The 72089-nt window shown below is 39.9% G+C and overlaps 2 protein-coding genes across 6 annotated transcripts in view; both read right to left on the bottom strand.

The window, feature by feature from the left end:
- The window catches only part of LOC135091509 (uncharacterized), a 24136-nt gene extending 3295 nt beyond the window's left edge, over positions 1-20841 (bottom strand). The window contains exons 1-3 of one of the 5 annotated variants that reach the window (XR_010262535.1): positions 20011-20820; positions 19524-19596; positions 10517-14706 (exon numbers count right to left, since the gene is read on the bottom strand). Coding sequence is in view for 2 of the 5 variants with exons in the window: in XM_063989214.1 (XP_063845284.1) it covers positions 20704-20826 (123 nt within the window). In the remaining 3 variants the exon portion in view is untranslated. Of the gene's footprint in view, positions 1-9842; positions 10037-10516; positions 14707-19523; positions 19597-20010 lie in introns of those variants that run through there. The other 4 variants (XR_010262534.1, XR_010262536.1, XM_063989214.1 and 1 more) reach the window with 4 other exon arrangements.
- Positions 20842-34963: 14122 nt separating this feature from the next.
- Positions 34964-41354, bottom strand: LOC135091195 (uncharacterized). Its single transcript, XM_063988640.1, has 3 exons — positions 40942-41354; positions 35594-35781; positions 34964-35228 (listed from the first exon to the last, which is right to left on the bottom strand). The coding sequence occupies exons 1-2, from the start codon at positions 41096-41098 to the stop codon at positions 35612-35614; spliced, it is 327 nt and encodes a 108-aa protein (XP_063844710.1). The 5' UTR covers positions 41099-41354; the 3' UTR covers positions 34964-35228; positions 35594-35611.
- Between the last annotated feature and the right edge of the window lie 30735 nt (positions 41355-72089).

Below are 72089 nucleotides of genomic sequence, written 5' to 3'. Positions count from 1 at the left end.
AATTGTTATACATATAGAAGAATATAAAATCATAAATGATTCGCAAGACGGTATCAGAACAAAACGTTCCTGCTTAACAAACTTATTAGACTTCTTTTATGAAATATTTAACTCGTATGACGAGAAAAAAACAGTTTACATTATCTACCTTGATTTCCAGAAAGCTTTCGACACTGTTCCCCATAAAAGACTCATCAGTAAAGTAAAAGCTCACGGCATTGCTGGAAACACCCTGATATGGCTGAGAGACTGGCTCTGACAGAAAACAGCGTGGATACGTGGAAAAAAGTTTGATTGGCAGCGTTCCTCAAGGCTCTGTATTAGGACCAGTACTTTTTTATAATATTAATGATATTGATGAAGGGATCAATTGCAAAATAAGTAAATTTGCAGACGACACCAAAATAACAAGTAGAGTAACGTCAGTGTCACAATGCCAGGAACTGCAATGAAACCTCTATAAACTAACAAGCTGGACAGAAAAATGGCAGATGAGATTCAGTGTAGAAAAGTGTAAAATTCTACATATCGGAAGCAACAATGTTCAGGCGAGATATGCAATGAATAACATCCCACTTTCAAGAGCTGATAAAGAAAAGGATCCTGGTGTCGTTGTGTCAAAAAATCTAAAGCAGAGTCAACACTGCAAAGAAACAGTAAAGACGGCAAACAAATTAGTAGGGTTCATTGGAAGAATCTTTAAATTCAAATCAGAAAAGGTTACACTTGCCGTATATAACTCACTGAAGCGCTCTCATCTACAATTTTGTGTACAGTTTTGGTCACCATATTACAAAAAAAAGACAATGAAAAACTAGAAAAGATACAGCGTAGAGTCACAAAGATGATTCCAAGATTGCGTAATAAACCGTATGAGGAACGACTGGAAGAACTAAACCTATTTAGTTTAACAAAGCGCAGGATAAGAGGAGACCTGATTGAAGTGTTCAAATTTTTTAAAGGATATAGTAACCTTGATGCAAATAAATATTTTGTCATTAATCATTCTAACCTAACAAGAAATAATGCATTCAAGATTATACCCAAACGTTTTAAGTCCCTCGAGGCCAAACATTTTTTTCTTTAATCGCACAGTAAATATATGGAATAAACTTCCTGCAAAAATCGTAAACAGCAATTCTATTGAATCATTAAAAAATAAAATAGACAGATATTTAAAAGCAAATCCCCAACAAGCTATCTTATTGTCCGAATAATTACAAAATTCACTAATGAACTCTTATTTTATAGACACCAGTTTTATTATAAATTGTATTAACTTTTAGATAGGCGTATAGAGTTCACCGTAGGATGAGTAGTAGAGCTTCCTTTCATCCTTTCCTATGAAAATTCTATGTCAGTTTTTCCATACTGCATGGGTGATGGAGGAGGAGCCTTCTGCTATGTTGTCCTGTCTCTCTTCTCTGTAGCTAGTTAGAAGTAGTTACCAAACAGCCTTTTAAGGAACAAAAGGTCTATTGCTGTTTGGCTTTCCTCCTCCTCCTCCTCCTCCTCCTCCTCCTCCTCCTCCTCCTCCTCCTCCTCCTCCTCCTCCTCCTCCTCCTTCCTCATCCTCCACACTGATGATATGGATGTGACCCTCTCCAGACTACCCTGCCGCTCATTGTTAAAATCTAAATATTTTTAAGGCACTGACTGCTTTCTTTTCGAATTTTGTAAAGTTTTACTATTTAACAGTGATAGTAATGTTTGCAAATATTGTTATGAATATGACAGGTGGCGGTGATGGTAGTGGAAGTAATTCTAGAAGTAGGGAGGGGATTGACTAAATATTTGAACGCCTTTCCGCCATACGCCTACCTCATCCCCCCTCCCGCATCTCTCTCTCTCTCTCTCTCTCTCTCTCTCTCTCTCTCTCTCTCTCTCTCTCTCTCTCTCTCTCTCTCTCTCTCTCTCTCTCTCTCTCTCTCTCAGGAGATAGATAGGCTAAAAAAGTTCAAGACACCAGGACCAGATGAAATATATCCCAGAGTACTTAAAAAATGCAAAGAGGTTATTAGTGAGCCGTTAGTTTCTGTCTTTAGGAAATCACTTGAGTCAGCTGAGGTACCAGTAATGTGGAGGCAAGCTAATGTAGTACCCATCTTTAAGAAAGGAGATAAAACTTTAGCGTCTATAGACCTATAGACCTGTCAGTTTAACTTCAGTTGTAGGTAAAATATTGGAGTCAACAATAGCAACGAACATTAGTGAACATTTAAACAAACATAACTTGATAAATCGGTCACAGCATGGCTTCACGAAGGGGGAGTCTTGCTTGACAAACTTGTTAAGTTTTTACAGTAAAGTGTACGAGGCAGTAGATAATGATGACAGTTACGATATCTTGTATCTGGACTTTAGTAAAGCATTTTACAAGGTGCCGCATCAAAGGCTCCTGAAAAAGGTTAGGGCACACAGGATAGATGGGAAGGTGTTAGTTAGGCTGGATAGAGTCATGGCTTAGTGACAGGCGACAAAGAGTTGTAATAAACGGCTCAAAATCTGAGTGGGGTCATGTAATTAGTGGGGTGCCACAGGGATCAGTATTAGGGCCATTGTTATTTATAATATATATATATATATATATATATATATATATATATATATATATATATATATATATATATATATATATATATATATATATATATATATATATATATATATATATATATATATATATATATATATATATATATATATATATATATATATATATATATATATATATATATATATATATATATATATATATATATATATATATATATATATATATATATATATATATATATATATATATATATATATATATATATATATATATATATATATATACATAGATAGATAGATAGATAGATAGATAGACAGACAGATATATACATATATATATATATATATATATATATATATATATATATATATATATATATATATATATATATATATATATATATATATATATATATCAATGGCTTCGATAGTGGAATTAGTAGTGATGTTAGTAAATTTGCGGATAATACAAAGATAGGTAGATTAGATTAATTAGGTCAGAATCGGATGCCATCGCCTTGGAGGCAGATTTAGATAGGATGAATGAATGGACGGGCAGATGGCAAATGGAATTTAATATCAATAAATGCAAAGTACTTAGCGTAGGTAGAAGAAACCCACATAGTAGGTACACATTAAACAACGAAACTCTGGTAGGTACTGGGTACGAGAAAGATTTAAGAGTTATAGTTAGCTCTAAACTCCGTCTAGGAAAACAATGCATAGAGACCAGAAACAGGGCAAATAGGGTACTAGGATTCATTTTTAGGAGTGTTAAAAGTAGTAGGAGGAGACAGTAGACACCTGCCGAAACGATAATTACTCCCAGTAAGGTCTAAAGCACTGTTCAGGGGGTGCTGTGAACTTATCATTAAACCCAGCTGTGACCTCACTGAACGTTTCCCTCTGTGTCTCACAACACAAGGGGGCAGTCACAGCCTGCCCTCTAAAGACAACTCTTTTCCTCCACACAAAACTACAAGCACCTAATAACACACACACCCTTCACTCAAAAAATTTAAAATCATGGCGACTCCTACACCAGCCTCGGAGTCCCCATCTGGAGAGGGGACCATAAATGTCCCCAGGTCGGACTGCCTTTCCGTCGACGACCCTAAGTGTCTTGACACCCCCCTCAACTTTTTCTTCATTAACTTCTGCAACATTCGCGGTCTAAGATCTAATTTTCAATCTGTAGAACACCACCTCTCCTCTTCTAAACCTCATCTTCTTTTCCTCACTGAAACTCAGGTGTCTGAGACATCTGACAGTAGCCCCTTTTCTGTTCCCTCCTACTTTCTCTATCCTGATTTTCGATCCAAAGCTGGAGGCTGCGTTTATGTGCGCAATGACTTAACCTGCTCTCGTGCCCACGCTTTTGAATCTTCCGATTTTCCACCATCTGGCTACGACTACAGAGTCATTCTCATACTAAATTTATCTGTGCTGTATACCTCTCTCCTAACTCCTCTGACTATAAGAAATTCTTTGACTACTTAACTTCCAAAGTGGAGCACATTCTGACCCTCTTCCCTTTTGCAGAGATCTCCATTCTTGGAGACTTCAATGTTCACCACCAGCTTTGGCTTTCCTCTCCCTTCACTGACCATCCTGGTGAACTAGCCTACAACTTTGCTATCCTCCATGACCTAGAGCAATTGGTGCAACACCCTACTCGTATTCCTGACCGTCTTGGAGATACGCCCAACATTCTTGACCTTTTCCTGACCTCTAATTCTTTTTGCTTATGCTGTCACCCTTTCTTCTCCGTTGGGCTCCTCCGATCACAATCTCATATCTTTATCTTGCTCTATCACTCCAATCCCTCCTCAGGATCCCCCTAAGCGAAGGTGCCTCTGGCGTTTTGCCTCTGCTAGTTGGGGGGACCTGAGGAGGTATTTTGCTGATTTTCCTTGGAATGACTACTGCTTCCGTGTCAGAGACCCGTCTTTGTGTGCTGAGCGCATAACAGAGGTGATAGTGTCTGGCATGGAGGCGTACATTCCTCACTCTTTTTCTCGTCCTAAATCTTCTAAACCTTGGTTTAACACAGCTTGTTCTCGTGCTATACATGATAGAGAGGTGGCCCACAAAAGGTACTTAAGCCTTCCATCACCAGAATCTCATGCACTTTATATTTATGCCCGGAACCATGCCAAGTCTGTTCTCCAACTAGCCAAAAACTCCTTCATTAACAGAAAATGTCAAAACCTTTCAAGATCTAACTCCCCTCGTGATTTCTGGCATCTAGCCAAAAATATCTCCAATAACTTTGCTTCTTCTTCTTTCCCTCCTCTACTTCAACCAGATGGCACCACTGCTATCACATCTATTTCTAAAGCTGAACTCTTTGCTCAAACCTTTGCTAAAAACTCTACCTTGGATGATTCTGGGCTTGTTCCTCCCTCTCCTCCACCCTCTGACTACTTCATGCCACGTATTAAAATTCTTCGCAATGATGTTTTCCATGCCCTCGCTGGCCTAAACCCTCGGAAGGCTTATGGACCTGATGGGGTCCCTCCTATTGTTCTCCGAAACTGTGCCTCCGTGCTTGCACCTTGCCTAGTCAAACTCTTTCAGCTCTGTCTGTCAACATCTACCTTTCCTTCTTGCTGGAAGTTTGCCTACATTCAACCTGTTCCTAAAAAGGGTGACCGCTCTAATTCCTCAGACTACCGTCCTATTGCTTTAATTTCCTGCTTATCTAAAATTTTTGAATCTATCCTCAACAGGAAGATTCTTAAACATCTATCACTTCACAACCTTCTATCTGATCGCCAGTATGGGTTCCGTCAAGGCCGCTCTACTGGTGATCTTCTGGCTTTCCTTACTGAGTCTTGGTCATCCTCTTTTAGAGACTTTGGTGAAACTTTTGCTGTTGCCTTGGACATCTCAAAAGCCTTTGATAGAGTCTGGCACAAAGCTTTAATTTCCAAACTACCCTCGTACGGTTTCTATCCTTCTCTCTGTAACTTCATCTCAAGTTTCCTTTCTGACCGTTCTATTGCTGCTGTGGTAGACGGTCACTGTTCTTCTCCTAAATCTATTAACAGTGGTGTTCCTCAGGGTTCTGTTCTGTCACCCACTCTCTTCTTATTATTCATTAATGATCTTCTAAACCAAACTTCTTGTCCTATCCACTCCTACGCTGATGATACCACCGTGCACTTTTCCACGTCTTTTCATAGACGTCCAACCCTTCAGGAGGTAAACATATCACGCAGGGAAGCCACAGAACGCCTGACTTCTGATCTTTCTAAAATTTCTGATTGGGGCAGAGCAAACTTGGTATTGTTCAATGCCTCAAAAACTCAATTCCTCCATCTATCAACTCGACACAACCTTCCAGACAACTATCCCCTCTTCTTCAATGACACTCAACTGTCCCCCTCTTCTACACTGAACATCCTCGGTCTGTCCTTTACTTATAATCTGAACTGGAAACTTCACATCTCATCTCTAGCTAAAACAGCTTCTATGAAGTTAGGTGTTCTGAGACGTCTCCGCCAGTTTTTCTCACCCCCCCCAACTGCTAACTCTGTACAAGGGCCTTATCCGTCCATGTATGGAGTATGCTTCACATGTCTGGGGGGGTTCCACTCATACTGCTCTTCTAGACAGGGTGGAATCAAAAGCTTTTTGTCTCATCAACTCCTCTCCTCTAACTGACTGTCTTCAGCCCCTCTCTCACCGCCGCAATGTTGCATATCTAGCTGTCTTCTACCGCTATTTTCATGCCAACTGCTCTTCTGATCTTGCTAACTGCATGCCTCCCCTCCTTCCGCGGCCTCGCTGCACAAGACTTTCTTCTTTCTCTCACCCCTATTCTGTCCACCTCTCTAACGCAAGAGTTAACCAGTATTCTCAATCATTCATCCCTTTCTCTGGTAAACTCTGGAACTCCCTGCCTGCTTCTGTATTTCCACCTTCCTATGACTTGAATTCCTTCAAGAGGGAAGTTTCAAGACACTTATCCACCAATTTTTGACCACTGCTTTGACCCTTTTATGGGACTGGCATTTCAGTGGGCATTTTTTTATTAGATTTTTGTTGCCCTTGGCCAGTATCCTTCCTACATAAAAAAAAAAAAAAGGCCGGAAGTAATATTAAAGTTATACTTGGCGCTGGTCAGACCTCATCTAGACTACGCTGTGCAGTTCTGGTCCCACATTACAGGAAAAATACAGGTCTATTAGAATCAGTACAGAGGAGAATGACTAAAAGGTTACAGGGGATGAGGAGTATTCCTTACAAGGCGAGATTCAAGCTGTTAAATTTACATTCTTTAGACGTAGGTTAAGAGGGGACCTGATATAAGTCTTTAAGTGGTATAAGTGTTATAACAATGGGAATGTAAGCAAAATTCTTAGGATCAGCAACCAGGGTAGAACAAGAAATGAGGGATTCAAACTTGAAAAATTTAGGTTTAGGAAGGAGATAGAAAGAAATTGGTTCTCCAATAGAGTGGTAGATGAGTGAAACGGAGTCAGTAATCGTGTTGTTAGTGCTAAGATATTAGAGAACTTTAAGAGAAGATTAGACAGGTTTATGGATGGGGATAATAGATGGAAATAGGTGGGTATATTTCATACAGGGACTGCCAAATGTAAGCCTGGTCGCTTCTTGCAGCTTCCCTTATTTCTTATGTTCTTATGCGCTCTCTCTCTCTCTCTCTCTCTCTCTCTCTCTCTCTCTCTCTCTCTCTCTCTCTCTCTCTCTCTCTCTCTCCTCCTCTTCCTCCTTCTCCTCCTCCTCCTCTTCCTCTTCATCCTCCTTCTCCTCCTCCTCCTCCTCCTCCTCCTCCTCCATTTCCTCCTCTTTCTCCTTTTACTCGCAGCATTATTTCCATGTCGAGAAGGAGAATGAAAAAAATATAAAAAATCGAGAGAGAGAGAGAGAGAGAGAGAGAGAGAGAGAGAGAGAGAGAGAGAGAGAGAGAGAGAGAGAGAGAGAGCCTGGCGCCACACCATTCCATAGCGATCTACTGCTACTCCTTCCTGTCCCCCTCTAATCGTCACCTGGCAGGGCCTCTTCCAAAGGTGTGGAATAGTTCAAACTCGCACCCCAACACACACACACACACACACACACACACACACACACACATACACACATACACACACACACACACACACACACACACACACACAAGTCGATCAAGCATTTAGGAAAGGAATCATTTCATCAATAAATAAATAAAAGGAATAAATTGTGTCTATTTAAGCGACGATGGGTTTTGAAGGATGGCGGCGGTGGATGGTTGGTGTGACAGGTTTCCTTAGTTTGCAATAGAAAGTTTAGTCAGCTTCACTTTGGCATACTGGTGACGGTGACGGCTGGCCAGATCCCATAGCGACTTGCTTCCCCTCCTTCCTTCTTTGACCAAAGTCCAACACACACACACACACACACACACTTCTCTCACCTGTTAGTCTCTCCCTTCTCTGTAAGTAGGGACGAGTAGCGATCCTCATACCAGTGTACTAAAATATAGCATATTGACAGCAGGAATAAAGGAACTTTTCGTAAGGTTATTTATGTTTTCTTCCATTTAAATGACATCGGATATTTTTTTTTCAATGAAACACTTTTTTTTTTTTTGTAATTTGTAATGAAACCATGAAAAATACTCAATCATGGAAACAACAATTCCACATTGCTGCTTTTCTCTCTCTCTTCGATGCTATTATGGAAAGTTTAAAGGATTAATGAAGCAAGTGCATGCTTGCTGTACGTTCCCTATAAAAGTGAGAGGATCAATATATGTCACAAAACTCAAATTTTGTATAGGAAGAATTCGTTACTTTAAATTGTTATATTAGCATATGACCATAATGAAGAGTGTCATAGACCCAACCTCTGTAAACTCCCTGGACCGCAACTGAGTTGAGCGGAGCTATGCACCAGCATTATATAGCATTGGCTGTGGCCTCATTATTCATCAGTTAATGTTAATTCATCATTTCATCAATTAATGTATGCTACATTCCTGCAGGACGTCTCCGACTCTGCTATTGGACAATGGCCACTGGCTGCCAGCATGAAGAAAATATTTCGATCATTATCTGGGTATTTCATTAATGGTCGCACACTGGTAAACATATCCATACTCTAGACCCTCTGAAGGGTTATGGACTTGATGGGATCCCTCATATGGTTCTCCACAACTGAGCTTCCGTGTTTGCACCTTACTCTTCCAACTCTATCAGTCAACATCTACCTTTCCTTCTTGCTGTAAGTTTGCCTACATTCAGCCTGTTCCTTAAAGGGGCGACCGTTCTAATCTCTCAAACTACTGTCGCATTGCTTTAATTTCATGCCTCCCTAAAGTTTTTTTTTTTTACTTTGTCCTAAAATATCTATCAATTCACAACCTTCTACCTGATCGCTAGTATGTGTTCCGTCAGGACCGCTCTAATGGAGATCTGGCTTTCCTTACTAATTTTTGGTCATCCTTTTTTTTAAGAATTTTGGTGAAAATTTTGCTGTTGTCGTACACATACAAAAAAGATTTTGAAAGAGTCTGCCACAAAGCTTTGAATTGCAAACTACCTTCTCTCTGTCCTTCTCTATCCTTCTCTCTTTAACTTTATCTCAAGTTTCTTTTACGACCCTTCTACTGCTGTTCCGGAAGAAGGTCACTGCTCTTCTAAGTCTATTAAGAGTGGTGTGCCTCAGGATTCTGTCTTGTCACCCTCTATCTTCTGTAGACAGTTACTGCTCTTCTAAATCTATTAACAGTGGTGTTTCTCAGGATTCTGTTCTGTCACCCTCTATCTTCCTGTTAGTCATCAATGATCTAAACCAAACCTCTTGCCCTATCCACTCCTATGATGATAATACCACCGTTCACTTTTCCACATCTTTTCGTAGACGCCCAAACCTTCAGTAAGTAAACAGCTCATGCAGGGAAGCTACCTTCTGATCTCATTTTTTTTTTTTTTATTTGGCAAAACAAACTTCGTATTCTTCCATGTCTCAAAACCTCAATTCCTCCATCTATCAACTCAACAAAACCATTCCCTCTTCTTCAGTGACACTCAGCTGAGCTGTCTCCCTCTTCAACACTGACCATCTTCTGTCTGACCTTTATCTATAATCTAAACTTGGAAATGGGTTGGATTACTCTTCAAACAGGTGTACTTAAAAGGATATAATGCATGACTGATTTTTTATAGAGTGAGGACTTCACATCATCGACACGCCATGCAATACTTGATGATGCCTCCTGTGAAGGCGAAATATTGCATTAAATGAAGAAGGAAGTCCGGTGTATTCCTGCTCACCTCATCTATAACTCGGAACCTGTTCCACTATCAACATAACCTGGCCTGGGGAACAACGTCTCAGCTCCACCAAGGAATTGTTTCAAGTAATTGGTTGGATCACTCTTCCAGTGGGTGTACTTCAGAGGATATAACGGATGACTAGCTCGTTATACAGTGAGGACTTCACATCATCGCCACATCATGCAATGCCTGATGATGAAATGAAACTTTGCATTAAATGGAGAAGAAGGCCTTATATATACTTACTTACCTCATACACACACACACACACACACACACACACACACACACACACACATATATATATATATATATATATATATATATATATATATATATATATATATATATATATATATATATATATATATATATATATATATATATATATATATATATATATATATATATATATATATATATATATATATATATATATATATATATATATATATATATATATATATATATATATATATATATATATATATATATATATATATATATATATATATATATATATATATATATATATATATATATATATATATATATATATATATATATATATATATTGTTACACATTTGGACTAGAACCCAGTTTTGTTATATAAAATCTGGGGGTGTATCCATTATCATAACCCTTAAAGGCATGCGGAAACAGAAAGAGATTTGGAACCTTTAAATTTAATCAAAGCAAAGTACATTAGTACGAGTACATAAAGAATAACACTAAGTTCACACAACAAAGAGCAATCTGAATGGTCATCCTTTCTTTAGCACCAAGTCATTCAGGTCATTGAGAACATCCATGAGGGGTTGATAATTATTGAGGTGGTGAGCTCGGGCACGACGGTCGGCCATCTTTATTTGGTTAACCTGGTCTTAGCGTAAATCTTAAAGTTAAGCTACATCCGGACATATCTTAAATTTTAGGAGCCTTAAGATCTAGACTCAGCACAGCTTGGGAAGTTAAGCACAGCTCTAAGCCTTATTAACAAAGATTCTTAACTGTAAAGATTTGACCCAGACCAACTCCCAAGCTAAGAGTTGTGCTTAACTTTTCAAGTCACACTGAGTCTAGGTCCTAAGCTGCTGAATATTTAAGACATGTCTGTATGTAGCTTAATTTTACGAGTTACATTAAGACTAAGTTAACCAAACAAAGATGGCCGACCGCCAAGCCCATGCTCGCCACCTCAAGAATTATCAGCCTCGTAAGGATGCACTTGATGACCTGAATGACACTGAACTGCTAGACATATATAGACTAGACCTGCAGGAGTGTTATTTGTGACAGATTTGACGAGAGATTCCTTGGAAAGCCCCAAAGGAAAGAGTGATGCGCTAACGCTAGTATTTAAAATAACAATTACATTAATATTTAGCCAATGCAGATGTGCAGTAATGATGACCTTTGGTCCCTGTGTCGTGCTGTTGGCGTGTTGACAGATCTAATTTGTTTAATGAAAAGCACAAATTGATGCGCTCATATGCTTACAAAATTTAAGATAAATTTTTATTTATCTTGTTTTTTTTGTATTCAATCGAAGAAAAAAAATTACACTATTAACTCGAAATTCAGAAATGTAAGATTTTACTGTTTTCCTCTTTCACCATTTCATACTGGGACTTAAGAATTCGTCTCAACCAAGGCTCAGCACAACTTTAAGCACGGTCATGAGATAAGCACAAGTCTAAGTAGAAGGCCGAGACGAACTCTGAGAATCTTTGTTAATACGGCTCCAGGTACATCATGCAGTATGTGCTCGTGCTATATAGGGGATGGTTCTTTCCCTTCAGGGTTTCCTCAAGTCTAAGATAATACCCTATTCTGAATATAATAATCCTCAGTTGGTAGAAATGGTGAAAAATGCAGAGTTACCCAAATCTTGTTGAGGAGGTGCAGCCCAGTGAGAGTGAAGCTGATCATGAGGAAAGAACAGTGGCGGTGTCCGGCCAAAAGATAACATCCCCACAACCCTCTTGTCTCATAGGTTGGGATAAAAATTAGATGTAGACACTGCTTTTCAACAGAAGATGAATCCGTAATGTTTTCGAAAGTGCAAGTTGTTGTTAGGGATTTGACAGGGCATATCGTCAGACATATCGTCAGCACCTCGTGATTAGTCGGTGCTAGGTGGAGACATCTCAATAGATGCAAAACAATGGAAATTTCCAACATAGAAGTTTCCCACACTACATGAATAAAAATCCTACCTATTCCTATCTTACCTAGCCTTACCTACCTATGGGTACACCGCTCGGTCACCAGTCTTGAGCGTTCTCACGAGGAATAAGTCTAGAGACATGTACCTATCCACGTCATTTTTTATTTATTTATTTATTTTTTTTTTTTTTTTATGAAGGAGGGACACTGGCCAAGGGCAACAAAAATCCAATAAAAAAAAAATGCCCACTTAAACGCCAGTCCCATAAGAGGGTCAAGGCAGTAGTCAAAAATTGATGGATAAGTGTCTTGAAACCTCCCTCTTGAAGGAATTCAAGTCATAGAAAGGTGGAAATACAGAAACAGGCAGGGACTTCCAGAGTTTACCAGAGACTGGTGTCGTGGCCTGTCTCTTGTAGAGAGACTCTGGCCTTAAGGAATTTATACAAAACCGAAATCCGTCTAAGGAGACAGTACAGGGGAATCATTAAAACCAACGTCATGACAAGTGGTATGATGAAGAAGGATAATGAGTATGAGGCTGTAAGTAGGAAGGTAAAGAACCATGGACAGCTGATTCTAATTCAGATAAATTTGCAAAAGATAGTTGAGAAATTGAGTTGGAGACATATTTTACAATGGAAATATTCATTTTCCAGGTATAGAATCTTTTGAAAATCTTTGGCATAAAACCCTGGTGTAGTGTTTCAGAATGAGTAGGAAGTTGGAAGAAGAAGAAGTTAAGGAACACAGTTTTTTTTTTTTTTTTTTATGTAGGAGGGACACTGGCCAAGGGCAAAAAAAAAAAAAAAAATGCCCACTGAAATGCCAGTCCTATAAAAGGGTTCAAAGCGGTTCTCAAAGATTGAAGGATAAGTGTCTTGAAACCTCCCTTTTGAAGGAATTCAAGTCATAGGTAGGTGGAAAAACAGAAGCAGCCAGGGAGTTTCAGAGTTTACCAGAGAAAGGAAATGAATGATTGAGAATACTGGTTAACTCTTGCATTAGAGAGGTGGACAGAATAGGGGTGAGAGAAAGAGGAAAGTCTAGTGCTGCGAGGCCGCGGGAGGAGGGGAGGCATGCAGTTAGCAAGATCAGAAGAGCAGTTAGCATGAAAATAGCGGTAGAATACAGCTAGATATGCAACATTGCGGCGATGAGAGAGGGGCTGGGGACAGTCAGTTAGAGGAGAGGTGTTGATGAGATGAAAACCTTTTGATTCCACCCTGTCTAGAAGAACGGTATGAGTGGAACCCCCCCCCCCCAGATATGAGAAGCATACTCCATACATGGACGAATAAGGCCCTTGTACAGAGTTAGCAGCTAGGGGGGGGGGTGAGAAAAACTGGCGGAGACGTCTCAGAACACCTAATTTCATAGAAGCTGTTTTAGCTAGAGATGAGATATGAAGTTTCCAGCTCAGATTATAAGTAAAGGACAGACCGAGGATGTTCAGTGTAGAAAATGGAGAAGTGTCCTGATGCTGTGGAAGAGTAACGACCCTTCGCACATTTCAGAGACAGGCATGGATTCAGGAAAGAAGAAGTAATGACGACCCATGAAGCTTTTATGAAAGTAAGATGTTGGAGCTAAATGGGAATAAGGGCAGAGACAAACTCCTCGAAGCGAGCTTATGTACCAGGGATAGCTCGCACACGTCGATTTTCGTTAATGGTACAAAGGCAAAAAGTGAAAACAAAAAGATCTCGAGGATCCCTGACAGAATACTGAAGACCATCAGCGTCTTCAAGACCATGTGACCGTGGGAGGTTTAAAGTTTGGATGGTAGTATTTACCTTGAAAGGGAACAGTTCAATGTGACAAGCACTGTAGACCCTATGTGATCGAAAAGGAACATGGACCACAATGACATCTGAAACGAGCATGGAACTAAGGAACAGGTAGTAATGAAGGTACATTTGTTCCGGTAAATATAGGTAGAAGGGAGAAATTACCCTCTGCCAAGGTTAGGGTATGCAATAAATCCTTAACAGGCAAAAGCATCTACTACATTCCTGAGAATTAATTCATTACTATGCATGATAGAGGTAACGGAGGTTTCCAAAGCAGAACGTAATAAGAAAACTTTGTGAAAAGCATACTGCTCATGCAACCTATCAAAAGCTTCAGTAAGGAATGTCCAAAACTTGTTAGTGTAATTAAACAAGGTATGTACGTTATGGTTCAAGCGCTCAATATTCTTGCAGTTTAATTGAACCATTTTATTTGTTGACAGCTTCTGCAACCAATTTGGTATAACGATTCTGTAAGTTAGTTACATCGCTATCTAAGGCAGTTCCGAAAAGCATGCAATGTCCATTCCATATACCAGCCCTCTTTTGGAGCGTTGAGCAGACGTAAGGGTCTCATAATTATTCAGAGCAACCAAAACCGTATCTTTTACAATCTTAAGTCTGTCACCAGGTAAAAGTTTTGAGACTGTTAGAGTATTGGCTATGAGTGTTCGTTATTTATGGAAACTCCCAGTTAATGTGCTAATTCCAACTCTTTTTTTTTTTTTTTTTTTTTTTTAGTACTTCAATCAAGTCGGTGTATGGATATCTGACCCATAAGTAGTCTTCCACCAAGGACACTTGGCCAATAAAGGCCGTAAGAGCCCCTGGTCAGAAGTGGCCTGGTCTCCGGCTCGAAGAGAGGGGAAGACGAAGAAAAGGAGTAGGACAAACATCTCTGAAACACACAAAAAAGAAACATTTAAGCAAGCTGGTTAGTACAATTTCGCAGATTGTAGTTATGCGTATGTGTAGGAGAATCTAGACACAGCTTGCAAGGGAAGTAGCTTCGGCTAAACTCACGTTCACCTTAATGTTGGTCTATGTAAGCCTGTCATTATGCACCACTTCTACCTTATTAGACACTGGGTCAAAAACTTCAAATTTATTGCCATGGGGGCGTTTAAGTACTAGACGAGGCCCCTCAAATTTAGGAGATAATTTAAAACGTCTCTCGGAAACCTAAATCATTACTGAGTCACCTGGCTGTAGTTCTACTGGAGAAGCATGTTTATGTTGCTTCACAGCCATGGCCGTTTTTGACTCATGAAGTTGTGTTTTCACCTCCCTATGGATGTCTGAGAAAACTTGAAAATGAGCCTTTCCATAGTCATCCACATTATACACAGGAGATTGAAGTTTGTCGAATTATATGGGAGTCTCAACTCTTGTCCATACACAATATAATGGGAATTATGTCCTGTATACTCGCAAACGCTGTCATTTATACAGGAGACAACATGTGGTAACCATTCTTTCCAGGTGTATAACGAATTCATTACCACTGGTCGCAGGACTTTCAGGATTTTTCTACTGGAACGTTCTACTAATCCATTGCTCGCAGGGTGGTGAGTTATTACATATGTGTGTGTAATGCTGTACTGACTGCATATTTTTGATAGTGGTGCGTTGCGAAACTCAGTTCCGTTATCACTTAGTAAAATTCGAGCTGCTGAGTAAACCAGTAATAACTTGCTGACAAGGGCGTGAGCAGCGGCAGCTGCAGTCTTTTCTTTCAGGGACGCTGGTACAACGTAGCGAGAAAAGTGATCAACGCAGACTAGCAAGTACTTAGAACCATGATGGCTAAGAGGTAGTTGCAAAAGGTCTATCCCCACCACATCCCAGGGCTTAGTGGGTGGAGGATACTCAAGAATCGGCGCATGTTTCGGCACCATTGCTTTATTCTGTGCGCATTTAGTACATAGTTCAACATGCTTTTCAATGTCTACAGTCTCTACACCCATAGTTGGCCAATAATAATGCACACGCGCAGAAGCTAGGGTACGATCCTCCCCCGTATGTCCGCCAACGGAGGAACCATGTACCAATTGTAAGACGATAGGTACAAATTCCTCCGGAATTACTATTTGTTACTGGGTAGCGCTTATCCTGCGAGTAGCGGCAAAGGAGGCCATCCTTGTTGGGTAAGAACTGTGATATAGATATTTTTAATGTAGGAAGAGTGACCTCATCCCCTGATTCACGTTGATGAACAATTTTACTGCGTTGAGCAGTTGTCAGTTCCTGCATTGTGAAAATTTTGATTGGTGGTGTCTGGTGTGTTACTGATCCTACAGGTACGTTTCGAGAAAGTGAATCTCTGTTGGCTCGACCGGGCACGTACTTAATAGTTAGGCTAAATTTTTTGGATAGTTACATCCCAACGAGCGAGACTACCCGAGAGTTTTCTACCCTCGAAAAGTTTAGTGATCGCTGTATGATCAGTATAAATGGTTACTGGATATCCAATATTATATCTTTGAAAGTTTTGAAAGCCCAACCGATAGCGAGAGCTTCCTGATGAGTTAAAGAGTAATTAGACTCAGCGGAATTTATTGTTCTACTCGCGCAGCCTATAACTCTGTTTTTACCTCTTTTGTCTGTCTGCATTAATACTGCACCAAGACACAGCTCACTAGCATCCGTGTACTGAATAAATGGAGCTGTATAATCCGGGAAGACAAGAACTGATGAGTTGGTGAAAGCAAACTTAAGGCTACGGAAACTTTGTTCATGGGCAGCATTCCAATGGAATGGGAGGGTACGTCTTTCTTTAACAAAGTAGTTAGAGGCGACGCCATGCTGGCAACACCCTTGACAAATGATCGGTGGTATCCACGTAACCCTAAGAAGGATCGGACATTATCTACAGTTTTAGAGGTTGGAAGGTTTTTAACTGCTTTAACTTTATCACCCATAGTGTGAATACCATCAGCATCAACGACATGCCCTAAAAAGGAGATGGATTTACGTAGGAAATCACACTTACATAATTTTGCCTTAGGTCCTGCCTCTCTCAACCTTAGCAAGACCGATTCTAAGTTAGTGAGGTAAGTCAGTATCTTTGTTGAAGATTATCAAGTCGTCCAGGTAGGCATAAACATTTTCACCAATCATGGACGCGAATAAGGTGTCCATTAGCCTCTGGAAGGTAATTGGCGCAGATTTTTATCCAAAAGGTATGCGTTATCATTCAAAACGTCCTTTACTTTAGGTGTGCTGAATGCAGCACTCTGGTGGCAGTGGTACCTGCCAGCAGCTACTCAATAAGTCTAGGCTACTGTAAACACTGTTTCCTCCTCCTAAAGATATAAAAAGATCCTTCAGGACAGGAAGAGGATAATGATCATCCTCAGTGACTTTATTTACCTGTCTAAAATCAATCACAGGTCGATAAGTGCTATCCTTTTTGGGTACTAAAAAGAGAGGGCTGTTCCAAGTAGACTGGGAATGCTGAATAACCCCTTGTTTTAACATTTATTTATTTGTCTACAACTTCGCGCTAGCTATAAGGAAGGCGATACGCGGGAATATAGACAGGTTGTGTTTGTGGTCTCAGTTTGATGTAATGTTGAGCGTTGTGAGTGCTCCCCAAGGATTCCCCGGTTAATGCAATCAAGTCCCTGTAACAACGCAGGAGTTCCAGCAACGAGTGTTTTGACTCCGGGTAATCCACGACGTTAACAAACGAACTAAGGGCACGTATCTTGCTCGATGTCACCGGATCTACGAACCGAAGCGACACAAGCAGCAGGAATCTCCAAGCCTAAGGCAAGACCTTTTGATCATAAAACTAAAGCCTGCGTAAGAAATACTGTTTCAATCTTATCGGAAAAAATGCTTCAGTCTTATTGGACCACCTTATTATTATTATTGGATCTTATTGGATTGGTTCGTGCAGTATTTACTGCACGAACAGCGGTCTGACTGTCCTCACGGACTGTGTTTAGTTTAGGCTCCACAGCTAATCTATTCACTCAAGCGGGGCCTTCCAGGCAAATATCACAGCCTATGTGGACATTTGGAATGGATACTGGTATGTGAAAATTAAAAATTAAAACGATTAAAATTAAATGATTACCTATTACCGTGGCATTAATTGATTTCCATCCAGTCATGATGTCTTTTTCGCAAATTATTGATGTTTGGTGTCTTTGAGCTGAAACGATGTTATTAATAGGGTGAGAAGGAGATATGAGACGCTTGGGTTTACCCATCGCCTTAAAATATCTCACTCCAGTCTTCACTGAGTTGGTCTGAGAATGAAACTCCATGTGGTTTATCTTCAATGAATCTAAGCCAAGAAGCCCATATGACGGCAGGCTGAAATCACAAATAACATAGAAATCCATTCTCATAACCTTGAAGTTCTTACCCAACCTAATAGGGAGGCAAACAACACCCAATATTCTAAGAGGGTTATGCGAAACATCTAATAAGTTGGTTGTAATGGGTTTCAGAGGCCAACGTCCGCCAAGCGACGCGCTTTTTATGGCTAAATAGGATTCTTCCGACACCACATTAACAGACGCGCTGGTGTCTACGGCAAATGAAACCTTCGAAAACCCTAATTGTGCTGGGAGAACCATTGCACTCGTCTGAGTACAGGTAGCAACTAGGGAAGCGCGAATCGCCTCTCCTTCTGGTTCAGCAATTCTCACCTACGATTTTGTTCTCATGATGTTTAACCTGGTTTGGTTCGGACAGGAAGCGTGGCTTCCCCCGACCGGGTACCTCCTGAAGTGCCACTGGTCCTTTGTGTCTGCACCCTTCATTGCAAGTTTTCCACTGCGTTACTCATCAGTAGAATAGGTCCTCGTGTTGTGCATGCGGCAGTATTTAGCAGTTACACCAGAAGATGTATCAGCATTTCCATGAGTGTTACTGTTGTTTATTAGTGAGGTCCTCTTAGGACGATTAACGGCATCACCCCCTTGCCCTTGAAGCTGGAACTGCAACAGCTGCCGAGAGCTGAGGATTGACATTGGATTGTGGTGCCTTCCTAAGTTTTTTCTTGTCCTTTTGTTTACTAAAGCACCTGTTTGTTGTGTGCCCGGGTCTATTGCAATAATAACACGTCAGCACAGCTGTGTTGTGCCTGACCGCAGCGGCATAAGACTCCACATCTCGGTCTTCTCTTGGAGATGCTGGTCGAATGACGGCAACGGCAGACGCAGTATAACGAGCATTTGTCGCGCTTTCATCTAGTTTTGTTTTTTATTTATTTCTTTTTTATTTATTTATAAATTTCCCAGCTAATTGCTGTAATTCTTTTTTTTTTTTTTTTACATGTAGGTGCTATGCAATAAGTTAGAATTATGGTGCTGTATTAACTTCGAGTTTTTCAAAAGAAAATTACAACACCAAGAGAGTAAAAAGGAAAAATACATTGAGTTCTTATGAATAATTAGTAGAAATATTCATTACATAAAATGATAATTATTATATGAAATGAAAATGAGCTTTACTAAAAGGATACACAAGCTGTAATTTTTCAAAGACAAAAATATTTTACACAAAATATTTCGTTATTCACTAAAGTGAAAAATAATTAAATAATTCACCACCAAGGTAAGAACAAGTGATGTTATTAAGTAAGGTGTCTATTGAAGTGTCAGTTAATGTTAATCTACTGGAATTGAGTTACTCTAGGAGTAGTTTTTCTTTCCTTTGTGTTCGTTAGTGCCTGCTATGTCAAGGACGCTGAGTCACCTTGGACAGCTTAATCGCCTAGGGAAATGCTGTCACAGATCTAGCAGTGGGCCGCAGGAAGAATCAGCAGTTTCTGAAATAATCACATAAAATTAATATTTATACTAGACTAAGTATGTACGACTTTAGTATGGGGGAGAGGAGTGTGTGCGTGTTGATTTTAATTGTGACTCAAAGTTGAGTCATTAGTCAATGACTAATTGAGGCCCCGTCGACCTGTCGTAGTCAGTCGTTTCACTATTTCCTCACAATGAGTCTTAGGAGTGTAGTGTCTGATTTTATGTGTGGTGCTATTGATATCACAACGACATGGCAAACAAAATTATATATGATTGGACAAGGTATAATAAAGGAGGAATGGCGAGAACTGGACATGGGGCGAGGCTGTCCGGGCGCCGGGGAGTGAGAGCCGCACCGCGGGGAGAGGCGGGGCAGAAAGGACACCTTGTTCTCCCTTGTAGATACGTACAGCTTCCTAGCTCCTCACCTCTTTTAGGCAGGGACCGCAACCCTCTTGCAGTAGATTACTCCATGCAAAACTGAGTTTGTAGGTTGAAAAAGGGTGTGGCATAATGACGATTTTTTTTTTTTTTTTTTTTCAGTGCGGTTGTGGAGTGCCGTAGGCGGTAGGCCGGAGGAAAAGAAGCATTTATGTAGAGAGTTTATAAGGGTTCATCTCGTCAGGCAAGAGTGGTGTGAGTGGAACCCTCGAGCGGTAAACAAGGTCACTGTTTTGAACACGTTGTGCTAACCACAGCGAAACCGTGCTGCTCGTGGTTCTCCACTACCAGTTCATTCCTCACTTCTCTAATCCTTCGTTCACTCTGTTCCACATTGTTTAGTGTTTTTCACTCACCTACGTTTTTCACGTAGTTTTTTTCTAGTTCTTAGGCACATTTTGTCACTATTTGTCACTGTTTGTCACGCCAGTGGCAAGAACATTTGATTTAAAGTGGTGTGATATGAGTAGACTTGAAAGAAAATTTGAATCAAGTCAATATATACAATTTATTTACACCAACAAGAGTTCACTCGTTACGGGGTACTGTAGTAACGTGGTGGTATTAGGTCTCTGATTAATGAGAAACCAACAGTACGTCACTGTGTTTTGTATCAGTGAAACTGTGACATTATTTCACTTAGTTTATATAGTTTGTTCAGAGCTTGTGCACACACTCACAGCACTGAGTTCAACGGAGATACACCAGCAGGCTTGCTTGGTAGCACTACTCCTGCCGCACGGCCAGCTGGCTGCTAACTGCCTCGGGAAGATGCCGCCGGCAACAGCAGTGGATGTGGACATATCGTCAGCACCTCGTGATCAGTCTGTGGTAGGTGGCGACATCTTAACAGATGCAAAACAATGGAAATTTCCACCATGGAAGTTTCCTACACTACATGAATAAAAATAATACCTATTCCTATCTTACCTATCCTTACCTACCTGTGGGCACATGCCAGTGAGTGGGAGAGCAGTGCGGTGGAGTGGTAACGAGGACAGTGTAGCAGCAAATGTTCTGTTGGAGTGTGTGGCTGTGTCGGGCACCAAGGGCAGCGATGAGTGTTAATAATCGTCAATGCACAAAGCTTCTGTCTGAAGCAGTTGTGCAAGTCCCGACCATGATCACGAGTATGTTATTGTTGACCAATATCTTGGTAATATTTCGTATCAAAACATCGTTATTTAGTTCCTATGTGTCAGGGTTTATAAATTTGTATATTAATGAAATAACTTGAATGAATAAATCAAACTCATATAATTCGTTCCAAGGTGATGAAGCATCTCCTGTCCGAGATAATGTACGTTGTATTAAGCTTTTGTTACATTTCTTGATCTTTGCTAGATGATATTTTTTTTATTATTATTATTATTATTATTAGTTAGTTTGATAACAGACAATTTATTATCTATTTATTTATCTTTTATTTATTTATTTTTTTTCTAGTTGACAGCGTTTCATGTGTAAAATTCAGTCGGCTAGTGAAATCTGGTAGCTTCTCCAGACCATAACGAAAGCCATGATTTTAGGTAGGAGGTGGTCTGCCCATTACCTCCACAACGTATCGAACACATTCTAAATAAAAATATTCAGGCCTCTTCCTGGCCCCTCTAAATTGTTGTCGGTAAGCTCATATGCTCTGAGAAAGTCAGTTTTAAATTCATCATAATCTTCTAAGTCATCTACTGACATCCTATCACACACTTTCAAGGCCTTGCCCTTTGACATATTGACAACAAGACTAGTTCAACGTTCCTGAGGCCAATTAAATTTTGCAGCCTTCTTTTCAAGCCTTCTAAACCACTCCGTAAATTTGCTCAAATTCCTCACCATCTGACTCCCTACTTCTCTTGTCACCTCTCTTCTCCGAATACCATGAGGAGAATTAACCTCTATCCGAATATTTTCCAACTCAAATATATATGTTGTTCATTATTTGTTTTATATATATATATATATATATATATATATATATATATATATATATATATATATATATATATATATATATATATATATATATATATATATATATATATATAACAATCAGGCATGCTTTAAGCATTCGCAGCCTTAGAGGATTTTGTACAGGAAGAGAACCATGCTGATATTCTCCCTGAGACTGCTTCGCCTGTTTGATATCAGTTCACCTGCTTTAGAAAAGAGTCGTTCCGAAGGAGCAGATGATGCAGGTAAAGATAGATTATTATTGGCCATATCTTTCAGTTTAGGAAACAGTGTGACGTGCTCCTTCCTCCACGTTAGAGGATCTTCTTTAGAGATGTGAGGTTCTTGTAGGAATCTTTTTTAGCTAGACATACGGGCCTGTTGATGGTTGATGATACCTGCACAATCTTCTCAACTTTGGCATAAAAACGACTCCAAAGAGATTTTTTTTTTCTTTTTTCTTGGGGCACGATGGTGTTAAGTAGTTTTGCTGCAGTGTGAGATGTGTTTCTAGTGCTTGGAGTATCCTCTGAACGCATTTGATTGACAATGCTTTTTTCTACCATTTTGATATTTTTTATGTTCAGAAAATGGTAGTTTTTCAAATGTTAGATCCAAAAAGGGTGGCAGCTTTGAGTATGAAGGAATCCTCCATTCCTTGGAATCTTCGCTCCATTTGGCTCGTAAGCTCCTTGCCGAGAGTGCTGGTTGTTTATTAGCTGGGCGTCCTTGGGATGGATGGAATTTACGTACTCATGAATTCCTCTCACAATAAGAACTATTTTGGAAACAAGTGAATTTTTCGGCTGATATTTCTTAACTCCTCAAACAGCTCTAATACGTTTATGGTGTTATGCAGGGGTACAAGCTCCTCGTTTGAGGGGCACATATTATTTTTCCCCACATAGCAGAGGGAGTATCATGTTGCTCTAGACAGCGTTCCATCATGTAGTATGTAGAATTCCACCTGTTTATATATATATATATATATATATATATATATATATATATATATATATATATATATATATATATATATATATATATATATATATATATATATATATATATATATATATATATATATATATATATATATATATATATATATATATATATATATATATATATATATATATATATATATATATATATATATATATATATATATATATATATATATATATATATATATATATATATATATATATATATATAATTTTTTCTTATTTATTATTATTAACATTATTATTTTTTATTTATTTATTTATTTATTTTTATTTATTTATTTATTTATTTATTTATTTATTTATTTATTTTATTTATTTATTTATTATTATTATTTTTTTGAGGCTGTCTGTGCTGGTCTTGTACCTGCATGAGCTGAACTTGTCAGAAGCCTTCTCGCTATGATGGAAAAAAAATATATAATAATAATTGTCTTTATTTTTCCTTTAGTTTCTGGACATCCTCAGTGTTTTTAATTAAGTCCTGAACAACTAGATTTAAACCATGTGCAAAGCACAGAAGATGACAGATATTTATTTGTTTTTAATACTGCAGTCATGTTAGCAGCATTGTCAGTCACGACTGTGCGAATTTTATTTAATATTTTCCATTTGTTGCAGACAAGATTTAATTCCTCTGCAATATTACAAGATTTAATTCCTCTGCAGTATTATCTGTTGTATGGGACTTAACTATACAAATTGTGTAAAACACAACAGTCTTGAGTATCCACTCTGGGGATATGTAGTGAGCTGTCACTGATAAATGCTTTTGTTTATCGTGAATATATGTCTGTTATTAGGGAGATATGTTTGGCTTACTGTAGCTCTTGACGGGCTCTGTCTACCTCTCTGTTGTAAATAGAGGGTAAGAAAGTCCGATCTATCTCTCTGCGGCTTGCCAAGTTATATCTGAGGTAGAGCGCATTTACATGTCTCTTAAACCCTTTGTCCTTCACAACAGATAGTGGTTGTAAGTCTGTCGTAACCCTCCTCCTTACCTTTAAGGGAAGGCAGAGATTACGCACTAACTGCAATAATTCTTTATATAACAAACACTACAAGGTTTAAATCCAGGTAATCGAGAGTTAAGGCCGGGGTTCTCACAGTGGGGTAAGCCACAAACGCAGTTCAGAAACGTTAACACTATTTATTAACCAGTAGTTAACACATTCCACGATACTTGCAAGCAACGAAAGACCAGAATTCTACCACATATTAAAACATAGCTTTATATTATACCTTTCGATAAATCTTGACGTCACTATTCACTTTACTTTAGCAAGATTTTATCGACCAACTCAAGTCATTCAGTAACATATAACACATTAATATGACACACATAACATAATCACATAAAAGAATAATCAAATGTAACATTAAAATATTGGCACTACATGCGAAGTGCCACAAAAGATATTAAAATCACTCATCAAGATTCACCATTATATCAACACATGGAAAATGACATAAAATATATGGGGACCACAGTATACTGAAACATTTTGAATCGAGACACACAAGGCACTTACGAAAAATCTTCTAAGTATTACTTACGACCAAGACGAGGCAGAGAATGACTAGGAGCTTCATGGTGCTGTCGAGTGGGAGCACTTTCCAGAAACTTGTAACACTCCACTCTTGGAGTCTAGTTAGGTCTGAGAGAATCATTCACTACTTCGCCTTATATTCCATTTTGACGACGGCAACATCGACCTACGTACATTGCCATCTACTACTACATAAGGAGTTATTCTTAAGGTTCAAAATCTAACTAGTTAGTACACTCATCTCTTCCTTCACTCCACACGATCACCAGGATACTTATACTTCACTGTAGGTGCGTAAGAAACATGTCTCGTAGGGAGTCTATGGTTAACCACCTTTACACGCGTCTTTACACACATGTCTTTCTAGTTCGTGCATTATTGAAGTTAACAGTGGGTCACTGTTTTGTGTTTTGTTAAGTCAGCGACTGTAAGGTAACTTGATGACAAGATTGATTGCGAATAGGCTAGGTCCATTAACTACACGGCCTTAGTCACCTTTACTTGGCGCTCGGGTGCCTCGTCATCAGGGCAGGCACTGTCTTGTTCGTGTGACCAGGGATGCCGTAAGCCTCACGAGGGGTCACAGCGGTAACCAGTGACCTCTGGGGCAATGGGTGGCCAAGGCTTGGCGACAACACACCCTCGGCTTGGCTACGACAAGTCTTCCATTATCATTTTGACCACCAGATCGTCTGGTTCACAAACAGACTCCCTCTCACAGCTGTCACTCAATCTCGGGTCACCTTTTCGTAGGCTATACCAACAGCCTAGTGAAGAAGAAAAAAAAAAAAGAAAAAAAAAGTCAGTCGTACACAGGTACAAATTCAAGGTCGCCACTCCTGCCTCACAATGCAGGAGCAAACATAAACTCTAAACTTATCCAAGCAGCTAGGGGGAACAGATAAGACTGACGCCACACAAGGAGGCGCCCACATAATTTACCACCCACACTCTCCAGTCCGATTTCAGCTTGTTTCTAATCTCTCGGAACACAGTGTCATTTTAAAACCGATAAGTATGGATAGAAAACATACAACTGAACACGAAACATAAAAACAAAGCATATTCTCCGGTCACGATAATGTACAAGACAAACGCAGGTCCAGTAGTATTTAAATAAAAGAAACACAAGACAGAAGAGTCAACTCGACTCAAAACGCAAAAACACAAACGAAGGAAAAACACTTACAAAATGCATGGACCAACTAGACAGACACCTCCACACATGAGGTTAGAGATTACTGAGCACTTACCTGGAAAACAAAGTACATTGAATTACAAGGCTAACCCCAGCCCGTATGTAGCTTAAAATATATATCAGTCACGAGCTCTCTCGACATAAATCCTCTAGGTACAACTCAACCATGCCTACTGGCCTGAGAGCTGAAAAGGAGGAAATCAAGAATGAGAGACTATAAGGATAGTTCACCTAAGGACTTTTTTCTTCACAGTGCACCGCACCAAGTATCCGTGACGTCACATCTGTAAACTGGAGACCCCGTCGGCTTGGCCTTCAAAACACTCAAGCACACTAGAGTCTTCCTCCAGACTGGACAACTCACCAGCTACTTCGGCGCACTAGATGCTGTAGCAACACAACTTGCACGGCCCCATCAAATCCCCAACAAGAAGAACAGCAACTGACACCACGAGCGGTGTCGTGCGCAATAGTGTCGTCTGTGCGGAAGTGTACCTACCTTTTTCTCCATACCCCTCTGTTATCTTTGCTCAAACTCGTTTATGAAAGTCTATGGGGCTGATATACCAACCAGAGTATGCATGATCATCAATTTTCATTATGAATGCATATAACACATCATCAGTAATCTATTATTTATGTATTATTTATCGAATATTTCAAACTTCCGAGAACCTCCGACTCGCACAGTTCCGCACGATATTGACATGCCATCCTGCACTTTAACTTTTTATTTTTTTATTTATTTATTTATTTTTTTAGTAAATACTGCGAATTCCACGTTTCTTTTGGTGGTGTAGAGAAAGGAGTGACTCACGCGGTTCTAGTAATATTTCAGTAAAAAATGTTCACTATTAACTAATTTATCGGTCAAAATTGATCGGCCCTTCACCTCCGATACGATGATACTAATGTCTGCTCTGAGGTATCAAATATTCGTTAAATAATAGATTAGAAGACTACTGACTACAACTCATGATCGTGTTTGCTCTAATTGGTATATCAGCCCCATAGACTTTCATGCACGAGTTGGAGCAAAGATAACAGAGGGGTGTGGAGCATAAGGTACACTCATGCACAGACGGACACTTTTGAACACGACAGCGGCTTCACTGCCCCAGGTGCCTCACACAGCCGGATGGCGCCGTTTCTAGCCTTTTGGTAGCCCCTATATTTTGAAATTATGATGGGTAGATTCCAAACCATCAAGGTGGTTCGGACCACTCAATTAACATTTAAATGCTTCAATCTGGTAAATTTTAAGAGGAAAAAGATAAATTCATAAAGCACTATTAACATCTTTATTTGTCTCAAATTCAAAACAAACATCATAATTTGAGTTCTAAACTAACAGAAAATCGTAATAAACTAGATACACTGGAGCTCCCCTCAGGATTTACTACATTTACATCTTGCATCTACATGTAAGGAATAGTGCATTTCCTTTGTTTATTCTAAATGTTAGGAAATGTAATAAAAAGGAGGAATAATACTAATGATATACAAATGATATTATGCAAATACGAATAATACAAGAAAAAAAAGTATTACACGAAATGAACACGTATTTAGGCACTGCACTAATTCATTAAATAATCATATAATACATCAAGCCATCGCATATAATAATCACAATGACACTAGCATCCATACAAAACTGTAAAAGAAAAAAAAGAAGAAAAAAAAATAGACCAATAAGATACATGTTGCGGTTAATGTGTTAATACCTGCCTTTAACATTAAGCCCACTTCATGACCATTTTTTAAGCATGTGTATGTTGGTATCTCCTCCGTACCAGAGATCTGCATGATCAAAGTCTCATCTCTTTGTTGTCTTCAAAATTTATGTCTTCTGGCATTTTTAGAAGCAAAGCCATCGATGATAACTGGTTGCTAATCTTCATGATGATTATTGAAAATCCACTGAAGTGATCTTGTCCCACGGATGATCTCAGGACTTTTTAGCTTTGAAAAAGCTCCTATCTGCTGAGGCCACGGTCACAGATAGAGTACAGGCAATCTGCACAACAATCCATAGATTCTAACAAAATTCTTTCAAGTGTTTTTTTTTATTTTATTTATTTATTTATTTTTTTCTATTGGATGTAAGAGAGAAATTCCAGTGCAGTTATGTCATCAGAAGGCAGGATTGGAAAGCTGTTGATTTCAAGAGTCAGTTCCTTTTCATCAATGTCTTTTTTTTTCAGTGCTTGATATGCTACAGTGCTTGTCGCATTGGTTAGGCAGTGCCTCACCATGCATTTTTTTTTTTTTTTTTTTTTTTTAGGGGCGTGGTGTTCGTGAATCCACGGGAGGATATGTTCCTGGAGCTTGTGCTTCAGTAGGTGAATATGGACCTAAAGCTTTTGAGTCCGCAGGCACAGAAGATGGACTTGGTTCTTCTCTAACAGTAGGTAGATAAGGTGATTCTAGTATCCCCACTCTAGGAGAGATGTCTGGCTTTTCATGCCCAAAGTATTTCAGAATTTCTCCTGCAGAGACGAAGTTCCTTAAGTTAAGAAAAAAAAATCATCTAAGGCAAATATTAATGTAATAACTTTTTGATACTACCGAAATTCAAAATCTGTTAGCCTACTTCCTTTAACATAATTGTACATACAATAAAGTAGCACGCACCCAATTTCGAAATTGCAAATTAGAAAATAAAACAGATACAAATGAAAATATACAAAATATATGAGAGCAAATGACCTGAGTCGAAATACCATAGTTTACCCAGGCATCATGAGAGAAAACGATAGAAAACCTTAGGCGTCGTCAAGAGAAAATGAGGTGGAAACTAAAAATTACCCTCAAAATTAAGACTGCTACTAATAAAATTAACACGTGAAATACACCCTCCACACTATATACTATATGTGAAGGTATCATTTCCAAAATTATTGAAATATATGGAGGAAAATAGTTAAATCGGATATGGGTGTCCTCAGAAAATAAGTAAATAAATAAAAATAAAATAAAACAATAATAATAATAATAATAATAATAATAATAATAATAATAATAATAAACATCATGAATGCTTTGCCTCTGCTCTGTGAAGGGCTCTAGAATGGTATATCTTTTTCGAGGCCATGTCATCGTCAGTCCTCAGTCAGTAAACCTTACATTAAACACGTCGGTAAACCTCACATTACACTAGCCATCGTGAAATAAATTCGGCAGAAAAAAAAAAAAAAACTTCAAAGGTTGTGTGCCAAATGGCCAATCACTTGTGAAAACCAGTAAAAAATAAATTAATTAATTAATAAATTAATTAATTAATTAATTGATCAGTAAATAAATAAATAAATATAGGAATATGTTGAGATCGGTAATCAAAGAATAAATTCAATATTAAATGAAAATGTAGGTAATCCAAAGGAAGTGTGACAGGTTATTAATGGTGTACTTAGAGTAAATTAACCTAATCTTGAAACGTCTTTTACAAACACACACACAAAAAAAAAATTATTACAGACAAAACTGAAATAGCTAATACTTTTGATTTTGTTTTCTTTTCTGTAGCAACGGAGCTTTTATAAGGTATTCAGCAAGCACCGACCGATTTTGAGAAATATCTGCCATATCTTATTATTAATTCATTTAGCCATGAACCATCAACTCTAACTGAAGATAGAAATGTAATAAAATACCTTAGGGTACCATCACCAGGGCATGATGATGTTAACATTGCAGTACTAATGGGGAGTTTTCAGAATTAGTGGTTGTCACCAGGTGGCAGCACAGACACAAACTCTTCTCTCACATACAAGCAATATCAGATATACCTACAGTGTTATTCTATTTACATGAAGATGCAATGGGCTTATATAATATATTTTTCTACGTAATCCCTTTTAAGTAGTAACACAAGCAAAATCAAACTCTTTTCATGAACAAATGTATATAAGTTGATTTTCTAGTGAATCGGCATTTAGATTTATTTGGTCATCTTAAGATTTCCAAATGAATATACACTTGATTGGAAACGTCTTAATCTAGACGACAGTAAACGTAAAGGCAACATGTCTGTGACAGTCAAAAGTGTAAATTACATAGATCTCCTTCCTAGTTTATGGAAACGGCAATTTTAATAAAAAAAAAAAAAAAAAGGCAACTCGAGTGTCCTGGCGATAGTAATGCTGTATCTCTAACCAAAACAAACACCTGACTCGGCCGCGCTGGTTGAACTTAAGAAACACGTTGTTAGACAAGAAGTTGAATGTTGCTGCGGTGCCCATCTCCACTACGCCCTAAGCAATGGATTACAGTAGCTGGACACTACAGCAGCAGCAGGATCGCCTGAGAGATGTTTGTTTTGGTTCTCGATTACTTTGCCTTGTCGCTTGCTTCGTGAGAGGGATGCTAAAATCCCCACAAAAAAAAAAAAAAAAAATAGAGCCAGGTTGTGTCATACTATATAGAGTAGGTTGTCATACTATATAGTACAGTGTGATTTTTTTTTTTTTTTTTTCATTGTCCAAATCAATACATTCATACTTGTAATATGCTTTATTTAAGATAATGCTAGCAGTTTACTCGATAATCACACACAAAAAAATAATTAATTTGACCACATTCTCTCAATATTATCCATACCGGATACTGGAAAGCCGATACATCATTTCAATAGTTTCATGATGTTCAATGTTCTATGCATCTTTACGAACTTGGGATTTACTACAACAATATTTTAGCTCTCTTTCCTACAGTTAGATTAGCAGCAACGACATCTAGCGGTTTAGTTCCGAAAACTCCCCATTAATCCCAGTGATGTCTAAAGCACTGGATCAGGGAGTGGTGTGAACTAATCATTAAGCCCAGCTGTGACCTCAATGAACGTTTCCCTTTGTGTCTCACAACACAATGGGGCAGTCACAGCCTGTCCTCTAAAGACAACTCTCTTCCTTCACACAAGACTACAAGCACCTAATTACACATACACCCTTCACTCAAAATTCAAAACTATCATGGCGACCTCTACATCAGCCTCGGAGTCCCGATCTGGGAAGGGCACCACAAACGTCCCTAGGTCGGACTGTTCTTCTAGTATAGACCCTAAGTGTCTTGACACCCATTTCAACTTTTTCTTCATTAATTTCTGCAACATTCGCGGTCTTAGATCTAATTTTCTATAGAACACCACCTCTTCTCCACTAACCCTCATCTCACTGAAACACAGGTTTATGAGGCAACAGTAGCCCCTTTTCTGTTCCCTCCCACTTTATCATCATTTTAAATCCAAAGCTGGATGTTGCATCTATGTTCGCAACGAATTAACCTGCTCTCGTTCCCACGCTCTTGAATCTTCCGAGTTTTTCATCATCTGGTTACGACTACACAATCACTCTCAAACTAAATTTACTTGTGATGTATACCTCTCACCTAACGCCTCTGACTATAAGAAATTATTTCACTACTTAACTTCCAATATAACACAATCTATATAGCCAGTAATGTATGTATGAGAACAGGATTAGTTAGTTATAGATTCAGAGGAGTTGTACTACATAAACTAAGTAAAGCTGAAATCAGCCTATATTTCTTCTCTTTGACAGAAGAGACGCGGTCTTCCCTTTGTTGCCAATTCCGGGTTAGCCAAAAACTCATCTTGGCCATCATACCCGAAGTTTGTCAGGCACTTTATGAGGCCCTCAAACACTGTGTCTAAATTCCTTCTTCTGCTGCAGAGTGGCGTCAGGTAGCCAAGGAATATTTCATGCATGGAATTACCCCATGTACTTGGGGGCTTCAGATGGGAAGAGAATTTTCATTAGTAAGCCTCCTAACTCAGGATCTGATTTTTTATAACCCAAAGGGACATTTCAGTGTGATAATGTTGGCTCTTGTTGATGCAAATTGTAAATTTTTGTATGCTGATGTTGGTGGTATTGGTAGATCGAGTGATGGCGGAGTTTAGAACAGTTGCTCACTTAAAGAAGACAGAGGCAAAAAGGATGAGCATCCCTGACCCCGAAAACATTCCCTCCAGTGACAAAGTTGTTCCCTATACCACTGTTGGAGATCATGCTTTCCCACTCAAACCATACCTTATGAAACTATACTCTGGCAAGGAGCATAGTAAATACAATATCATCTTTAACTACAGACTGTCAAGGGCACATAAAACCTCTGAAAATGCATTTGGAATTCTTGCCGCAAGATTTCAGGTGATCACAACTCCCATTAAAACATCTCCTGATAATGTAAAACATAAAACATTTGCTGCAGTTGTCCTACATAATTTTTTTGAGGGAGACCTCTTAGGACACTTATACCCCTCCTGTTATGCAGGACAGAGAAGACGTGGCAAATGCTACGATACATCTTGGTCAATCGCACCAGCTTCTACATGCTGCATTGGAGGGTCTCCAACCCACAGGTAGAGGTCACAGCAATAATGCAAAACTTGTTCGGGATAAACTCAGAGAATATTTTAACTCTGAAGGTAGAGTATCCTGGCAAGATGAAATGAATCTTATGCACAAAGTGAGGTTAATTTCCCTTTCATGTATCACAGCGTGTTAACCATTTAAAGCTGGGGTGTCAAACTCAAATCCTTTCTTGAGGGCCATCAAAGATTTGGAAATTACTTATTGGCAAGACTGAAGATTAAAACTTATTTTGCTGGTCATCCTTGTTTACTAAAATACATTATTTGGGTTCATTTGAACTTACACATGTAAAATTGGTCTTATTTAATAAATACATTAATTATTACAAAGAAAGAAAAGTAATGAGCAATAATCTGGGAATACAGTTACTATAGTATATTATTGAAATTCTTGGAGTTTTGAAACAAAATAGAAATTTTGTTATAAGGTATGTACTTAATAAAGAAAAAAAAAATGCAACTCGGATCTTTGACTATATTTTTCACTGCACTGAATACGTGTTTCTTCAAAATTTTTTCCACATTTGGCTTCAGTGGAGATAATCCAAGTTGCAGGATGGCATCCAAGTCCGTAATTTTGGTGCGGTATTTGGACTTATTCACTTTCATCCGAAAGAATGATTGTTCCGTTCGCATACGTAGATGCTACCAAACTGAACAAACCAAAAGCAAGCACTGTGATGAATAAGTGGTAGCTTTTTCCTGTTTACTCTCTCATAAAACGCAGCAAGAGTGTGGTTGGTTAAGAATCCTTCAAGAGCAGAATTAATCTGAATAATAAGTATTTCCATTTGCAAATCTGCATCGTTAAAGTCCTCTGCATTCACAAGGAAGGGGTTTCCAAACAAAGATAGGCTCTGTTGTCTTCCATGGAGATCTTGAAAGCGTTTCTCAAAGTTTACTTTCAAGTAAATCCAAAAGTCCTTCATCAGGAGGTACCGTCTCACCCCTGACAAACTAGGGAAAACTAGAAAAAAAAAAAAAAAATCAAGTCTTTCAATGTTTGACAAATCTTCTGTAGTCAGGGAGTATCACAGTTTCACTACGAATTGTCTGCATTGGTTTAAATTGCAAAATGATGCCCTTTTCTAGCTGCTTCTGGAACAGTTTAAGTTTGTTTTGGAAACTTTTGACATGGTTCATGAGTTCTGTGATCAGCTGGTCACGTCCTTGCAGCCTGGTGTTAAGACAGTTCAAGTGCTGAGTTATATCCACTAGAAACGCTGGGTCCAATACCCATTCAGGATCTGAGAAGAAACTTGAAACTAGTTTACCATTCTTAGTTCTCAGTTCAGTCATCTTATCATTAACCAAACATCTCGACACACTTCCTCAGTGAAAGAAAATGTTCCAGGAGTCGGCTTCTGCTCAGCCATCGAATCGAAATAGTTGTAGTAGTGAACATCTCTGAACTCTGCACCTATTTCTTCTAGAAAAGCTTGAATTTTTTTGTGCTTCAGACCCTTACTATGAATTTCATTGACACGCTTCAAAACAACATCCATCACATGAGTCAGGTTCATTATTTTCAACACAAAGCTTCTTGATGAACAATGCAATGTAGTGCCAAAATGTCCTGATCTGCATTTCCATCTTGTACATATTTCTTGATAAGAGCTACACACCCATTTGCTATTTTCAATGCGTGCTATAATTTTACTATAATTTCTATATTGTGCTATAATTATCCATACTGATATAGATAATATATACTTAAAACACAAGTTTCTACAAAAGAAAATGACTAGTAATTTTTTTCGTGTCTGTGAAACTAATTAAAAATTCCCTCCAATGTTACGGTGACGATCCTCCCTCAAGCTAGTTGGTACTATATTAGATAATTAGATGGTTCCCTATTTAATTTCATAGGTATATGTTAATTCTACATGTGTTTAGTGGCTTTAGTCACTGATATGGGTAACTGAGAGATTAAATTTAGAATATAATTATAACTCACAATTTAGCTGAGAAGCGGCGAGCTTTAACAGTCGTACTGGCCTCCACCCCTTGCTCGTCGTGTCTTAGTGCGTATGAAAACGTTTGGGCGACTCATGCGTTCAGATACCAGCACTGACTGGTTCTTCGGCTTCAGACGGATTCGTTATGTTCATTTATTAAAATTTGCAAAAAAAGAGCGTTATTGCTAGCAATTATAATATGAAATAAATCATTGTCATATGAATGAAAGATTGAAAGGTAAAAGTTAATGTCTCGTCTTAACAATATAGTTACATTTTCCTCAGTTATAACAATATAGTAACTCGAGTTGAAAAAAAAAACTCGTCACCTCGCGGGCCACTTAAGACCATCCCGTTGGCCACATTTGGTCCGCGGGCCATTAGTTTAATACCCCTGATTTAAAGACCTCTCTCTCTCTCTCTCTCTCTCTCTTAATAAGAAATCTAATATAGGGTTACTTTTTATATTTCTCCATCAATGGTTCTTACATAAATGAATGTGTTAAAACTCCTTGATTTTATTTTTCTCTACACTCACAATTCAATTTTCAGAGTGAATTACATTTCTACTGTGAGTTCTGCTCATCCCAGAAACTCAGGCAATGAAATGCTGGAAAAGGCCTTGTCCAGCATTGAGAAGGAATTGTCACAAAAACACACACACACACACATATATATATATATATATATATATATATATATATATATATATATATATATATATATATATATATATATATATATATATATATATATATATATATATATATATATATATATATATTTTTTTTTTTTTTTTTCTTTCTTTTTTTTTCTTTTTCTTTTTTTTTGTGACAATTCCTTCTCAATGTTGGACAAGGCCTTTTCCAGCATTTCATTGTCTAAGTTTCTTTTAGTCTTTTTCCTAGGCCTGTTATCTATGGATGTGTCACGAGGCTTATCATTGCACCCAGGTGTTGCATTTTGAGGCATCAACACATCACATGATTCTGAGTCAGAGCTTAGTTTTGTAGTAAACCTTCCTACAACTGGAACTGGATGACACTTCCTCATCAGCTGACAGGGTCACTTCAACATGCTCTTCACATGAGTGCTCTGGTGTGTGGGCAAATGGTGGTGGCTTGCTTTGAAGCTCTTGTGATGAGACTCTGCAAAGCAATCATATTGATATTTAATAAAAGACAGCTTAGGAATTAATTAATTCTACTAAAATTTCATACAGGTGCTTAGACAGGATCTCAGTTAAGGGGGGACCACTATTCTTATCAGTCTCAGTGGTGGGCTTAAAGTACATATGAAGCCTTCTGCTTTATGAACCCGGCACTATGTAGGTGTTAAAGTTAGGTTAGGTCAAGTTGCCATTGGTTAAGTTTGGCTCATTAATTTAGTTTAGGTAAAGTTAAAGTAGGTTAATTTTAAATTATGAAGTTCATACTGCAGGAGGCGCATAGGGCATGACAGCCCATTATACTAAAATCTTTGACATGGTTTCATGGTATGGCTAAACTCTCACCTTAGAATCAGCCATTGATTAGCTGGGATTGTGGACGTTTACTACTATGACAGCCAAGAAGTTCAGGGAGTCAAAGAGTTCCCATTTGCCAGAGGTTTTTCCTGATGAACCACTTGGAGTATTGCGTGTTTTCAACATTTCCCGGAAGAAATACTGCCGAAGTGACTTCAGCTTAGGCCTTACAATATCTGAAACAGAGAAGATATAAAATCAGTAAAGAATAACAATCTATATAAGTGACATAATAAGAAAAGTTATAGCATATTGTCACGATCCTGGTAATCTTTCCAAGAAAGTGGACGTTACACTGATCCTAGAAAGTTTTAAAGGTCTGGATTTTTAAAGGCCTCGAATACATACGCGACCTATCCGAAATCGCCCGCTATTAGATTTCACAAAACGCTTACCTTGGAACAGCACGAACCAACACAGGATAATTCCCACACTCACTCCCAATAGATTCCCTCTTTTACTCAGGCTCTTATATCGTCTCCCTTATTACTCAAAGGTTATACACATCAATATATGACATTCCCGTAACTTCACAAAGATCTAAAACCCTTTTACTCCTTCATAGGCCGCTGAAATATTTTCCCCAGCTGCGGGAATTTCCCCAGACGCCGTCACCGCGTCATCAAATACCATTTCCCTTGTTTTATATCTTCAAACCTCACAAGACAACACCACCATCACCATAAATCACTTATAACACCATAACAATATCCCCAGAGACACCAATAACACAACACCACGCCCAAAGACACCAATGACGCCACAGCACCACCGCAGCCCCATCCACAAAATGGCTGCCTCTCAACCTGACACTCCCCTCAGCATTACATAACCAACCCAACTCACCGACCAGATTTCAGCGGACAAGAGCCCCTCGTACCACAAAAGACTCACCAACCTAATCCTGGATATCAAGGTTATACCACCATATCACTAATACCTCTACACACACACTTCACCACACCACACCTGAAATTGTTCCCTGAGAAACACCACTCCTCTGTTCTCCCTCAGGACCTCTGGCGTTCTGTCTCAAGAAGAATTTGCTGATTCAGATACAAAACCCAGACGCGTATCGCCTCTCGCTTCAACACATTCCACCTCAAATGCACCTTTATTTTCGTACATATAAATACATATAAAGAACTTAAATTATGAAGACAATAATATTACATGATATAAAATGAGTAAATAAGTCTTATGCTAACTTAAAACTAAAAATAAATATATGTTTAGAAGGAAAGCAGAAAAGGGGGACACTAAGGAAACGTGTTCCTTTTCAGGGTAAACTCGGCCAATAACATGACAATATATTTAATCATACTTACGCAAAAAATAAATAAATAAGTAAATAAATAAACAAATAAATAAATAAATAAACTAAATAAAAAATTGAAAATGAAATAAAATAAAATAAAATAAAATAATAAATAAATAAATAAATAAATAAATAAATAAAATAAGTATTTTGTGTATTATTAACAGGAGCTTAGTAAAATGTTATTTATAATCAATCTATTTATCTCTAAAGAAGTCTCTAAATTCCCAAACTCAGTTCATCGCTGTTACAGACAATGTTCAGCACTGTTCAAGGGGTGCTTTGAACTTATCATTAAACCCAGCTGTGACCTCACTGAACGTTTCCATTTGTGTCTCACAACACAAGGGGGCAGTCACAGCCTGCCCTCTAAAGACAACTCTCTTCTTATACACAAAACTACAAGCACCTAATAACACACACACCCTTCACTCAAAAATTTTAAAATCATCATGGGGATTCCTACACCAGCCTCGGAGTCCCCATCTGGGGAGGGGACCATAAATGTCCCCAGGTCGGACTGCCTTTCTGACGACGACCCTAAGTGTCTTGACACCCCCCTCAACTTTTTCTTCATTAACTTTTGCAACATTCGCGGTCTAAGATCTAATTTTCAATCTGTAGAACACCACCTCTCCTCTTCTAAACTTCATTTTCTTTTCCTCACTGAAACTCAGGTGTCTGAGGCAACTGACAGTAGCCCCTTTTCTGTTCCCTCCTATTTTCTCTATCCTCATTTTCGATCCAAAGCTGGATGCTGCGTTTATGTGTGCAGTGACTTAACCTGCTCTCGTGCCACGCTCTTGAATCTTCCGAGTTTTCCACCATCTGGCTACGACTACAGAGTCACTCTCATACTAAATTTATCTGTGCTGTATACCTCTCACCTAACTCCTCTGATTATAAGAAATTCTTCGACTACCTAACTTCCAAAGTGGAGCACATTCTGACCCTCTTCCCTTTTGCAGAGATCTCCATTCTTGGAGACTTCAATGTTCACCACCAGCTTTGGCTTTCCTCTCCCTTCACTGACCATCCTGGTGAACTAGCCTACAACTTTGCTATCCTCCATGACCTAGAGCAATTGGTGCAACACCCTACTCGTATTCCTGACCGTCTTGGAGATACGCCCAACATTCTTGACCTTTTCCTGACCTCTAATCCTTCTGCTTATGCTGTCACCCTTTCTTCTCCGTTGGGCTCCTCCGATCACAATCTCTTTACCTTGTCCTATCTCTCCAATCCCTCCTCAGGATCCTCCTAAGCGAAGGTGCCTCTGGCGTTTTGCCTCTGCTAGTTGGGGGGACCTGAGGAGGAATTTTGCTGATTTTCCTTGGAATGACTACTGCTTCCGTGTCAGAGACCCGTCTTTGTGTGCTGAGCGCGTAACAGAGGTGATAGTGTCTGGCATGGAAGCGTGCATTCCTCACTCTTTTTCTCGTCCTAAACCTTCTAAACCGTGGTTTAACACAGCTTGTTCTCCTGCTATACATGAAAGAGAGGTGGCCCACAAAAGGTACTTAGGCCTTCCATCACCAGAATATCATGCACTTTATATTTCTGCCCGGAACCATGCTGAGTCTGTTCTCTAACTAGCCAAAAACTCCTTCTTTAATAGAAAATGTCAAAACCTTTCAAGATCTAACTCCCCTCGTGATTTCTGGTATCTAGCCAAAAATATCTCCATTAACTTTGCTTCTTCTTCTTTCCCTCCTCTATTTCAACCAGATGGCACCACTGCTATCACATCTATTTCTAAAGCTGAACTCTTCGCTCAAACCTTTGCTAAAAACTCTACCTTGGACGATTCTGGGCTTGTTCCTCCCTCTCCTCCACCCTCTGACTATTTCATGCCACGTATTAAAATTCTTCGTAATGATGTTTTCCATGCCCTCGCTGGCCTAAACCCTTGGAAGGTTTATGGACCTGACGGGGTCCCTCCTATTGTTCTCTGAAACTGTGCCTCCGTGCTTGCACCTTGCCTAGTCAAAATCTTTCAGCTCTGTCTGTCAACATCTATCTTTCCTTCTTGCTGGAAGTTTGCCTACATTCAACCTGTTCCTAAAAAGGGTGACCGTTCTAATCCCTCACACTACCGTCCTATTGCTTTAATTTCCTGCCTATCTAAAGTTTTTGAATCCATCCTCAACAGGAAGATTCTTAAACATCTATCACTTCACAACCTTCTATCTGATCGCCAGTATGGGTTCCGTCAAGGCCGCTCTACTGGTTTTCTTCTGGCTTTCCTTACTGAGTCTTTGTCATCATCTTTTAGAGATTTTGGTGAAACTTTTGCTGTTGCTTTGGACATATCAAAAGCTTTTGATAGAGTCTGGCACAAAGCTTTGATTTCCAAACTACCCTCCTACGGTTTCTATCCTTCTCTCTGTAACTTCATCTCAAGTTTCCTTTCTGACCGTTCTATTGCTGCTGTGGTAGACGGTCACTGTTCTTCTCCTAAATCTATCCTGTCTCCCACTCTCTTCTTATTATTCATTAATGATCTTCTAAACCAAACTTCTTGTCCTATCCACTCGTACGCTGATGATACCACCCTGCACTTTCCCACGTCGTTTCATAGACGTCCAACCCTTCAGGAGGTAAACATATCACGCAGGGAAGCCACAGAACGCTTGACTTCTGATCTTTCTAAAATTTCTGATTGAGGGAGAGCAAACTTGGTATTGTTCAATGCCTCAAAAACTCAATTCCTCCATCTATCAACTCGACACAACCTTCCAGACAACTATCCCCTCTTCTTCAATGACACTCAACTGTCTCCCTCTTCTACATTGAACATCGTCGGTCTGTCCTTTATTTATAATCTGAACTGGAAACTTCACATCTCATCTCTAGCTAAAACAACTTCTATGAAGTTAGGTGTTCTGAGACATCTCCGCCAGTTTTTCTCACCCCCCCAGCTGCTAACTCTGTACAAGGGCCTTATCCGTCCATGTATGGAGTATGCTTCACATGTCTGGGGGGTTCCACTCATACTGCTCTTCTAGACAGGGTGGAATCAAAAGCTTTTTGTCTCATCAACTCCTCTCCTCTAACTGACTGTCTTTAGCCTCTCTCACCGCCGCAATGTTGCATATCTAGCTGTCTTCTACCGCTATTTTCATGCTAACTGCTCTTCTGATCTTGCTAACTGCATGCCTCCCCTCCTTCCGCGGCCTCGCTGCACAAGACTTTCTTCTTTCTTTCACCCCTATTCTGTCCACCTCTCTAACGCAAGAGTTAACCAGTATTCTCAATCATTCATCCCTTTCTCTGGTAAACTCTGGAACTCCCTGCCTGCTTCTCTATTTCCACCTTCTTACGACTTGAATTCCTTCAAGAGGGAGGTTTCAAGACACTTATTCATCAATTTGTGACCGTTGCTTTGACCCTTTTATGGGACTGGCATTTTCTTATTAGATTTTTGTTGCCCTTGACCAGTGTCCTTCCTACATAAAAAAAAAAAAAAGACTAAACTAACCCAAACCAAACTTACCAACTTGTCCTAAGTTACCTAACCTGATTTAATCTAGCCTAACTTATATAATTAAGTATAAACTCATAGGTTTTAAGCAGGCAGCAGACAGTTCATCCATCTCCTTATCCATCACTTTATACAGGGTAACAATTCGCTAAAACGTTAATGGGCAAAATCACATAATTAAATTTATGTATAAAAATAAGAACAATTCTGCATTGTATCAGGCTGGTTAATACCGTCATGTAGGTTAGGTTAGTTAAGATTAGGTTTGGTTGGGCTAGTTAATGTTAGGTTAATGTCTAATGCAAAAACTAATGAATTCCAAGAAAAATAAGTATCAGGTTAATTCAAAACACATTCAAATCTATCATGAAAAATAGTTTGACCATAAAATAATAGTAATGGATAAATATCAGACTAGAGATGTTCATATGTTTGCATTTGTGAAAAATATCCATTGACATTTTGATTAAACACAAAAGCTGGATGCTAAACAAATATCGAGTATAAAATAAAATAAAATATAATAGGACTTACCAGGCGTTACAGGTCCCATGTTAAGATACTGCTTCAGAGCTTCTGTTAATTTCTTGAAAACTTCTCTTTTCATATTGCTCTTTGAATAGTTTTCCTCTCTGGTGTCCCATACACACTTGTTTTTCTCTATAGAGCTCACAGAGGGTGGCAAGAGCATCCTTGGACCAAATAATTTGTTCCATGGACAATGCCCACACAATAGCTGAGAGAATGTAAACAAAGACGCCACTTGCTTCAAGATGACAATCACTGGCGTCTCGTGATTGATGGCGTCTAGCCACCAGTACTGGCGCCAAGATGCCTGTATTGGTAGTAAGATGCCAGTAAAGTTGCCCGTGTGATAGCACCTTTTAAGCAACCTTCGCTGGCTGAGGAGTGCGCAGCAGGGCGATACATTGCACCCTTTGTTCAGCCAGTCGAATCTAGACTACTACGAGAGAGACACTCGAAAGAAGAGCTGGTGAGATGATGGGGTGGGCTATTAGAGCGCTCTTCTTATATGAATTTTATTGGGAGATTCTTTGGTGGTAAGATCCAACGTAGTGGTTACGTTAAGCCCACGAGAGGTTGCATGCCCTTGCCGCTCTCAGTGGTGGAGACAGTAACTTCATTCATTGTCTTTAGTGTTTGCGTTTGGTCGTCTCGTCTTGCCAACAGTGTGGGAGCGGTAACTTTACCATCTGGATCTATCTGTTGCTGTCTACTCGTGTCCTGAGTGTTGTGTTGCATCAAATGCTACTGGTCTTGGGCTCATAGTGTGAATGTCGAGGTCTAGAGGACTAAACTTCCTCAAGCCCCACCAGCAGTACCGATGGTGCGAGCCAGTCTGTTGGGAGACTGTAGATAAGGTATTATACCCCCATACTGCGTAGCCTTCACTGTCTGAGCTCCCTAATACGTGGATTGAGTTCTTCCTCAGCTTGAGGGATAAGTTGGTGTTGTGTATATTTCCTTCCCTGTTGGTGGGTTACAGCGTGGCGACCTTTTTGAAGTTTGATGACTGTTTACAGCCACCGAGTGCCAGAATATGATCAAAACAATATATATATATATATATATATATATATATATATATATATATATATATATATATATATATATATATATATATATATATATATATATATATATATATATATATATATATATATATATATATATATATATATATATATATATATATATATATATATATATATGTAAGTGCACACATAAACTGATAACCGCTACCAATTATAAATGAATATATATATATATATATATATATATATATATATATATATATATATATATATATATATATATATATATATATATATATATATATATATATATTATATTATATTATTTATAATTGGTAGCGGTTATCAGTTTATGTGTGCACTTATGCTTACAATAATTATGTTTAATTTGTCTTCTTTCAACGAAATTTTGCGGCACACGAATATTCCAGAGTTTTCGATAATCTTGTTGCAGCACACTTGTGTATTGTGGCACGGTAGTTACATGTGGATTATATATATATATATATATATATATATATATATATATATATATATATATATATATATATATATATATATATATATATATATATATATATATATATATATATATATAGTAGTTGTAATACAATACAACAACAACAAACAAAATTTGTAGCCAGTATAGAAATCCAAATATAATATGAAGGGTAAAGAAAGCTCTTTTAAGATGGTTCTATCAAAATTACAAAATTGTTGGTTCATTTATTACCACACAAAGAAAACGAATCAAAAGAAAAAGAAAAAAAAAACAGGAAATCCTAAATGTCGTATAATCGCAATATATTTCTGCTTACTGAAATTATATTTTTATGTAAGTTTTGGGCTAAATGCTATCGTGTAAAAAAAATAAATAAATAAGTAAATAATAATATCTAATTAGATTATAAATAGCAACAACGCAAATCATCTGATCTTGACTGGTAAGTGTCAGGAGGGATCAGTCTCCATCTGGCAGCCGCCCACAAGGGGCATCTCTCTTACTCACGTGTCAAGAGATTGCTTCCCATAAGTAAGTTTTTTTTTCTCTCTCTTTTTTTTCTTTTTATTGGTATAATTCGTCAACAGATATAGTCTCACCTTATACAACAGAAATTATTCCTTACTGATATATATATATATATATATATATATATATATATATATATATATATATATATATATATATATATATATATATATATATATATATATATATATATATATATATATATATATATTGCAGAAGCGTGAGGTGTTTTTAACTTAACTCAAGTGGTTATCTCCTAAATATAATCCTCTGTCTAGGTTGTTACCCGTGTTGGCCGCCGTAGAGGAGATATTTTGGTTTACATTTTTTTTTTTTTTTTTTGTAGGGGTGACACTGGCCAAGGGCAACAAAAATCTAATAAAAAAAAAATGCCCACTGAAATCCCAGTCCCATAAAAGGGTCAAAGCAGTGGTCAAAAATTGATGGATAAGTGTCTTGAAACCTCCCTCTTGAAGGAATTCAAGTCATAGGAAGGTGGAAATACAGAAGCAGGCAGGGAGTTCCAGAGTTTACCAGAGAAAGGGATGAATGATTGAGAATACTGGTTAACTCTTGCGTTAGAGAGGTGGACAGAATAGGGGTGAGAGAAAGAAGAAAGTCTTGTGCAGCGAGGCCGCGGAAGGAGGGGAGGCATGCAGTTAGCAAGATCAGAAGAGCAGTTAGCATGAAAATAGCGGTAGAAGACAGCTAGATATGCAACATTGCGGCGGTGAGAGAGAGGCTGAAGACAGTCAGTTAGAAGAGAGAGTTGATGAGACGAAAAGCTTTTGATTCCACCCTGTCAAGAAGAGCAGTATGAGTGGAACCCTGGGCCCCAGACATGTGAAGCATACTCCATACATGGACGGATAAGGCCCTTGTATAGAGTTAGCAGCTGGGGGGGGGGTGAGAAAAACTGGCGGAGACGTCTCAGAACACCTAACTTCATAAAAGCTGTTTTAGCTAGAGATGAGATGTGAAGTTTCCAGTTCAGATTATAAGAAAAGGACAGACCGAGGATGTTCAGTGTAGAAGAGGGGAGACAGTTGAGTGTCATTGAAGAAGAGGGGATAGTTGTCTGGAAGGTTGTGTCGACTTGATAGATGGAGGAATTGAATTTTTGAGGCATTGAACAATACCAAGTTTGCTCTGCCCCAATCAGAAATTTTAGAAAGATCAGAAGTCAGGCGTTCTGTGGTTTTCCTGCGTGATATGTTTACCTCCTGAAGGGTTGGACGTCTATGAAAAGACGTGGAAAAGTGCAGGGTGGTATCATCAGCGTACGAGTGGATAGGACAAGAAGTTTGGTTTAGAAGATCATTAATGAATAATAAGAAGAGAGTGGGTGACAGGACAGAACCCTGAGGAACACCATTGTTAATAGATTTAGGAGAAGAACAGTGACCGTCTACCACAGCAGCAATAGAACGGTCAGAAAGGAAACTTAAGATGAAGTTACAGAGAGAAGGATAGAAACCGTAGGAGGGTAGTTTGGAAATCAAAGCTTTGTGCCAGACTCTATCAAAAGCTTTTGATATGTCCAAGGCAACAGCAAAAGTTTCACCAAAATCTTTAAAAGAGGATGACCAAGACTCAGTAAGGAAAGCCAGATCACCAGTAGAGCGGCCTTGACGGAACCCATACTGGCGATCAGATAGAAGGTTGTGAAGTGATAGATGTTAAAGAATCTTCCTGTTGAGGATAGATTCAAAAACTTTAGATAGGCAGGAAATCAAAGCAATAGGACGGTAGTTTGAGGGATTAGAACGGTCACCCATTTTAGGAACAGGTTGAATGTAGGCAAACGTCCAGCAAGAAGGAAAGGTAGATGTTGACAGACAGAGCTGAAAGAGTTTGACTAGGCAAGGTGCAAGCATGGAGGCACAGTTTCAGAGTACAATAGGAGGGACCCCATCAGGTCCATAAGCCTTCCGAGGGTTTAGGCCAGCGAGGGCATGGAAAACATCATTGCGAAGAATTTTAATAGGTGGCATGAAGTAGTCAGAGGGTGGAGGAGAGGGAGGAACAAGCCCAGAATCGTCCAAGGTAGAGTTTTTAGCAAAGGTTTGAGCAAAGAGTTCAGCTTTAGAAATAGATGTGATAGCAGTGGTGCCATCTGGTTGAAACAAAGGAGGGAAAGAAGAAGCAAAGTTATTGGAGATATTTTTGGCTAGATGCCAGAAATCACGAGGGGAGTTAGATCTTGAAAGGTTTTGACATTTTCTGTTAATGAAGGAGTTTTGGCTAGTTGGAGAACAGACTTGGCATGGTTCCGGGCAGAAATATAAAGTGCATGAGATTCTGGTGATGGAAGGCTTAAGTACCTTTTGTGGGCCACCTCTCTATCATGTATAGCACGAGAACAAGCTGTGTTAAACCAAGGTTTAGAAGGTTTAGGACGAGAAAAAGAGTGAGGAATGTATGCCTCCATGCCAGACACTATCACCTCTGTTATGCGCTTAGCACACAAAGACGGGTCTCTGACACGGAAGCAGTATTCATTCCAAGGAAAATCAGCAAAATACCTCCTCAGGTCCCCCCAACTAGCAGAGGCAAAACGCCAGAGGCACCTTCGCTTAGGGGGATCCTGAGGAGGGACTGGAGTGACAGGACAAGATAAAGATATGAGATTGTGATCGGAGGAGCCCAACAGAGTAGAAAGGGTGACAGCATAAGCAGAAGGATTAGAGGTCAGGAAAAGGTCAAGAATATTGGGCGTATCTCGAAGACGGTCAGGAATACGAGTAGGGTGTTGCACCAATTGCTCTAGGTCATGGAGGATAGCATAGTTGTAGGCTAGTTCACCAGGATGGTCAGTGAAGGGAGAGGAAAGCCAAAGCTGGTGGTGAACATTGAAGTCTCCAAGAATGGTGATCTCTGCAAAAGGGAAGAGGGTCAGAATGTGCTCCACTTTGGAAGTTAAGTAGTCAAAGAATTTCTTATAGTCAGAGGAGTTAGCTGAGAGGTATACAGAGTATGAGAGTGACTTTGTAGTCGTAGCCAGATGGTGGAAAACTCGGAAGATTCAAGAGCGTGGGCACGAGAGCAGGTTAAGTCTTTGCGCACATAAACGCAGCATCTAGCTTTGGATCGAAAATGAGGATAGAGAAAGTAGGAGGGAACAGAAACGGGACTACTGTCAGTTGCCTCAGACACCTGAGTTTCAGTGAGGAAAAGAAGATGAGGTTTAGAAGAGGAAAGGTGGTGTTCTACAGATTGAAAATTAGATCTTAGACCGCGAATGTTGCAGAAGTTAATGAAGAAAAAGTTGAGTCGGGTGTCAAGACACTTAGGGTCGTCGACAGAAAGGCAGTCCGACCTGGGGACATTTATGGTCCCCTCCCCAGATGGGGACTCCGAGGCTGGTGTAGGAGTCGCCATGATGATTTTAAAATTTTTGAGTGAAGGGTGTGTGTGTTATTAGGTACCTGTAGTTTTGTGTGGAGGAAGAGAGTTGTCTTTAGAGGGCAGGCTGTGACTGCCCCCTTGTGTTGTGAGACACAAAGGGAAACGTTCAGTGAGGTCACAGCTGGGTTTAATGATAACTTCACAGCACCCCCTGAACAGTGCCTTAGACCTCACTGGGAGTAATTATCGTTTCGGCAGGTGTCTACTGCCTCCTCCTGTGCTTTGTGAGTTCTGAATGTTCTTTCCTAATTTCCTAAGATGTAATGAATAGAATTTTTAATCAAAGTACGCCTGAAAAGTGCATCAGCTTTCTTGGAAGTCTTTCCCTGCTTGGAAGGGCGAGATTTGGGGAAAGAACTTCATTCGCATTCAGATTTTTTGCTGGCGGCAAGGATGTGAAATATATCATGATGTCAGCCAACAAGGGCAGCAATTGTGATCGTGACTCCTACTTATCCCAAGGCAATGATAGAGGCCTTCCTTACCTCGCGCTTTTCGTGAAAAATGGTGGTTCTTTATATTACATGGGAGAAAGTCGCATAGTCGGCCACAATCTGGGACAAGTGTGTTGTTGTCATCATTGTGATTACACTATTATTGAGGAATGGCCAACGCAAACCATTTGGAGCTGGGTGAAAGGATATAGGCGTTACAGAGAATGGAGTGGAGGGTTGTTTACTTTTAAATAGTGAGTCGCAACTTTATATATATATATATATATATATATATATATATATATATATATATATATATATATATATATATATATATATATATATATATATATATATATATATATATATATATATATATATATATATATATATATATATATATATATATATATATATATATATATATATATATATATGCGATTGTTATGCGGTTTTGTGTTTTGCGTTTCTTTGAATGTACTAATGTCACTTTACTTTTTAGTTTAACTATTGTATCTTTAGTGTGCTATGCTTTCTCTCTCTCTCTCTCTCTCTCTCTCTCTCTCTCTCTCTCTCTCTCTCTCTCTCTCTCTCTCTCTCTCTCTAAGTTTTGCCATGCTGGGGTTTTATTTGCTTCATACCTTTGCAATCAATGCATTTGCAATCATTCATTTGAGAGTTAGGCTATGTTAGGGAATATGCCATTAGTGATTAGTAGAGCTTACTTTTTATTGATTGATTGATTGATTGATTTTATTTATTTTTTTATTATTTAGTTATATATTTATTTATTTATTTTTACTTACTTATTTTTTTTTCTCTCTTTTTTCACTATTTTGTGGTTTTGGCAAGTGTCCACTGCCGCTGATGCATACACATACATACAAATATTATTTGTATGTATGTGATTTTTATTTTCATATTATATATATATATATATATATATATATATATATATATATATATATATATATATATATATATATATATATATATATATATATATATATATATATATATATATATATATATATATATATATATATATATATATATATATATATATATATATATCATGATCTTTTCATTTTTTATTAACACCTTTTCATGTAAGAGTAATTTTTTTTCCATTTATATAAAAAAATTTTTTTGTCTTATTCATTACACACACACACACACACACACACACACACACACACACACACACACTTTTGATTATCTATGTCATAAAATTATCTCGCGGAAACTTAGTAATTTTGGAATTAGAGGTGTTCCTTTAAAATTGTTACAAAGATAAATTTAAAACGGATACCAAACTGTTTTATGTACTTTTTTTTTTTTTTCAAACCAGTCAACAAGGGCGTAATACAAGAATCTGTCTAAGGACCAATACTTTCTCTCATCTATATTAATGATTACAAGCGAAGTGAAGTTTACTATGGAGGTAGTTGTTTCATTCTGAGCCTCCCGGCCTGGTGTAAAGTTCACTGGAAGGCTTTCCACCACTCGTGGTATGCGCAAACATGAACAACATGCCAGATGTACGATTTGATGTCTCATTTCCGCTCTGTCGTCATGGAGTGAGCTGCTATGATGATGAATTCGGTAGATGATGTATTCGGCTTACGGTTTCTTGGGACGGTTTTGAATACTCAGATATATCATTTTCGTGTCCATTTTTTTTTTTTTTTTTTTTTTGTCATCTTCGTTGTCCCAATCAGTCTTCTTTTAGTTTACAATGGACCACACTCGATAAAGGACAAATTTGCTTGTAAACATGTCCTCTGAAATGGGTTTACGTCAGAGGATATATATAACACATGGCCGGCTCTTTATACAGTGAAGATTCCACACCGTCTTCACGCCATGCAATGTCTGATGATGAAACCTGCGAAGGTGAAACGTTGCAATAAAATGAAGGATACTGGTGTATCCTTGTTCTCCACTATCTTTAACTCGGTACTTGTCTACTATCAACTTAACTTGGCGGGGGGAGTAACCTCTCAACACCTCCAAGGGACTTTATTCAAGTAATGGGATGGTTCACTCTCCAAACGGGTGTATTTAAGAGTGTATAACACAGTTGGTTCTTTATACAATGAGAACTCCACACTGTCTTCACGCCATGCAATGCGTGATGATATCTTCTGCGAAAATGAAACGTTCCAATAAATTAAAAAGAATACCTGGTGTATCCTTGTTCTCCTTATCTATAACTCGGTACTTGTCTACTATATCCCCACTCGATTTACCACAGCCCTTCTTTCTTCTTGAGAGTTGAGATTAACAGGACATATAGTTGCTCTACCCGACTTGGAAATCAGATTTTCTCCAGCCCCCGAAGTAAAGTCACAATAATTTTTTAAACATTTTGAAAACATATTACTTCATAACTACGGGTGGTATTATTTCGTTTTGGATTATTATATCGAGTACTATTAATGCCCCACTGGAGTACAGTATTTGGGCAGTTTTAATTTGCATTCTAAGGTCGTGTCTGGGTCCTGGATTGTGTCTGGTGGTTCTCCAGGTAGAAAAGTAAGTCCACCTACAGTTTGTGTTATCAGACTATCCATAGTATTTACAAGAGCAAACACTGTTCTCTCCCACACCCCCTTTCTGCTTAAGTGCAGTGTCTGGTTGTGGGTCTAGTTTGTGTCTGAGTGTCGTGAGCACTGTATGTTGTACTTGTTAAATGCCACTAATATCCGGCCTCGGAGCTGCACTTACCCGGAGTTAGAGGATTGTTTACTTTCCCATCCGAGTTATGGCTGTTTAGTTTCTTCCCGGATTTCGTAAGTGTTTGGAGGTGGGAATCTGGAGCGTAATATTCCTGCCTGACAGTGGGTGGTTTTGTTAAGGAGGGCCCAGCGGGAAATTACCCTCCCTCTGTATGTGCGCCATCTATACTGTCTCATCTTTCCGACTTGAGGATTAAGTATGTGCTTGTTATATTCACTTCTCGGTCGGCGGGTTAAACCAAGTGGGTACCTCACAGTTTTGAAAAGACAGCAACAGTCCAGATTCGTTGCATTTGTGCCCTGGACTAAGGTACACAAGAGGTGGCGTAGAAAAGCTGACACGAATCTGTGGCAGCTGTAAGAGGGACTGAACGTGGTCCTAACTATATATATATATATATATATATATATATATATATATATATATATATATATATATATATATATATATATATATATATATATATATATATATATATATATATGTAGGAGGGACACTGGCCAAGTGCAAAAAAAAATCCAATGAATTAAAAAAAAAAAAAAGCCCACTGAGATGCCAGTCTCATAAAAGGGTCCAAAGCGGAAGTCAAAAAATGAAGGATAAGTGTCTTGAAACCTCCCTCTTGAAGGAATTCGTCATAGGCAGGCAGGAAGTTTCAGAGTTTACCATAGAAGAGGATGAAAGATTGAGAATACTGGTTAACTCTTGCATTAGAGAGGTGGACAGGATAGGGATGAGAGAAAGAAGAAAGTCTTGCGCAGCGAGGCCGCGGGAGGAGGGGAGGCATGCAGTTAGCAAGATCAAAGGAGCAGTAATCATGAAAATAGCGGTAGAAGACAGCTAGAGATGCAACATTGCAGCGATGAGAGAGAGGCTAAACACAGTCAGTTAGAGGATAGGAGGTGATGAGACGAAAAGATTTTGATTCCACCCTGTCTAGAAGAGCGGTATGAGTGGGACCCCCCAGGACATGTGAAGCATACTCCATACATGGACAAATAAGGCCCTTGTACAGAGTTGGCAGCTGGGGGCGGGGGAGGTGAGAAAAACTGGCGGAGAAGCTGTTTTAGCTAGAAATGAGATGTGAAGTTTCCAGTTCAGATTATAAGTAAAGGACAGACCGACGATGTTCAGTGAAGAAAAGAGGGACAGTTGAGTGTCAGTGATAGTTGTCTGGAAGGTTGTGTCGGGTTGATAGATGGAGGTAATTGAGTTTTTGAGGGATTGAACAATACCAAGTTTGCTCTTCCCCAATCAGAAATTTTATAAAAATCAGAAGTCAGGAGTTCTGTGGCATCCCTGCGTGAATTGTTTACTTCCTTAAGGATGTTTACATCCTGAAGATATATATACATATATATATATATATATATATATATATATATATATATATATATATATATATATATATATATATATATATATATATACTTTTTTTTCTTCCATTCGTTGTCACTTCTTTCCTCGGTTTATATCGCGTTATTTCGCTGTACACAATATATATATATATATATATATATATATATATATATATATATATATATATATATATATATATATATATATATATATATATATATATATATATTGTGTACAGCGAAATAACGCGATATAAAACGAAGAAAGAAGTAAGAACGAATGGAAGAAGAAAAATGAAGGAAAGAGAGAGAGAGAGAGAGAGAGAGAGAGAGAGAGAGAGAGAGAGAGAGAGAGAGAGAGAGAGAGAGAGAGAAGGGGCGGGGGGCGATTGGGAATTAGACTTGGATGTGTCCCTGACATGTAGCCTAACCAGCCTGAAGCTCCTAATATAATATATATGCGTGTAATCACTCATATTCCCAACGTAAACTTCCTTACTTTCCCATGTCCATTCTCTCTAGCTCCACCATTTTAATCACTAGAATTTTCAGAAGCGAAGTGTCTTATTCATATAAACCAGTGCGGGTTGCAGAACAGCAAGAAGGTGCGTGTATGTATGGTTGTCGCGACCTATCCCCTATCCCTCCCTTTCCTGTTCCCTTCCCCCCTCCCTCACTCCACGTAGCAATAGAGTGGGAGCGTTTTGGCGCGCTTTCACAGTCAGTAGGGCTGGGCAAGATTCTATAAAACGGGTAATCGCGAATCCGATTACTTGCCCTGTTAGATTCATGGGATTCGAATCCTCCACGAATACTAAGTACTATTAAATTCTTAACAAGCCCCGGACGCCCGAGATTCTTCCTACTGTCTGCCAGGCGCGAGATTCGTTGGTGTTTGCAAGGGAATCCAAGCACGGAGAGAATCCAGGATTCCCCTCCACCTGTCACAAGCATCACGGCTCTCGCCCTTTGGCTAGAATTTGCCGAGATGCAGAACGTGTTTCCCATGCTGCTTACCAAGGAGATTATATATACATATATATATAGTGTGACACCCTGCAGCAAGGTGAAGGGTGGTGAAGGGTGCACACTATAAGTAACCATTCAGATTGCTATTACTTTCATTAATTTACATTAAGTGGTACAAAGATGTTATTGTTATTCATACACATTTATGATAGATTTTCTATTTATTGACAAATAGGCTACATTACTTCCAAATGTTGTATCGATACATTATCATTATTTTTGGCATCATAATTGTTTTTGCTATTCTAAGAATAACAGTAAGAAAGTAGTAACAAAAGAGTTCTCCCGTACTAAAGTTTGGAAATGAGAAAAAAAAAAATCATATTGTTCACAGACATCACAGCGTATTTCCATAAATCAAAATACTTCTCTCCTTATCACAGTCAATAATTTCCTTAATATTACATTGGATTTAATTACATTAATTTCCTTAATATTTCCTGACAATTACAATGGATACTAGATAAGTATATGATTACATCCGTACATGATTTTGCATACACATAACATTCAACTTAACATTTCATGTATTTGATGTTAACAAGTAGTGGAAAATAAGAAAATATATATAATAAAATCATGTCTATAATACATTATCACATCAGTTCCGTAAAAAAAAAAAGAAAGGAAAAAAAATGAAATCCGTATCACAGAAAATAATTTCATTAGTACAACATTATGACTAGTAGTATGGCCACATAAAAGTTTCCATGCATGCAATACTATAGAACAAAAAGGCATCTAGAAGAATATCACTTGGCACTGGTAGGAAGGGGCTCTTCACATGTTCTTATTAAGGAAGAGAATCATATTTATATTCCCTTCCTTAAGGCTGCTCCGCCTGTGTGAGATAAGCTCCCCTACCTTGGAAAAGTCTTTCTGAAGGAACAGATGAGGCAGGAATGCATAAAAATTTCTTGGGCACTTCACTTAACTTGGGGAAGAGGGTTTCGTGTTGCTTCCACCACACCAGTGGATCGCTGTCCCTGCATAAATGAGATTCCTCGAAGTACCTTCTCAGCGGATAGCCTTTTTTTTTTTTTTTTTTTTATGTAGGAAGGATACTGGCCAAGGGCAACAAAAATCTAATAAAAAAAAATACCCACTGAAATGCCAGTCCCATAAAAGGGTCAAAGCAGTGGTCAAAAATTGGTGGATAAGTGTCTTGAAACCTCCCTCTTGAAGGAATTCAAGTCATAGGAAGGTGGAAATACAGAAGAAGGCAGGGAGTTCCAGAGTTTACCAGAGAAAGGGATGAATGATTGAGAATACTGGTTAACTCTTGCGTTAGAGAGGTGGACAGAATAAGGGTGAGAGAAAGAAGAAAGTCTTGTGCAGCGAGGCCGCAGAAGGAGGGGAGGCATGCAGTTAGCTAGATCAGAAGAGCAGTTAGCATGAAAATAGCGGTAGAAGACAGCTAGATATGCAACATTGCGGCGGTGAGAGAGGGGCTGAAGACAGTCAGTTAGAGGAGAGGAGTTGATGAGACGAAAAGCTTTTGATTCCACCCTGTCTAGAAGAGCAGTATGAGTGGAACCCCCCCAGACATGTGAAGCATACTCCATACATGGACGGATAAGGCCCTTGTACAGAGTTAGCAGCTGGGGGGGTGAGAAAAACTGGCGGAGACGTCTCAGAACACCTAACTTCATAGAAGCTGTTTTAGCTAGAGATGAGATGTGAAGTTTCCAGTTCAGATTATAAGTAAAGGACAGACCGAGGATGTTCAGTGTAGAAGAGGGGGACAGTTGAGTGTCATTGAAGAAGAGGGGATGGAAGATTAAGCCTGGAAGATTGAGTCGAGTTGATAGATGGAGGAATTGAGTTTTTGAGGCATTGAACAATACCAAGTTTGCTCTGCCCCAATCAGAAATTTTAGAAAGATCAGAAGTCAGGCGTTCTGTGGCTTCCCTGCGTGATATGTTTACCTCCTGAAGGATTGGACGTCTATGAAAAGACGTGGAAAAGTGCAGGGTGGTATCATCAGCATAGGAGTGGATAGGACAAGAAGTTTGGTTTAGAAGATCATTAATGAATAATAAGAAGAGAGTGGGTGACAGGACAGAACCCTGAGGAACACCATTGTTAATAGATTTAGGAGAAGAACAGTGACCGTCTACCACAGCAGCAATAGAACGGTCAGAAAGGAAGATGAGATGAAGTTACAGAGAGAAGGATAGAAACCGTAGGAGGGTAGTTTTGAAATCAAAGCTTTGTGCCAGACTCTATCAAAAGCTTTTGATATGTCCAAGGCAACAGCAAAAGTTTCACCAAACTCTATAAAAGAGGATGACCAAGAATCAGTAAGGAAAGCCAGAAGATCACCAGTAGAGCGGCCTTGACGGAACCCATACTGGCGATCAGATAGAAGGCTGTGAAGTGATAGATGTTTAAGAATCTTCCTGTTGAGGATAGATTCAAAAACTTTAGATAAGCAGGAAATTAAAGCAATAGGACGGTAGTTTGAGGGATTAGAGCGGTCATCCTTTTTAGGAACAGGTTGAATGTAGGCAAACTTTCAGCAAGAAGGAAAGGTAGATGTTGACAGACAGAGCTGAAAGAGTTTGACTTGGCAAGGTGCAAGCACGGAGGCACAGTTTCGGAGAACAATAGGAGGGACCCCATCAGGTCCATAAGCCTTCCGAGGGTTTAGACCAGCGAGGGCATGGAAAACATCATTACGAAGAATTTTAATACGTGGCATGAAGTAGTCAGAGGGTGGAGGAGAGGGAGGAACAAGCCCAGAGTCGTCCAAGGTAGATCTTTTAGCAAAGGTTTGAGCAAAGAGTTTAGCTTTAGAAATAGATGTGATAGCAGTGGTGCCATCTGGTTGAAGTAGAGGAGGGAAAGAAGAAGAAGCAAAGTTATTGGAGATATTTTTGGCTAGATGCCAGAAATCACGAGGGGAGTTAGATCTTGAAAGGTTTTGACATTTTCTGTTAATGAAGGAGTTTTTGGCTAGTTGGAGAACAGACTTGGCATGGTTCCGGACAGAAATATAAAGTGCATGAGATTCTGGTGATGGAAGGCTTAAGTACCTTTTGTGGGCCACCTCTGTGTTAAACCAAGGTTTAGAAGGTTTAGGACGAGAAAAAGAGTGAGGAATGTACGCCTCCATGCCAGACACTATCACCTCTGTTATGCGCTCAGCACACAAAGACGGGTCTCTGACACGGAAGCAGTAGTCATTCCAAGGAAAATCAGCAAAATACCTCCTCAGGTCCCCCCAACTAGCAGAGGCAAAACGCCAGAGGCACCTTCGCTTAGGGGGATCCTGAGGAGGGATTGGAGTGATAGGACAAGATAAAGATATGAGATTGTGATCGGAGGAGCCCAACGGAGAAGAAAGGGTGACAGCATAAGCAGAAGGATTAGAGGTCAGGAAAAGGTCAAGAATATTGGGCGTATCTCCAAGACGGTCAGGAATACGAGTAGGGTGTTGCACCAATTGCTCTAGGTCATGGAGGATAGCAAAGTTGTAGGTTAGTTCACCAGGATGGTCAGTGAAGGGAGAGGAAAGCCAAAGCTGGTGGTGAACATTGAAGTCTCCAAGAATGGAGATCTCTGCAAAAGGGAAGAGGGTCAGAATGTGCTCCACTTTGGAAGTTAAGTAGTCAAAGAATTTCTTATAGTCAGAGGAGTTAGGAGAGAGGTATACAGCACAGATAAATTTAGTATGAGAATGACTCTGTAGTCGTAGCCAGATGGTGGAAAACTCGGAAGATTCAAGAGCGTGGGCACGAGAGCAGGTTAAGTCATTGTGCACATAAACGCAGCATCCAGCTTTGGATCGAAAATCAGGATAGAGAAAGTAGGAGGGAACAGAAAAGGGGCTACTGTCAGTTGCCTCAGACACCTGAGTTTCAGTGAGGAAAAGAAGATGAGGTTTAGAAGAGGAGAGGTGGTGTTCTACAGATTGAAAATTAGATCTTAGACCGCGAATGTTGCAGAAGTTAATGAAGAAAAAGTTGAGGGGGGTGTCAAGACACTTAGGGTCGTCGACGGAAAGGCAGAGGTGATGAACGTGCCAGATTATGCATTTTCAAATCAAATTTACACCACAGTGATTTTTCTTTGGTTGTGTTGTGGCAGTTACTGGCTTTGGTACTGCAGTGACCTGAGATGTGCTGCCATCATTGTTTTGAGGATCTTCTGTGCGCATCATGGCCATTAAACGATCTTCTACCCTCTTTACATTTGACTGGTCTGCAAAGGTCACTTTTTAAAATTAAGGAACCAAAAGAGTTGCTGCAGCAAGATAGGTATTTCCTTCAAGTAAAGGAAACTGTTTTTCCATTTATTTTTTAAGCTCTCTAGCAAGAGAATGGCCATCACTGACATTGCTGGAATTCATACAGTCTTGAATCCCTCTAACCATGGGAATGAGTTTTGATAGAGACGTTACTTTTTCGGTGGACATCTCTTTAGTTGCTTCCTCGAAAGGCTGCAGCACATCAACTATGCTCTGAAGGAGCCTGCATTCACCATTGTTGAGGCACATCTCGCTTCTACCAAGCAAACAGTGTGTGGTGGTGACGAGCTCATGCTGCTCTAAGTACCTCTCCATCATGGAGAATGTCGAATTCCACCTTGTTTCCACATCTTAAATTAATTTCTTGGCAGGCATACTATGCTGTCCCTGCAGTTCAGAGAGCTTGTCAGAGGCCTTCACACTATGGTGGAAAAAAAGCTGATATTTGTTCTACTTTTTCCTTAATCTTTTCCACGCCAATGGTGTCCTTTACGGCCGTCTACACAGATAAGTTTAATGTGTGTGCGAAACAAGGGATTTGCCGAAATGAAATGGGCAGTTACAGTAATAAAGGCCTTTGTCTGCCTTGATGTCCAGATGTCCGTTGTTAGAGCAATGTCCTTCACCTTTTCCAGCTCTTTCTCCCAAAATCCCTCTCTGTTACCTTTGTATAGATACCAGGCAAAAGAGTTCTTCCTATCTCTCGGCGGCTAGGTAACTCATATCGAGGGGTGAGGCTGTTAAGTAGTCTTCTGAAACCTTTATCTTCAACAATTGATAATGGCTGTAGATCTTCCGCTATCATCCTAACTACCATTTCATCCAGTTGTCTTTTTTTCTCTGAGTCCTTTTTGTACATTTGTGTTCTGGATATTGTTTCCATGAGTGTAGGCTGCACTTTGCATGTGGATGGTTTTAGTGACTTAGAAGCCACAGCACGATCATTTTCTTCCTTATGCTCTGCGTACTCAATCGGATGTTTTATGCGGAGGTGCTTGATGAGGTTGGAAGTTATGCTTCCATTGAACTTAAAGGTGTCTTTACACACCAAACATATTGCTTATTCTGGAGTCGATAGCTCCATATAATCCCAAATGGGAGCATTTCTGCCACTCTTGGCTGCCATCATGCAGAACCACTGTTTTCATTAAATTTAGAGTATTTACAGAAAATGCCTTAAAACAAAAGTAGAGTACTCAACTCGAGATGCACGGCTTTGAGGAGACCTACGTAAAAGCTGGATAGTTACTGAAATAAATTTTGGCTATTATTAAGCAGGTAATAAGTTGCTGTAAAACAGTGTTAGAAGTAGCTATACATAATTAATCATAATAGGTATACATATACCCATGGGAGCGACTACCACGGGTTCCCCCATCAGCCCTCAGCCTCGACTGAGAGCTTTTTTTTTTTACTTTTCAACTTTTTATTTAGAAAGGTGGGATACACAAGAAGTGAGGGGGGGGGTGGGACTGGTACACGGGAAGAAAAGAGAGGAAAAATAGAAATACAGTAGGAGTGGAAAGTTGCCGGGCGGTCCGGCCTGCTGCTGTAAAGTGGTGAGTGTCATAGGGCAGTACATGCGAGGTCGGTGGGTGGAAACCGGAGTTCCCGGGGGTAAACCACCCGTACTGCTTGAGAGAGGGAAGAGGGGAGGTTTACAATTTTGCTAACAATATTTACGCAGTTCCGAGTCATGCAATGAGAGGCAATAATTACACAATGAGTGAAGTAGAAGGTATGCATATATACAAAGTTGAGTGTATCCACAGACAGCACAGATTTCTTCTGGGTGGAAACCGGAGCTCCCGGAGGAAAACCACCCGTGCTGCTGTGGGTACAGGGATAGCACAAGTGAACATACAGAACATACAATGGACATACAGAAGAACAAACATTGTCATGCAGGATGGTTACATTGGGACACTGTACTGTTTCACTTGAGTGCTGGCACCACAAGTGACTGTCTTTATCGGGTAGTTGAGTTTGGTATGTCACTAGCACACGATTCTTCGGGGAAGACTCGCGGCGAGTGTCTTGGTTGGGGGCGGCCGTCAGATCTGGGAAGTCGCTGTTTCGTTAGGAGGGTCCTCGCAGCCGTGGATGGCGACGGGGAAAGGAGTCGAATTCGGTGGCGGTGCAGTAGTTCGCAGGGGAGGCCTTCGGTGACGCTGGGACGTCATCAGCCTCGGCACATCCCCTCGGCTGTGTCCCAAAGCTCAGCCGCACTGCCGGGTGCGGTGCTAGCTCTCCCGGAGGTCAGGAACCCCTTGCTAAGACGTAGGCCGGAGTCCCAGCAACTCAGGGCGCAGGGCTTGAGTGGGGGTAACCACACAGGAGGAACCGCCACTGGGGCTGCCGTCGGAATCATCCAGGGGCTCACCAGGCCCGGCAGATCCCCGAGGTGGCATGCTGCGTAGCTGCTCCGTCTAGATGCGGGTCCTCTACTCTCGGATATGGGATAGGCACACACTCCTGTCCAACGGCCATCAGCATTCCTCGATGGTGAAGTCTGGCAGGCGTTCTGTGGGAGCATTTAAAAAAACCGAACAGTATGAGGGGAGGGATCTAGTGTGACACAGGTGTGCAAGGGAAATATAAGAAAGGATTGCAATTTACCTGTATCGGGTATCTGGTGGGGGGTCTTCCATTTTCAGGAGACTCCTGGGAAACTTGGCGTGCTGCCGGTGTGGAGCCTCTTCGTGCAGAGCCCGAAGCGCCCGGTACTGGTCCCATCCCTCGTCCTCCATCCGTTGCCAGATCTTGGCGGCCATCTAGTGGAGGCGGACGTTGAGGGCTGGGAGAGACGCAGCCTCGTAAAGCGATGCCGAGGTGGTGTAGTCGTCCCATTTCGTATTGAAGGCGAACCTCAGGACGCTGTTCTGCACTTTCTGCAGTCTGCTGATAGCTGTCTTGGAGAGAGCATGCAAGGAAACAGGAGGGTAAGTAAGAATGGGCAGAATCAGTGCCTTAATAAAGTGGAGTTTAAGACCAGTGGCCAGATCCCTAAAGCGGTACAGCCTGGTGAGGGCTGTCTTCGCTCTTGCCACTCGCTGGGACACGTGAGCATCTTACCGAGTAGAAGAGATTGACAGTCCGAGGAGGGAGCCCTTGGGACTGAACTCAACCTCATCCCCATCCACCAGCAGTGGTGCGGGGGTCCGAGTGGCAAGGGGGATGACCGTAAACTTGGCCAAGTTAGTCCTGACCCTCCACTCCCTCTCTAAGGCGTCGACGCAGGCGATCTCTCTGCCGGTGCGGGCGTTCGTCATCTTGCTCGAGCGACCTGGGTGGTATACAACCTGAGACACGTCATCAGCATACAGCACATCGATACCAGTGTCTGAGACAGGGCAATCTCTGGTATAAATGCAGTACAGGGTAAAAGATAGCACACTGCCCTGCGGGACTCCTGTGGCGAGGGGGAAAGCAGGGCCAAGGTGCCTCACCCTCGCCATCCTGTCGTCCAGGAAATCACAAAGCAGGCGTTCAACTGTTGCGGGTAGTCCTAGATGAAGAATCTTGTACTTCAGACCGAGGTGCCAGACTCGGTCGAACGTCTTACTTACGTCTCGCAGGACCAAGTTACAGCGGTAGCTGTTCGCTTGGTGCAAGGCCATGGTCTTGGTGGCCAGAGCGATGGCGTGGACGGTCCCCCTGCCGCTCTGGAAACCGTAGTGCGCTGGGTGTAGGTGGTTGCCAGTCTCAAGGAGGGTGCGCAGCCGTGAGGCGACGATCCTCTCTAGTATCTTCCCAGGGACCTCTAGCAGGGAGGTGGGTCGATGGTTCTCTGGGCGAATGGGGATCTTGCCGGCCTTCGGGATCATCCTCAACTCAACCTACTTGAACCCATTGGAGAAGTAACCAGCTCAGAGTGCCACATTGAAAATTGCCCAAAGTCTCGAAAGAACAGAATCTGGAGGATGCGAGAGTATAGATCTGTTAATCTTACTGCCCCCCGGGCATGTTGGCCTGCCACGTTTTATAGCAGCAGCCAACTCCCAGGCGGAGATAAGACAGTCCAGGTGTGAGGTACCAGTGAGACGGGCAGGGTCGGCGTTGTTGAACGGGTAAGTCCTGTGCACGGCAGCAGCCATGTAATCCAGCACAATGTCGTTGTTGTCAAAGTCGTCGTCATGGTCTTCTCAATAAATTCGATCCCATAGGGATGTAAAAAGTTGTTCTTTGTCAGCATTGGTGAATTTTTTGTCTCCTGTGTCGTCAGTTAAGTAGGTGTCGTGTCCTGTTGTTCTTCCTGAGAGACACTTAATCTTTCGCCAAAACTTCCTGGGGTCACGGTAGTTGGCAGCTAGGCCAGCCAACTTCCTCCCCCAGTGTTCCTTAGCCTCCGTTCGTCGTGAGACCTGCGGTGCATCCTTTAGCTGTGTGTACTGCCTATAGTCGTCATACGACCAGGCTCTTGTCAACGCTCTGTCTCGCAGAGTCCAGAACTGCATTCTGAGCCGCTGCGTAGTCTGCTGATAGCTGTCTTGGAGAGAGCATGCAAGGGAACAGGAGGATAAATAAGAATGGGCAGAATCAGTGCCTTAATAAGGTGGAGTTTAAGACCAGTGGCCAGATCCCTTAAGCGGTACAGCCTGGTGAGGGTTGTCTTCGCTCTTGCCACTCACTGGGACACATGAGCATCGTACCGAGTGGAAGAGACAGATGGTCCGAGGAGGGAGCCCTTGGGACTGAACTCAACCTCATCCCCATCCACCAGTCAATAAGAAACAACCTTACGCATAAAACACTTTTCAGCATATATTACGCTCTTTTAGCCTCATTTAATATAATTGTGTTATAATAAATTCTTGGGCATGTTTATAGATGAGAATTTGAGTTGGAAATGTCAAATCAACTTTTTTGCAGCTAAATTACTTATGATGACTATAGAGAATAAGAAACAATGTTACATAAGAAGCACTTGTCAGCCTATATTACAATCTGTTATCATCATTTAATTAATATATTATGTATCATTATGGGCAGATGGGCTTCCTTTATTTGAAAATTGCAAATAATTCAAAATAAGATATTTATGTGTATGTTTTATATAAATGAATTCAGTTTAACACTAAATGTAATTTCTATACACAAATTTCTTGATTTCGAAAACATTCAATATTGGTGGATTTTTCCAGATAGAAGGCAAGTCTGAGGACATGAGGTTTAAACTGGAGATGAAAAGGCTCGAGTTGAAACCGAGAGAGAGAGAGAGAAGTGAGGAGGTTTGAAGTGGAGGCTGAGAAGGGGAGAGAAATTAGTAGGCATGAGTTGGAATCGGAAGTCGATGCAAGGAGGTTGAAGGCTGTATAGGCTAGAGAAGCCAAGAGACTTGAAACCGAGAAGAAAGCTCGTATACTAGAGGTGAATAAGGCAAGAATGTGTGTGTGTGTGTGTGTGTGTGTGTGTGTGTGTGTGTGTGTGTGTGTGTGTGTGTGTGTGTGTGTGTGTGTGTTTATATATATATATATATATATATATATATATATATATATATATATATATATATATATATATATATATATATATATATATATATATATATATATATATATATATATATATATATATATATATATATATATATATATATATATATATATATATATATATATATATATATATATATATATATATATATATATATATATATATATATATATATATATATATATATATATATATATATATATATATATATATATATATATATATATATATATATATATATATATATATATATATATATATATATATATATATATATATATATATATATATATATATATATAAAGAAAGAGAGAGAGAGAGAGAGAGAGAGAGAGAGAGAGAGAGAGAGAGAGAGAGAGAGAGAGAGAGAGAGAGAGAGAGAGAGAGAGAGAGAGAGAGAGAGAATGAATGAATGAATGAATGAAAAGGTTTGAGGCAGAGAGAGGAGAAGCTGAGAACAGAATATTTGAGTTGGAGAAGACTCGAATGGAGGTTAATTCTTTCATGCTATTCGGAAAGAAGTTGTGAAGTAGAGTACAGTAGAGAGCCCGTGGTGACAAGTTTGAAGCTGATACCGGAGTTTGATGAAAAGATGACAGAATGATTTGGCAGGTTTGAGAAGAAGGCAACAGAGTTTGACTGGCCTCAGGAACGTTGGGTTGGCCTTGTTGCAATATGTTGAAAGGCAAGGCGTTAGAAATTTATGACAGGATGCCAGTAAATGATTTGGAGGGTTATGGTGAGTTTAAGGCTGACATTCTGAGACCCTACGAGGTACGGGCCGAGGCCTATAAGTTACAGTTCCGAGGAGGTAAGAAAAGGCCTGGTGACTCTTAACTCGAGTGTGTTCGCTACATCGAGGATACTTTTGAAAAGTCGATTGCTAGCGAGCAGGCCACTTCCTGTCTTGAACTGAAGGAGCTGATGGTGATGGAGTAGTTTATTGATCTGGTTGAAAAGGAAATTATACTCCTGCTCCGGGAAAAGAGGTTTAATACCATGTGCTACGTGAGCAGATGACCATGTGTTACCCCACAGACCTGTGTCTCATTGATTGAGTGGGTGTCTGGCAGGGCTTGTGACGGTTTTCAGGCACTGCGGCTGGCGCTGTTCTGGCGGGAAATCCTACAATAGTGGCGGTGGTAACAAATATGCTAAGAAACGAGTAAGTTCTGTGGCTAATGAGCTCGTCAATCTGTTTTGCCCTCCTACAGACAAGGGAAATATTCTAACAACACTTAACTCCCACAGCTGTGAATAGATCGACAATCACGTCTAGGAAGTAAGAATTATAATAAGCATTAACACATATATGGTCGAGGTATAATACTCCGGGAGAATATTGCCTTCGTGACGATTACCCACTTCCGGTGATATATTATAACACTCTAGCAGAGTAGCATCGTGTACAGCCTCCTGGACGGCAGGCCTGATCAGGGCCTGAAGAGGAACTAAATTTCATTACACTGTTAATTACTTAAGTCCTCTGCGGCTGAGCAGCACGAACCAGCAGTAAGATTAACACTAAAGAAGTTCATTAACAAGAAACACAACTACAAACGAGTTCCCACTAACACACAGGAAAGTAATTCACCGCTCACTGTACAAGAACTTGGCCCCCACACACACGCAGCCGAGGGGTCACTTTCTTGGATATGGTGTACATTATACGCAACTACACTCCCTGGCAGGTTACTATGAGGACTCCTATACTGTTTAAGTAGGCCGGGGCGTACGGCCGGTAAAGACTCACCTATAACCTTAAAGCCATTAACCCGACTAACTGTAATTCCGCCTCAGTCTCGCCAGATACTATTGCCTGTCTCAATATGTATCTTCCGTCTAAGCCCTGGGTAGTGACTGTGAAAGGGCGCCAAAACGCTCCCACTCTGCAGCTACGGGGGGGGGAGAAGGTGGCGAGATACATACATACACGAAGCTGCTTGCTGCTCTGCACCCTGCGCTGGCTTATATGAATAAGACACTTCGCTTCTGAAAATTCTAATAATTAAAGTGATGGAGCTAGAGAGAATGCACATGGGAAAGTAGGGAAATTTACGTTGGAAATATGAGTGATTACACGGATATATATTATATTAGGAGCTTCAGGCTGGGTAGGCTACATGTCAGGGACGCATCCAAGTCTCATTCCCAATCTCTCTCTCTCTCTCTCTCTCTCTCTCTCTCTCTCTCTCTCTCTCTCTCTCTCTCTCTCTCTCTCTCTCTTCATTCTTCTTATCCCATTCGTTTTTACTTCTTTCTTCGTTTTATATCGCGTTATTTCGCTGTACGCAATAAATAAATATAAATAAATAAATAGATAAATATATATATATATATATATATATATATATATATATATATATATATATATATATATATATATATATATATATATATATATATATATATATATATATATATATATATATATATATATATATATATATATATATATATATATATATATATATATATATAGTTAGTTAGTTAGTTAGCTAGTTGGGACCTCTTACAGCTGCCACTGACTTGGATCAGCTTTTCTAAGCCACCTCTTACACTTGTGGAGGAGGCATTAGGCACCTGCCGAAACGATAATTACTCCCGGTGAGGTCTAAAGCACTGGATCAGGAGGTGCTGTGAACTTATCATTAAACCTAGCTGTGACCTCACTGAACGTTTCCCTTTGTGTCTCACAACACATGGGGGTAGTCACAGCCTTCCCTCTAAAGATAATTCTCTTCCCCCACACAAAACTACAAGCACCTAATAACACACCCACACCCTTCACTCAAAATTTCAAAATTCATGGCGACTCCTACATCAGCCTCGGAGTCCACATCTGGGGAGGGGACCACAAATGTCCCCAGGTCGGACTGCCCTTCTGACGACGACCCCAAGTGTCTCTTTTTCTTCATTAACTTCTGCAACATTCGTGGTCTAAGATCTAATTTTTTATTTATGTACACCTCTCTTCTTCTAAACCTCATCTTTTCTTCACTGAAACTCAGGTGTCTGAGTCAACTGACAGTAGCCCCTTTTCTGTTGCCTCCTAGTTTCTCTATCCTCATTTTCGATCCAAAGCTGGATGTTGCGTTAATGTGCGCAACGATTTAACCTCCTCTCGTGCCCACGCTCTTGAATCTTCCGAGTTTACCACCATGTGGCTAAGGCGACAGAGTCACTCTGAAACTAAATTTATCTGTGCCATATATCTCTCATCTAACTCCTCTGACTATAAGAAATTCTTTGACTACTTAACTTCCAAACTGGAGCACATTCTGGTTCTCTTCCCTTTTGCAGAGAGCTCCATTCTTGGAGGCTTCAATGTTCACCACCAGCTTTGGCTTTCCTCTCCCTTCACTGACCATCCTAGTGAACTAGCCTTCAACTTTGCTATCCTCCATGACCTAGAGCAATTGGCGCAGCACCCTATTCGTATTCCTGACCGTCTGGGAGATACGCCCAACATTCTTGACCTTTTCCTGACCTCTAATCCTGGTTATGCTGTCACCCTCTCTTCTCCGTTGGGCTCTTTCGACCACAATCTCATAACTGTATTTTGCCCTATCGCTCCAATCCCTCCTTAGGATCCCTTTAAGCGAAGGGGCCACTGTCGTTTTGCCTCTGCTAGCTGGGGGGACCTGAGGAGGTATTGTGCTGATTTTCCTTGGAATGATTACTACTTCCGTGTCAGAGACCCATCTTTTTGTGCTGAGCACATAACAGACTTGATAGTGTCTGGCATGAAGGCGTACATACCTCACTCTTTTTCTCGACCTAAACCTTCCAAACCTTGGTTCACCACAGCTTGTTCTTGTGCTATACATGATAAAGAGGTTGCCCACAAAAAAATACTTAAGCCTCCCATCACCAGAATCTCATGCACTTTACATTTCTGCCCGGAACCATGCCAAGTCTGTTCTCCAATTAGCCAAAAACTTCTTCATTAATAGAAAGTGTCAAAATCTTTTAAGATCTAACTCCCCTCGTGATTTCTGGCATCTGGCCAAAAATATCCCAATAACTTTGCTTCTTCTTCTTTCCCTCCTTTGCTTCAACCAGATGGCACCACTGCTATCAAGTATATTTCTAAAGCTGAACTCTTCGCTCAGACCTTTGCTAAAAACACTACCTTGAACGATTCTGGGCTTGTTCCTCCCTCTCCACCCTCTGACTACTTCATTCCTTGTAATGATGTTTTCCATGCCCTCGCTGGCCTAAACCCTCGGAAGACTTATGGACCTGATGGGGTCCCTCCTATTGTTCTCTGAAACTGTGCCTTCGTGCTTGCACCTTGCCTAGTCAAACTCTTTCAGTTCTGTCTATCAACATCCATCTTTCCTTCTTGCTGGAAGTTTGCCTACATTCAACCTGTTCCTAAAAAGGTTGACCGTTCTAATCCCTCAAACTACCGTCGTATTGCTTTAATTTCCTGCCTATCTAAAGTTTTTTAATCTATCTTCACCAGGAAGATTCTTAAACATCCATCACTTCACACCCTTCTATCTGATCTCAAGTATGGGTTTCGTCAAGGCCGCTCTACTGGTGATCTTCTGGCTTTCCTTATTGAGTCTTGGTCATCCTCTTTTAGAGATTTTATTGAAACTTTTGCTGTTGCCATGGACGTATCAAAAGCTTTTGGTCGAATCTGGCACAGAACTTTGATTTCCAAACTACAGCTAGCTTCTATCCTTCTCTCTGTAACTTCATCTCACGTTTCCTTTCTGACCGCTGTATTGCTGCTGTGGTAGACGGTCACTGTTCTTCTCCTAAATCTATTAACAGTGGTCTTCCTTTCTCTTCTTATTATTCATCAATGACCCAAACCAAACTTCTTGTCCTATCCACTCCTACGCTGATGATACCACCCTGCACTTTTTCCACGTAAATATTTCACGCAGGGAAGCCACAAAAAGCCTGACTTCTGATCTTTCTAAAATTTCTGATTGGGACAGAGCAAAGGGGGTGTGGGAGAGAACAGTGTTTGCTCCTGTAAATACTATGGATAGTCAGATAACACAAACTGCAGGTGGAGTCACTTTTCCACCTGCACCCAGACACGACCTCAGAATGCAAATTAAATGTGCCCAAATACTGTCTTCCAAATACTGTCTTGGGACGTAACTAGTACTCTACATAATGCAGCAAGAAATAATACCACCCGTAGGTATGAAGTAATATGTATTAAAGATATTTTAAAGATTATTGTGACTTTACTTCGGGGGCTGTACAAAATTTGAACAACTACATGTTTCGTTAATCTCAACTCTCGAAAAGAAAGGAGACTGTTAAATCGAGTGGGGATATAGTAGACAAGTACCGAGTTATAGATGAAGAGAACAGGGGTACATCAGGTATCCTTTTTCGCTTATTACAACGTTTCATCCTCGCAGAAGGCATCATTAGGCATTGCATGGCGTGGAGACAGTGTGGAGTCATCATTGTATAAAGAACCAACTGTGTTATACACTCTTAAATGCACCCGTTTGAAGAGTGATCCATCCCATTACATGAATAAAGTTCCTTGGAGGTGTTGAGAGGTTAGTCCCTCCGATAAATTAAGTTGATATTAGACAAGTACCGAGTTAAAGATAGTGGAGAACAAGGATACACCAGATATCTTTCTTCATTTATTGCAACGTTTCACCTTCACAGAAGGCATCATCAGGCATTGCATGGCGTGAAGGCGGTGTGAAATCCTCACTGTATAAAGAGCCGGCCATATGTTATATATATCCTCTGAAGTACACCCATTTCTGAGGATGTAAGACATGGCGGGTTCTTTATACAGTGCAACGGCTGATGATGCTTTCTGCTAAAGCATTATTTTAGGATGTAGCAATGGCTTTTCTAGATATTGAAAAAGCGTACGATTAAGTGAAAAAGTGGATATTGTCCTGGTACTTCAATAAATACTTGTATTAAACACCTTCTTCTTCCTCCTCATTTTAAGGGCTGCGATCCTATCATATACGTACTTACCGCACCAACCAGTGAAGTGGACATGTTTACAAGCGAATTCGTCCCTAATCGAGTGTGGTCCTTTGTGAACTAAAAGAAGATTTATCGGGACAACGAAGATAATAAATAAATAAATAAATAAATAAATAAATAAATAAATTGGACACGAAAATAATGTATCTGAGTATTCAAACTGTCCCAAGAAACCATAAGTCAGATATATCATCTACCGAAGACATTATCAGAGCAGCTCAATCCATGACGGCAGAGCGCAAATGAGGCATCAAATCGTACATCTGGCATGCTGTTCAGGTGTTCGCATACCACGAGTGCTGGATAGACCTCGAGTGAACTTTACACCAGGCCAGGACGCTCAAAATGAATCAGTTACCTCCATAGTGAGCTTCACTTCGCTTGTAATCATTAATTTTGGTCCTGAGATAGATCTTTGTAGTGTAGTGTACACCTCTAATTCCAAAATTACTAAGTTTGCTCGAGATAATTTTTTTGACATAATCAAAAGTGTATGTGTGTGTGTGTGTGTGTGTGTGTGTGTGTGTGTGTGTGTGTGTGTGTGTGATGAATAAGACGAAAAACTTTTTTTATATATTAATGGGAAAATTGTCCTTACATGAAAGGGAGTGAATATTAATAAAAACATCATCAGATGTATATGAAAATAAGAACATGAAAATAAAAATCAATAACATAAACAAATAAAATTTGTATGCACGTGTATGCATCAGCGGCAGTGGACACTTGCCAAAACTACAAAAAAAAAAAAAAAAAAAAAAAAAGTTAGCTCCACTAATTACTAATGGGTCACCCAGATTAGCTGTTTTTTTGGCCACTGCATAAGATGCCCCAAAATTCTACTTAGAGATAGTTCTGTGAATTATTGTAATGCTTAACTGCTGATGATGGAGGCAATCAAGCTTTCATTTAAAATAATCAGCGGGTTTATCTTTAAGGGCAGCATGCTTAGTTTTGAGGTGCCATTTATGTTTACAAGGCTTCTTGCTGTCGTTTGCCAGCACCTCGGCACACACTACACACTCTAGTTGTGACTTTAGACCCAAACTGCAGGTGCGTTTCATCGTACTTTCGAAGCTTTTTTGCTTTAATTGCCTTGGTGGTTTTCTTCATGAGAAATTTCTTCATTTTCTTTGTGAAATAATTTTTATGAGGCTTTTTCAGTTGTGTTTTCAATAAAGTTTATGATTTAACGATGTGTGTGTGTGTGTGTGTAATAATAATAATAATAATAATAAACGGTTTATTCTTTAGGCAGTCAACAAACTGAAAATGTACATTGGGGGTGGGGAAATACTTGACATTAATCTTAAAGGTAAGTCAAATTTAGAAGAGACTATTGATTGATGGCTCGCACCATGGTGGGAATCGCACTGAGTCTGTACCGGTCCGTACGTGGCGCCTTTAGGGGCGTTATCTTATTGTGGTGTCTGGTGGCACGGGTAGGACGAGGCGCGTCAGGCGGCAGCATGTTTCTGAGACGTGGATGATTCAGAAGTCCCCTTCCAAACTTCTCTAGAGCCTCACTGTACCTGGTGGATAGCCTGGACAGCTTCAGGGTGTTCAGGGCTTCTTCATAGGTGGTGTATGCAGGGCCAAGGATGACCCTGCACGCCCTTTTCTGCACACTCTCCAACTGTAGCTGTTGAGTTTGTGTGAGGGAGGAGGACCACGCTGGGGAGGCGTACATGAGTAGTCCGGGTTCTTGGTGGAAACTGGGACGCCCACGGTGCAGTCGTCCACATACTTCCAGCGATGGGGATACCCCCAACATTCTTGACCTTCCATTCTTTTCCTGACCTCTAATCCTTCTGCTTATGCTATCACCCTTTCTTTTCCGTTGGGCTCCTCCGATCACAATCTCACATCTGTATCTTCTCCTGTCGCTCCAACCCCTCCTCAGGTTCCCCCTAAGCGGAGGTACCTCTGGCGTTTTGCCTCTGCTAGTTGGCGGACCTGAGGAGGTATATTGCTGATTTTCCTTAGAATGACTACTGCTTCCATGTTAGAGACCCATCTTTGTGTGCCGAGCGTATAACAGAAGTGATAATGTCTGGCATAGAGGCGTACATTCCTCACTCTTTCTCGACATAAACCTTCCAAATCTTGGTTTAATACAGCATGTTCTCGTGCTATACATGATACAGAGGTGGCCAACAAAAAGTTCTTAAACTTTCCATCACCAGAATCTCATGCACTTTATATTTTTGCCCGGAACAATGCTCAGTATGTTCTCCACCTAGCCAAAAACTTCTTCATTAATAGAAAGTGTCAAAATCTTTCAAGATCTAACTCTCCTCATGACTTCTGGCATGTAGCTAAAAATATATCCAATAACTTTGCTTCTTCTTTCCCTCCTTTATTTCAACCAGATGGCACCACTGCTATCACATATATCTCTAAAGATAAACTCTTCGCTCAAAAGATGAACTCTTCGCTAAAAGCACTACCCTGGATGATTCAGGGTTTGTTCCTCCCTCTTCTCCACCATCTGACTACTTCGCTGGCCTAAACCTTCGCTGGCCTAAACCCTTAGAGGGCTCATGAACTTGATGGGGGTCTTTCCTATTGTTGTCCGAAACTGTCCCTCCGTGCTTGCACCTTGCCTAGTCAAACTCTTTCAACTCTGTCTGTCAACATCTACCTTTCCTTCTTGCTGTAAGTTTGCCTACATTCAGCCTGTTCCTAAAAAGGGTGGCCGTTCTAATTTTTCAAACTACCGTCCTATTGCTTTAATTTCCTGGCTTTTTTTTTTTCTTCATCAAGAAGATTCTTAAAAATCTATCACTTCAACAACATTCTATCTGATAGCCAGAATTGGTTTCGTCAAGGTCGCTCTACTGGTGATCTTGACTTTCCTTACCGAGTCTTGGTCATCCTCTTTTAGAGATTTTGGTGAAACTTTTGCTATTGCTATTGGACATATCAAAAGCTTTTGATAGAGTCTACCACAAAGATTTGATTTTCAAACCACCCTCCTACGGCTTCTATCTTTCTCTCTGTAACTTCATCTCAAGTTTCCTTTATGTCCGTTCTATTGCTGCTGTGGTAGACGGTCACTATTCTTTCCTAAAATCTATTAAGAGTGGTGTTCCTTAGGGTTCTGTCCTGTCACCCACTCTCTTCTTATTATTCATCAATGACGTTCTAAACCAAACTTCTTGTCCTATCCACTCCTATGCTACTCCTACCACCCTGCACTTTTCCACGTCTTTTCATAGATGTCGAACACTTCAGGAAGTAATTTCACGCAGGCAAACCACAGAACGCCTGATTCCTGATCTTTTTAAAATTTCTGATTGGTGGAGAGTAAACTTGGTATTGTTCAATGCCTCAAAAACTCAATTCCTCCACCTATCAACTCGACACAACCTTCCAGACAACTATCTCCTCTTTTTCAATGACACTCAACTGTTCCACTCTTCTATACTGAACAGCCTCTGTCTGTCCTTTACATATAATCTGAACTGGAAACTTCATATCTTATCTCTAGATAAAACAGGTTCTATGAAGTTAGGTGTTCTGAGACGTCTCCGTCAGTTTTTCTCACCCCCGCCCCCCAGCTGCTAACTCTGTACAAGGGCCTTATCCGTCCTTGTAAGTAGTATGCTTCACATGTCTGAGGGTGGGTGGGGGTTCCACTCATACCACTCTACTAGACAGGGTGGAATCAAAAGCTTTTCGTCTCATCAACTCCTCTCCTCTAATTGACTGTCTTCAGCCTCTCTCATCGCCGCAATGTTGCATCTCTAGCTATCTTCTAGCGCTATTTTCATGCTAACTGCTCTTCTGATCTTGCTAACTGCATGCCTCCCCTCCTCCCGCGGCCTCGCTACACAAGACTTTTTTCTTTCTCTCACCCCTATTCTGTCCACCTCTCTAATACAAGAGTTAACCACTATTCTCAGTCATTCATCCCTTTCTCTGGTAAACTGGAACTCCCTGCCTGCTTGTGTATTTCCACCTTCCTAGGACTTAAATTCCTTCAAGAGGGAGGTTTCAAGACAATTATCCTTCAATTTTTGACTACCGCTTTGGACCCTTTTCTGCGACTGGCATCTCAGTGGGCTTTTTTATTTTTTTATTGAATTTTTACTGCTCTTGGCCAGTGTCCCTCCTACATAAATAAAAAAAAAATAAAAAAACCCTAAATGTAGTCTCCCATCATGTTTTCCTTGAAGGATCCCTGGCATCTCCATTCAAAGTTCATTATATCTTGATGGAAGCGCTCCCCATATTCTCGGAATATGCTCCCCATATTCTCTTTGAAGTTGTTGAGGTGACCATCTAGGACAGGGGTGTCAAACTAATGGCCCGCCGGCCAAATGTGGCCAGCGGGATGGTCTTAAATAGCCCGCGAGGAGACAAAAGATTTTTCAA

Source organism: Scylla paramamosain, chromosome 37, assembly GCF_035594125.1.
Source record: "Scylla paramamosain isolate STU-SP2022 chromosome 37, ASM3559412v1, whole genome shotgun sequence".
NCBI classification, from domain to species: Eukaryota; Metazoa; Arthropoda; class Malacostraca; order Decapoda; family Portunidae; genus Scylla; species Scylla paramamosain.
Note: the sequence above shows the minus strand (reverse complement) of the source record. Positions and strands in the feature narration are given on the sequence as shown.

Coding starts and splice junctions, on each gene's coding strand:
- LOC135091195 (XM_063988640.1), bottom strand. CDS start 41,098: ATGCTCTTGCCACCCTCTGTGAGCTCTATAGAGAAAAACAAGTGTGTA. Junction 35,782..40,941: donor CATGGGACCTGTAACGCCTG/GTAAGTCCTATT, acceptor TCTCTGTTTCAG/ATATTGTAAGGCCTAAGCTG.